The sequence below is a fragment of the Panthera onca genome, chromosome F2 (genome assembly GCF_046562875.1).
Source record: "Panthera onca isolate mPanOnc1 chromosome F2, mPanOnc1 haplotype 2, whole genome shotgun sequence".
Lineage (NCBI taxonomy): Eukaryota > Metazoa > Chordata > Mammalia > Carnivora > Felidae > Panthera > Panthera onca.
This window is the reverse complement of record NC_138356.1, coordinates 61124104-61185051: the sequence shown is the minus strand read 5'-3', so window position 1 is coordinate 61185051 and position 60948 is coordinate 61124104. Positions and strand designations below refer to the sequence as shown.

The 60948-nt window shown below is 37.2% G+C and overlaps 1 protein-coding gene across 2 annotated transcripts; it reads left to right on the top strand.

Annotated features, from left to right (window-relative positions):
• Nucleotides 1-2543: 2543 nt before the first annotated feature.
• Nucleotides 2544-32504, top strand: RAD21 (RAD21 cohesin complex component). Of its 2 annotated transcripts, XM_060611187.3 has the most exons (15): nt 2544-2742; nt 9160-9286; nt 10415-10589; nt 15344-15473; nt 16640-16739; nt 19178-19284; nt 19963-20169; nt 20648-20773; nt 21110-21232; nt 23197-23420; nt 24797-24956; nt 25400-25548; nt 28261-28410; nt 29692-29775; nt 30777-32504. In XM_060611187.3, the coding sequence occupies exons 3-15, from the start codon at nt 10446-10448 to the stop codon at nt 30966-30968; spliced, it is 1896 nt and encodes a 631-aa protein (XP_060467170.1). In that variant the 5' UTR covers nt 2544-2742; nt 9160-9286; nt 10415-10445; the 3' UTR covers nt 30969-32504. The 2 variants fall into 2 exon arrangements, with proteins under 2 accessions (XP_060467170.1, XP_060467169.1); XM_060611186.3 differs by lacking the exon at nt 9160-9286 and having other exon boundaries at nt 2545-2742.
• Nucleotides 32505-60948: the final 28444 nt, after the last annotated feature.

Sequence of the window (60948 nt, the reverse complement as noted above, 5' to 3'; positions counted from 1 at the left end):
TGTTGTGTGTGTATGCATGTGTGTGTGCATGTCATTGTGAAATAAGAAAGAACACAGCTGCTTTCATAAACATATGCAGAACAGTGGCAGCCTCCAGTTCTTCAGACACGGATTGTCCCAAATCACACAAGTCATCAACTGAATAATCAGAAAAGGAAAACAGGATATTTTCAACCAAAGAAGATGAAAGCCGATTTAAATTGGTCCTGTCATGGTTTCAGTCAAACAAATCCACAGTTATTAAAATTAACATGCAGAATCATCAAATAAGTATTGCCAGGTAAAGGAGATAGTGACTGCAGCTAAATTGTATAACAAGAAAAGTTAACTTGACATTCTGGTACAAGGAGATCAATGAATATGTCGATAGGATGGGACTTTAAGCCAGAACAGAACATAAACCTTGGTCAAAAGAATCAAATTCAGCAGATTTAGGTGACTAGGGCTGTATGTGAAGAAACTATATAAAAATCCGTGAAAGGGAAGGTGGGCTTCGGTGGAGATCTAATGAGTAAGTATAAAAATGGTTCAAGAGGAAAGAAGTGATAGTACCTTGGGAATTCAGTACTGGAGGGAAAGTGGGAGCGGAAGAAAAGTGAGAGAAGAGAAGGGGAGAGGGGGAGAGAGAGAGACATTTTCAAATATGGAGTACAAGATGGACACAGTATAGTTAAGAGGGACATTTAAGAGTATCCAGGTATTTTTAATGTTCTTAAAACTTGAGTATCTGATAAATATTTGCCATACCTTGTTATTTCATTGCTCAGAAAGAAGGAACAAGAACAACAGCCACAATTTACTGAGTAATAACTCAGTTCCAGGCATTATGCTACATACTTTGAATATATGATCTCATTTAATTCTTTCAACAATCATGAAAATTATTATCCCCATACAGGCGGTAATTGGTAGGGCCATTTTGTAAAGCCCTCAAATTTTGGGCAGGGAGGGGATTTACTTTACAGTTATAACATTACCCTAAGTAATACAGAAGATCAGGGTAGATTCTCTTGAGGAAATAACTGTGGAACTAAGATTGTGGAAGATTAAGAATTAGACTAAGGGCATGGTCTCATGGTTTGTGAGTTCGAGCCCCATGTCTGGCTCTGTGCTGACAGCACTGTTTAACTAAATAAACATTAAAAAAAACAAAAAAAAACAAAAAAAAGACTGGGGGTGGGGGGTGGAAATACAAGACTATTCTAAGCACAAGGAACAGCCAGTGCAAAATTCTTGAGGCAGGAGTACTCATAGTGCATTTGATGATTTTAAAAGTGGAGTGACTGGAGCACAGTGCAGGGGCGCAGGGGTGGTAAAGCAAGGAAGCTGGAGCAGGAGACAGGGGCTACATCAAGTATTCTGGGTAATAGCCTAAAAGCTATGGAAGAGTTTTTAAAGGGGAGGGGATTGTTCACACGTGTTTTGCAAAGGTTCTTTTGGCTGCATTGCAAGGAATTGATTAATTGAAGAACGAGAGTGGAAGAGGAGAGACCAGTTAAAGTAGCCAATGAGAGAATAGAAACTTGGTGAAATGGACAACAAACAAAAACAGAACAAAACTAACCTTTATATAACCTTCCTCCATCTGCCCTGTGTCAGTGTATGGCTACCCAGTCTAGACCATATAATCCTTATAAGTTCCAAACCAGAGGAATCATCTTTGCAACTCCCTCTACCACAACTCCATAAGGAATCCGTTACCATTTCCTATTGGTTTTATTTCCTTAAAAACAAAACAAAACACACACACACGAACACAAATTACACTTGGTCATTTACTCTAGTCCTCTCCAATATGCCTGGATGGTCTTTCTAAAATGCAGAATCCTCCATCAGTGTCCATATACATGACTTTCGTTTTTTTTCTCTTCTGTCCTTAGTTTGTTCTCTACTGCCACAGGACTTTTGTACATGCTGTTCTCTCTTCCTGGGACTCAACCTCCACATCCCAGCTGCAAAATTCCTCAAGAAAGACCTCTCTTCCATTCCCAACTGCCCTACTTTTGGGTCTCCTTGTATATTTGACTTTTTTTGTGCCACAGGAATGTCTAAAAATTTAAAAATCCCTCCCTAGCTATACTGAAAGCTTCATGGAGGCAGGTTCTATCTCTGTTGTACCCCAACTATCTATAAATCTAGGTTGACTGAACCCTTAGATTTTATGGAGCTTGTTTAAGGGTTTTATGTTACTTTCGTCGCTACAGAGCCATTAAAATGAGTTTTTGTGTCGTGGCAAACAACGATAGCTCTTCCCTCTAAAACAAGTGCAAGAATAAAGGTAAAAGCCAGGGAGGGATTCACTTCCCTGGCAAGCACTGCGCGTGCGCTATCTGCCAGGTTCTCAACTCTTGAAGACGCTCTGGCCAGAAAATCACCTTAGCGCCTGCTTAGTTCGGGGCTGCACAACCAGAGGGCGGGGTCCAAAGAGGAGGAAATGGTCACTGCGCCTGCGTCCGCTCCTTCTGGGTCCTAGGCTGGCTGCGCAGGCGCATATGTACCATTTTGACCGTAAACATCCTGCCGATTTGAACCGAGGATTTGGGCGGCAGGAAGAGCCGCGGCGTAACGGCAGCCATCTTGTTTGTTTGAGTGAATCGGAAAGGAGGCGGTGGCTGTGGCGGCGGCGGGAGCTGCTCCGAAGCTACACCTCACAGGGGCTCCCCCCCCTTTCCCCGCCCCCTCCCCCGACCCTTTTCCCCTCCCCAGGCCACCCAGCCCGCCCAGCTCCCGGCGGAGTACAAGGTAAGATACTCGGCCGGCCCCTCTTATCCTCCGGCTCCCTCCCCCTACCCCTTCCCTGCCGTCCTGCCGCCTAGGAGCCGGGCTCGGGGAGGGGGGGTGGGGGGGGGGAGCGAGGGAGGAAAGCACTCGCCGTATCCCGGGACGGTGGCCGTGCTGCCACCCTCCGAGCCCTGGAACGGCAGCGCCGCCTGCCCAGGCCGCTTTCCCCGGGCCCGCCCTCGGCCAGGACCCGCGCAACCTGGGCCCGCATTATCGCTTGTCTGGTAACAAATGGTTCTGGTCCGTTCCAAGGCCGAAAAAGCCGTTACTCCTCCAGTCCCTCGGGAGCCACATCTCCCGGAGGAGGCAGAGGAAACCTTGGGTCCTGGAGGGAAAGGAGGAGGTTTGAACGAGCCCGCTCTGGGACTGGGCCGCCTACTCGGGCAAAAATGGCTGTCTAGGAAGACGCGGGACGCGGGGCGGGCGGCGGCGGCGGGTCGGCGCCCGCGGTGGCAGCTCGGTGGGGCAGCAACCGTCTGCCGAGCTTGGGTGCGGGGGGTCGGAGACGTGCGGGCACTGCCCTCGCGGGCGCTGTGGACTCATCGCACGGCGACGGGCCCCTCGCCAGGGATTGCTGCTGCTCCCCCTCCCCTTTTTTTAAGGAAATATTTTACGTTGGGAATATTACACACTGGACAGACCAATAGAAAACGAGACCAAGGGAAGTTGCTTCTGATTCTTAGGAAATTAGCATAATTGGTCCCCCCCCCCCACCCTACTTTTCTAATGATTAGGGATATTGAGTGTTTTGATAATTGATGTAGAGACGCTTTGGGAAGGTGGTTTCTGACAAATGCTTGAAGTCTTTCTCCTTTCTGAGAAAGTCTTTGCAATTGATCTGCTGTGATAGAGTGGGGTGACACTATCTACTTGTGGTGCCAGACCTAGCGGCATTCTTTCAAATTTGGAAGAAGGAAACGCTGGAGGGTTTGTCTGCCCACCCTATGATTGTAACGCTGTCTTAAGGGTGCAAAACCGCGCTAGTGCTTTTAATGATTTCTGGTAAAGGCTTATGTCTGTCAGCTTTCTTTGCAAGCGAAGTTTAATATTTGCTTTCATAATGCTGTTTAGAATCATCACTGAAATCCAGAAAAAAAATTCTTTTTAAAAATGAATGCAAATGCCAATGAGCTGTGTGAATCGGCAGAATTTTAGAGACGGGCTGGAGAAGCTTTCCTAAGTGTAGAGTCTTTAAATTTATTTTTGTTTTTAATGTTGGAGGCAATTTACAATTATTTTTAGAAAGACACTGATGAGAACATATACCGTAACCAGTGATTAAATTATTTAACAGTTCGTAAATTGTTGAGGTGACAGCAGTGCATAACTAATGGACATGGTGCTTTTCATAAACAAGTCAGAATTACATTGGTAAAGAGTAACCTTAATAACTTTTTTGTTTATAAAGACGACACATTAGTACACTCTACACTTGTTTTTCACTTAGAGTGGTAGGTTTAAAGTATTCTGAAAAAATTTTATCTTTCATAGTTTGGTGCAGAAGGGAAATTTCTAATGTTTAAGAAATAAAGGTTTTGTGTATTTTGTTTAAATGTTGTGATGTCAGATTGTTAGGCATGATCATGCTTTTTATTTTCTGCTGTGAGATTTTTTTCAAATTTACTGTTTATTTACATCCCGGTAGGATTGTGCTAGTTTGCTGTTCTGTTTCATTCTCATCCTTTTTGGTTAACATCCTCATTTTATAGATGTGAAAGCTAAGACTCAGTTAAATAACTTTTAACCATTACAGAACAACTCAGGAGGGAGCTGAATTTGAATCTAGGACCTTTTGATTGTAAAATTGTTGTTCAAAGAATGTTAGTAGCAGAAGGGTGGGGAGCTCTAGTGTGCAGGGTTGGAAATAACTTCTGTTCCTGAGGCAGCCCCCAAACCTCCAGAGATCATCACATTCTTATCTGAGTTTTAGGTATAGATGTTTTCCAAAGTTAGTAAATCACTGAATTTCAACCTTCCAGGTTTTTATAGTTTGTGAAAATGAACCACACAGACTAAGCAGCTTAACTTGTTAGTTAATGGCAAAGCAGGATTGTGTCTTGACTTGCAATATAATAGTTTTTACTTTGGGTGATATTTGTGTATGTTCCAAGTTAAAGTCGAACAGTACAAAAAGATAGGTGTCACTTTCCCAGCAGACCCGCTTTCCAAAGGTAACCAGTGTCATCAGTTTATTTGTACACCACAGATAATTTATGTAAGTGCATTAAATATATCTTACAGAGAGAGCCTTCCTTTAAAGAATACATATATGTATACCATTGTTTAAGTCTGCATGGAATTCTGTTATATGGCTGTATTAATTTGTTAAAAGTCACTAATTAGCAGCCAGGTAAATTATTTCTAATGTTTTGCTGTTAAAAGACATGCTGGCAAGGCAACACAGTGTTGCGTTAGAGGTGTGAGCTCTGAAATTCAAGTTTCACTTGCATTAAATGCTAATGACCTTGGTACATTGTCCATTTTCTCTGTTTCCTCATATGTAAAATGGGCTGGTACTTACCTCATGACTGTCGTTAAAAGGATGGACACATCAGTTTTTAACATTTTTTGTTGTTATTATATATCTCAAGGTATGCCATTGGCATTATTACTGGAAGTGCAGTTTCTATTTCGAGTGTTTGAGATTTTCATAAGATGTTGGCAAATTGCCCTTAAAAGAGGTTATCCCAATTTATACAACCATTGTCCTGCCCTGCTTTCTAACAGATGAGTGAAATATCATAATGACTAATATCATGGTAGAAACATTGTATCTACATTGTAGAAACAAGGCTGTAATTTGCCTTTTTTTGTAAGATCATAAATTGTCATTTTTTCCATTTCTAAATATGTTCAAAAATACTGATTTGTCATTTCACTTTAGACTTAAATTACTTTTTAGGCTATATTGAAAAAAGTTTGCTGCTTTAGAAAAAAATGAGAAATCCTGAAATTGCGTAAGCTATCCTCTCAGACCAAATACAGGCTTTATGCTAAGATCTTTTACAAAGGATTAACAGACTTAGAATTTTCAACATTTACAGAGATTAATCAACTTTTTTTTTAATTAAAGTATGCTAATACTAAGAAAAAAGATTGTTCAAAAGATTGTACTTTATTTAGATATAAGCCAGTTGTTGATCTACCACTGTGCTTCAGACGTCCTATAGTTATTAGGGTGATTTCCTCTTGCTAATTGTTTCCCAGAATAACTTTTGCACCACTTTGCTTTAGTTACCCCATCCCATGCCAAGAAAGCATCTATTTAGGAATCTTTGCCTCCACATAACTGGGATATTTTAGGCATGGTACTCTGACTAGCAGCTTAAGTCCTGGCCATGAGTTACTGACACCTGTTGAAAAGTGCCAGTAGTTTTAATTTCTAAAATTTCCAGAATTTTTTACATATGTCAATTATGAGATCACTTGGTGTATCTCATTTCCTTATTCATTAAGCACGTATTTAGTAGTTGTTATGCAGCAGGCAGTATTCTAAAATCTAAATATTAAGGAGATATTTGTTTGGAATACAGCTATCTTCTATAGTGAAAATTGGGACTTCTTGTGTATGACAGCAACTGTATTTCTAAGAACACATTGCCATATTGGATTTCTACAAAATCCTGTAGACTTTATTTATAGCGCTGTAGAGGCAGCTTAATTTTCAGGCTAACAAACATTAAGGCTTAAAGTAAAAGCATTGCTTTGCAACATAGGCTCTCTTTGATTATGGGAAGCCTATTTGGAAATATAAAATACTGCTGAGCAGGATATAAGATACACTTGAGGAGTTAGTGTTTAATTCTGTCGTAGAGTGTTTAATCTGAATTCTTCCTACTTTTCACATTCCTTAGTCACATTTAAGAGAGTTCACAACATTGGGCAGTTGATGAAGCCTGTTTTTGTTTTTTGTTTTCTTTTGAAACAGTTTTCCTAGTGTGAATTAATAATGATCCTCTGGACACATCTGGTTCAGCGATTGAAAATTTCAGGACCCTTTGCCATTAAGTAATAGAAAAATGGAAAGGAGGCAAACCTGACTGAATTACTCTTGCACTACCACCCTCTACCCTTTCAAACTTTTTTGACAGGCATGAAATCTCTTGCCTATAATATGTTTAACTAATATATATTTCCTGTACAACACTGGAAAGAATGGATACAGTTGTTAATTCAAAATACAATAAGCAAAATTCTCATTATAAAATTTACAGATTCTCATTTTAAAATTTACAGTCTCTGCAAAAACTTGAAAATTTGGAGTTAACTTACTCTGGATATTTTTTTTAAGCTAATTCTAAATTTTACATTCCCACTGGCAGTGTATAAGAGGTGAAGCTTCTCTGTATCCTCACCCACCTTTGATGTTGCTATTATTTTTTATTTTACATTTTAATAATGTGCAGTAATATCTCGTGGGTCTAAATTTGCATTTCTTAATGACTAGTGATGTTGAACATCTTTTCTGGTTCTTATTTACCTTTGGTATATCCTTTTCTGTGAAATTTCTCTTCATTTCTTTTGCCCATTTTCAAATTAGATTTTTTAAAGTTTATTTTGAGAGAGAGTCCTTGAGTGCACATGTGCAAGTGGGGGAGGGGCAAAGAGAGGGGGAGAGAATCTCAAGCAGGCTCCAGGGTGTCAGTGCAGAGCCTATGCGGGGCTCCAACTCCGGAAACTCTGAGATCATGACCTGAGCCGAAACCAAGAGTCAGACGCTTAACTGACTGAGCCACCCAGGCACCTATCTAATTAGATTTTTTTACTTGTGTTTTTAGAATTCTTTATTCTGGATCTAGGTTCCTGTCAGATATGTCATTTTCAATTTTTTCCCCATTTTGTATCTTTGCATTCTCAGTGAACTCTTTTATATAACAAAATTTCTTAATTTGATAAAGGCCAATTTATTACCTTTTTTTCCTTTATGGGACATGTTTTTGGTGTCCTGTCTAAAAATTCTTCCCAAGGTTTAGGTACTAAAGGTTTTCCCCTCTGGTTTTTTCTAAAAATTTTATAGTTTTACATTTAAGTCTGTGATTTATTTTAAATTACTTTTTTTTTTAAGCTTACTTATTTTGAGAGGGACAGCAGGGGCAGAGAGAGAGTCTAGAGAATCCCAAGCAGTCTCTGCATAGCCAGCTTGCAGTCACATGCAGAGCCCAGTGCGGGGGTCAGACCCATGAAACCATGAGATCATGACCTGAGCCAAAATCGAGCATTGGACCTCAGCCAACTGAGCCACCCAGGCACCCCTGAATTACTGTTTATATAATGCATGAGGTTTGGATCAAGATTCATATTTTGTGGATGATATCCAATCACCATTTGCTGAAAATACTGTCCTTTCCCCTTTGTCAAGCTTCCTCATCTTTGTGAAAAATCAGTTGGAGATATTGATGTGGATTTATTTCTGGGTTTCTGTCTTGTTTCATTGGTGTGTGTGTGTGTGTGTGTGTGTGTGTGTGTGTGTTTTCTGCCACACAATGTTGACTATTGTAGCTGTTAGGTAAATCTCGAAATTGGTTAGACAAATTCATCCCACTGTATTCTTTTTTAAAAAAGTAGTTTTAGCTATTCTCGTTCCTTTGCCTTTTCCAAAGAAATGTTACAAAAATCTTGTCAATGGCTATAAAAAAAAACTCAAAAGAATTTCAATAGGCATGATGTTAAAGTTTCTTTTGAAACTAAACATACAGGGGCACCTGGGTGGCTCAGTTCAGCATCCCACTCTTGATTTCAGCTCAGGTCATTGATCTCATAGTTCCGGGGATCAAGCCCCACATTGGGCTCTGTGCTGACATCCTGGAGCCTGCTTGGGATTGTCTCTCTCCTTCTCTCTCTGCCCATGTCCTGCTTGCATGCACATGCATGTGCTCTCTCAAAATAAACATGAAAAAAATAAACATATACTTGTCGTGCTACCCAGCAATCATACTTCAGGACTTTTGCCCCAGAGAAATGAAAACTGTTCACCAAAAGTCTATATACACAGGTGTTTATAGCAGCTTTATTTGAAACAGCCTCAAACTGGAAACAACCAAATGTCCTTCGATAGGTGATTGACAAAGCAAATAGTGGTGTACCTCTCTATCCCATGGAATGCTACTCAGTGATCAAAAGGAACATACTATTGATAACTGGCAACAACTTGGGTGGATCTCAAAAAGAGTGTTAGACTGCTGAATCCAAAAAGTCACATACTATAATGATTCTACTTATATGACCTTCTCAAAATGACCAAATTAGAGATGAAGAACAGAGTGGTGGTTGCTGGGACTTAGGAATGGTAGAGAGGAAGGAATGGGGATGACAATTAAAAAGGATAGAGAGGAAGAGCTTTGTGTTGATGAACTAGTTTTGTATCTTATTCACTTGCAGTGGTGGTTACACAAATCTGCACATGTGATAAAATGGCATAGAACTATACATACACTTGCACCAATGTCAGTGTCCTGGTTTTGATACTGTATGTGAGATGTCACCATTGGGGGAAACTGGTTAAAGGGTAAGTGGGACCTCTCTACTATTTCTGGGACTCCTGTGAACCTATAATTATTTCAAGAGAAAAAATGTTATAAAAATGTTTATGTACTTTTCATGTGCTATGGGTGTGCTTGAGTTTATTTCTGTAAAAACATGACTTGTATATCGTATTGTAGTCGTAGACATTTTAAAGAAATTCATCTGGCGAAATAGATTTTTTTAATCTTCTATGTAAGGGTAAATAAATAAAGGAAATATCAACACAGGAAATGAAGGAAACATACACAGTTAATGTACTCTATAAACTGGATTTTTTAGGGTGCCTTTTTTTTCCTTCTATATCAACACATAGCTTGCTAAAAGAAAAATGTGTACTTGTATTTCCACTAAGACTATTTCAGTCATAAGATAAATGTTACGCTGTATCATTGTCCTGATACAATGTCCTGTTAGTGTTTAAATTATAATTGGACAAGTGCTTTTCAAGTTCTTGAGTTGGAAAAACTATATATATAATGCTTGTTTAAGCCTCAGCTTTTCTAAACTACTCACCTGTAAAGGTGGACCAACCCACCTACTTTTATCTGGTACAATATGAAATACTTGTTAGCACAGTACTTGTCATGAGGTAGCAATTATCCTGTAAAGCATCTAGCTGAGAATCCATTGTTAATGGGGTTCTAAAAATGTAAATTTACACACTGTTTAATATCTGTTCCTGAGTATTCTTGGACATACTTTTCTTGCAATAAAGAATTTTTTTTTTTTTTTCTTTTGGCCAGAGGCAGACTCTTTTCCACAAGTTAGTGATCAGGGTAGGAATGGAATGAACACTTGATGGAACTTCAAAATGGAAAAGAGTTTTCTGGTGACAATTTTTACTTTAAAAAAAAATGGCCCTTTTATTTTGGGTATGAAAATGATTTGACTCTTGTCCCTTTTCTCTTCAGCTGCTATTTTGGGGTCTTTTTCTTGCCCTCTCAAAACTAACACAGTAGATTGTTTTCATAAATGTATATACTGTACTTTGTTCCACCTTTCATGATTCCATATTTAAAAGAATAGGAAACTTTTATTTTCATATTTCTTCTATGTCTTGATAAATGTTTGTTTTCATATGGTAGTTATATTAACTTTTTTTCCCTTTCAGATTTCCTCCTGTTTCATAATCAGCCGGAACAATGTTCTACGCACATTTTGTTCTCAGTAAGAGAGGGCCTCTGGCCAAAATTTGGCTAGCGGCCCATTGGGATAAGAAGCTAACCAAAGCCCATGTGTTTGAGTGTAATTTAGAGAGCAGTGTGGAGAGTATCATCTCACCAAAGGTATGTTTGTTGTTGATATTTTTATTCACTTTGTAGATTGTTTATTGATATGTGAAACAATTCTGTAAAACAGCTTTTTAGGTTTACGTCTTCTTTGGAGGCAAAGAAAAATTTCTAGATTACCCAGAGTTCCAGTTTGGTATGCTATTCCCTTTAAAAATTCTGTAAGTGCACAGATCTTTTCATTTGCCTGTTTTCATGGTAGATCAGCGTGAGATCAGGCACTACCCAAATATATTTCTAGATGTTTTTGTACTTAAACATGTGTATAGGTGTTTCTAATTTGGGAATTTATAAAATATTCAAAATAAGGACCCTTTAATTAGAAACTGTTGTAGGGATCAGATCTAATTATTGTAGCCATCTAGTAAATAGTATCCATAACTCTTGTACCTCCTCAGCTCCACAGGCCTACTTGCTGTTTCTTAAAGATATCAAGCTTTTTCCCTGTCTCAGAACTTTTATACTTGCTGTGCTCTTCCCCTAAATATTTAATTATTGTGTGTCTCCCACTAGTATGGAAGCCTCATGAATGTCCTTACCTTATCTGCCTTGTTTACGGCTCTGTTCCTAGAGGAGCTTTTATTAACATCCTGTGAAACTGTTCTGAGGCAGTGGTTTTCACCCTTGGATTTCACAAACAGTGTAACTAGAAATAATCCATGTTTTTTTGTGTTGCCAAGAAAGGACCTTTACAACATACACAATTACATGTATTAACATCATTAACACTTTGTTGAGATAACGTTGACTTCAAAATGTATAAGGACTAATCTCAAAGGAAAAGTCCTTAAATATGATACAACACACACACACACACACACGTTACGTCTGTGTTTTAAAGGTCCTTTTGTGGACCTTGTATTAACCCATATGCGCTCTAGTTGTCCTGTCGAGAAAATAGTCCAGATACAGCTGTCTGGACCGCATTGAGAGCTACTCTTAGAATTGGCAGTTTGGATGATGCTGGCTGCCATGATGTGTTAAATAAATAAGGGTAGTTCTTTATTGCTGAAGAAGCAAGGGGATCTCAGATGAATAAAGCTGGGATCTAGAAAAGACTTGTTCAGAAAAGTCGTGTGGGAGAGGATATGTTTTAGGAGAGAAAAGTGAAAGTTTATATGTGTAATGAGAGCTAAATTACAGAGTTTCCACTTGTCTACAGAATTTTGGCTGGTTTTAGAGTTAAATTTGGTGGCATTTATTGGTTTTAAGGAAATTTCTATCATATTATTTCTAAGATGTAAAGTGAAAAATTATAAAATGAAAAGTTTACTAACAGGGAAATAGGTGACCTCTAGTCCTACCACCTAGAGAAAGTTTTAGTATTTTGGTATGCATTTAAAATGTGTGCATATATTTTACACATAAGCATGTATACACAAACTGCATTATATGTTTTATAACAAGACTACATTCAGGAAAAGCTCTGTTCATAACTTTACCATCATTTTTCATGGTTGCATTGTATAGTGTCATGGTCTCTTATCCACAGAATTTAAATACAAAACATAGAAACAGGTCATTTGTGTATTCATATGTTCACTGTAGAACTACTAATGTAAATGATTATTGGAAACAGCTTGAACTAGATGATCCTGGGAATGTCTTAATATATGTCGTAATTACCTTAATTCTAAAACACTTTTGGCCTCAAGGATTTAACATAAAAGATTATAGACCTGTAATTCATTGTTTCGATTATACATGATTTATTTTACCAGTGTCTTTTTTAAATAATCTATAATTTTTCCTAATTTTTTGAATTTTACTTCCACTGGTCCTGTACTGTGCAACCATTAAAATTACAAAGATTTTTCTACTTGGTAGGACTACAGGTTTATTTTCCTCTTTTTAAAAAATAACCATTGAATAAACATTGCTTGCAAAATCTTTTGGTCACATCTGTGGACTTTTTGTTGTTGTTATTCATTTTTGAGAAAACACGAACCTGGAAGGGGCAGAGAGAGACAGGGAGACACAGAATCTGAAGCCGGCTCCAGGCTCTGAGCTGTTAGCACAGAGCCAGGCAAGGTACTTGAACTCACAAACCATGAGATCATGACCTGAGCCGAAGTTGGATGCTTAACCAACTGAGCCACCAGATGCCCCCCCTCTTTTTTTTTTGACTCAAGATTGTTTACTATGTGAGGTTAGGATACATCAAAACCAGTCTTGGATTTTCATTGATCTTTGGTTCCCATCTGTAAATTTTTCCTTAGTGTTGATGTTTAGGAAGATAAATGATGGGCCAGGTGGTATATTTCTGATATGCATTAATAGTTTGCTCTGTGGGGAGATAGTACCAGTTTGCACTGCTGGTCGAATTGTATGAGAATATGAGGTTTTCTACTTTTTATCGGTATGCTTACTGAGAGAAGTGAATGGAAAAAGGAGAAGTTGAGCTCTTTTCTTGAAATTGATATGTGTGACTAATCTTTAACACCCATAAGCAAATATTAAGGGTGATTTGGCTTAAAAGGATAACATTTTTTCATAGTATGTGCAGAGTACTTTGTACACCTTTAGGGACACTACAAAAGAATACAAGATAATCTGATACGTGAAGGTATGTAGCAGTTGCCACAAAGTAAGGCATACAGTTCAAGAATAATGTAAAAAACTGTGGAGGGTGTGAGAAAGAACAACTTACTTTAAAAACCATTTCTAAGTGGGTTTTTTTCAATGTTTATTTTGAGAGAGCATGTGTGAGTGGGGGAGGGGCAGAGCAAAGGAGAGAGAATTCCAGGCAGGCTCAGCCCTGTCAGCCCAGAGCCTGATGTGGGCCTCTGATTCATGAACCTCAGGAACCAAACTGTGAGATCATGACCCGAGTCAAAATCAAGAGTTGGATGCTCAACCAGTTGAGCCACTTAGGCACCCGTCTAAGTGGGTTTTTATGATTGATCTTGTTTTATTTTGATAAGAATATATATTTCCACAGGTGTACTAACTCAAAAATGTCTGTTTGCTCTTGTGCAGTTCTTGTGAGGGATTTTAGAACAAGCGTCAGACATACAGCTCAGTTGTAACCTTGTGGCTTCTGCCCCCTCCCGACACTCCTCTGTTTGAACAGCCACTGGTAACCTCTGTAGAGCTTTCCCTGGGTACATAGCCTGTGTTCCGTATTACACCTATACTCTTAACGTGAGCTAGCTCAACAGCAAAAATGGCCATACTTCATATTACCTACTTCTTTGCTAAACTCTGAACCAAACTCATCCAGAAAGAAATCTTTTGCCCAAACACCACCTTTTTAAAAAGTTTCCAATTCTTTACAAGATAATGGCATGCAGTGGGTTTTAATTTTAAATCCTTCCTCCTTTCTTAGGTAAAGGTGCAGTCAATATTAAATTTTCTAAGACCACATCATAAAAGTAGATTCTTTCCATTAGGAACAGTGTTTTAATTGGGTCTTTTCATATCAAGGATGATAAGTCCTGGATTTGATGACAAATTTTTAATTTTAGATATACTAAGAATAGCAGTAACTTTTATAATTTATGTTGTAAGTCATGTGAAATTGCCATAAAGACAGAGCCTGAGAGTCCTTGTAAATGGAATCCTAGGCTGCTATAGACAGTACATATATAACTGAGAAATACAGTGTTTCATTTTATAAGTAACATAACATTTTATAAGTAACATACTAATTATATTTGAAGCAAATGATTAACAGCTTTCTTTGCTGCCTTAGAATTTGAGATCTGTGGTATGATTTGGAAAATAATCTGGGAAAGTTTGAGTTCATGTTGTCTTGTTCTCAAAAACTTTTCCATATTCTAGCTAGAGGAATTGTGAATCATGCTGTTTAGTTCGGTGTTTACTGTGCTTTCTTTTCCCAACTACTGCATCTCATTCCACACAAGCATTGATTGAGATCTACCTTGAAAGGGAAAAAAAAAAAACAGGCTGAGGAGTGTATTTTCTTGTAAACCAAAAAAAAAAAAAGATGGGTTACCATTACCTTTCAACTGTTATTATGCCTTCCAGTCAACCGATAAACTCAGTGAAAAAGGTCTTAAACAGCGAAGAAATTAACAGTCACTTAATTAGAAGTTTAGAGATAGGAAGATTCAGGTTTAGTTGAGTTCTTTCAATGATGTCATTCATCTAAGGACTCACCAGTCTCCTGTTGGCTTCTTGTTCTTGTACTTACAGCCTCATGACTACAAGCAGCTCCAAACCCCACTGCTCACAACACAGGAGGGAAAAAAGAGAGAGGCGTTCTTCTTATTGGGAAAATCTCTCTCAGAAGCTGACATACTTTATACTTTTTCTTGTTGGTTAAACTGGGTTATGTGCCCACTCAAAAAGCATTAGCAAAGAGGAAAGAGTTCTTCAAGGCTGAGAACATTCACTCCCCGGACAAAATAGAGTTCAGCTAGCTAGCAAGAAGCAATCGCTCTGGATTGGCAAACAAAAGCGCCACACATTCCTTAATGTGCTTATGATGGCAGTCTGTGGGATGCCTTGGTACCTGCTGCATAGCTTCCTTTGTGTCTGTGTTCACTCATGAATTACTGCTAGTCTAGTCCTGGTCAATACAGATACTCGAAATTTATAGGTAAGGCACAAGTAAAATAATTATAGGTGATTTATAAGGTAACTTCAAATAATTAATGATTAAAAGTATGAAGAGAGAAAGTGAAAACTGCCCATCAATTGCACAGAATACAAGCTTTGAAGTATGATTACCTCTAAAACCAAAAAAAAAAAAAACTTTGTAAATTAGATTAATGTTTTATTCCTAGGTGAAGATGGCGCTCCGAACATCAGGACATCTCTTACTGGGAGTAGTTCGAATCTATCACAGAAAAGCCAAATATCTCCTTGCAGACTGTAATGAAGCATTCATTAAGATAAAGATGGCTTTTCGGCCAGGTATTGTTGACTTTTTTTTTTTTTTTAACCTTGGATTTTCTCATGCAGTATGAAAAATTGCAAAACCTATATTCTAGTTCCATTTGTTTTGTTCTAATATTAATACAGGGGAACCTTTCAAAAACAGGGCTAGGCTTGGAGAGGCAGTGGTTCAAGGGAAGAAACCCACTTCAGTCGTACATATGGAATTATGGCAGTCACCCCTTTTTAAATGCCTTTTCATTATCTTACATAGAACTGAGTCAGAATTGAAACGTTGAAAGCTGATTGTTACATGAATTTTTTAAATGTAACTTAAGAAAATCTTAGGATTTAAAATTTTTTTCCCAAATAAGTTTAGCATATTCTTAAAATTCACTTTTAACTTGAGACTTTTATTAAACATTCTTTATAGTGTTATGTTGTTTTAGGTAGTGATTGGCTCTAAAACTGGATTCTAGCAACCAAATTTCCATCTGCATAGATAATAATTATGATATTTATCTGACTTCATATGTCATTTTATAATTTTTAAAACAATGATGGAATTTTATTCTAATTAAAATAATGAAGAGATGCCTTATATGGTAGTTTTTACCGATTATGTTTTACTACTTCAATTTATTTTAACATATGAACTGAAATTTTTGAGATCTAAGATTTTATTTAAAAGCAAAATGTTTAGGTAGAGGCTATGGTACTTAAATTGATCTCTAACATGTAGATAATTGCATTTTGCTTAAGTAACCATGCTTTTTTATTTTTTCTTATTTAAAGCAATGCGTTTTTAGCATACACTGAAGAATATAAGGAAAACCAAAATAATGTAATCCCACTTACCCTAAAATAACCAACTCCTCTTGATATTTAGGGTGTTCCTTTCCAGTCATTCCCCTTCTTCATAAATGTCATGTTTATGAAGAAAACTGTTATTAATGTTTATTTGTCATGTCCTTTTCAAGACTTACCACCTTAATGCATTATTAGTGCTTTGACTTTTTTTGGAAAGCAAGTAATTTGGCTTATGAGTATAGAAAAACAAAAGTACTTGAGCTTTGGTGGTACTTTGCATACATTATCAATCTTTCGGACTATAACCTTAGGAGATTATACTGACTTTACCTTCCTCTGATCCCTAGATAACCTGTGATATAACCAGGCCTTCAAGCTTACCATTTCCTTTCCAGGTGTTGTTGACCTACCTGAAGAAAATCGAGAAGCTGCTTACAATGCTATTACCTTACCTGAAGAATTTCATGACTTTGATCAGCCACTGCCTGACTTAGAGTATGTCTCTCCCTCTTTTAATTGTTGACTTGGTCTACGAATAACATTATTGGTTTCCAAATGTATAGTTTTCCATGGAATGTTTTTTTTTTTAACATTTATTTTCAAGAGACAGACACACACAGTGCAAGGGGGGAGGTGCAGAGAAAGGGGGTTACAGAATCGGAAGCAGGCTCCAGGCTCTGAGCTGTCAGTGCAGAGCCCAACGCGGGGCTCGAACCCACCAACAGTGAGATCATGACCTGAGCTGAAGTTGGACGCTCAACCGACTGAGCCACCCAGGCGCCCCTTCCTTGGAATGTTTTGACACCAAATTAACATGAGGCTCAAATGTATAAGCTTTCAATTAGCATAATGTATAAATATGAAACATATAACCTAGAATTGTTTCTTCTGTAAGAAAACCGTACAGATGTCAACTTTAACAAAGCTAAGATAGAATTCACATGTGCTTAGGCCAAAGCTTGTGTAAACAGTTTCCCAGGTTTGTGCTTTACATAAGGATATTAGTAAACATGAACTATTGGTTCATGACTTTTCTCTGGAGGTATATATTAAAGTCATCTATAGTTATCCTCTTTGCCAAGCTAACTTAAAGAGCAAGAAAGGGTCATTGTCACAACATCCAATTGAGAAAGTTGTACAGAGATGACCATTCTAGCATAGTATTGTAGTATATTTCTCTTTTCTCAAGTCCCCAAAATCCAGCTGTTACCATGACAGGGAATGTGCCTATAACTTTCCATGTGATTTAGTAGCACAAGTGACAACCAGAAAACTCTTACACTACGCCCCATTTTTTTTTTTGACAAATTTTTCTGCTTTGTAAAATGATCTATGACTCCTAATTCTGATTTATTTTTGTGTGTGTGTGAAATAATGCTAGGTGCTATCTAGCTCCTTTCCTGTTTTCTTTTTCCTCTTAAACTTCCATTTTTAAAAAATTTTTATCATAGAAATTTAACAGCCAAAAATTAGATTAGTATAATGAACCCCATGCACTGTTGTTTAATTTGAATATATTGCCAGTTTTATTTCATATGTATTTCCCCAATTCAACCTCCAACCCACACTGGATTATTTTAAAGAATATAGATCTTCCTTTCTCTGTAAATACTTCAGTATGTATCTCTTTTGAGGTAAGGAATTTTCTTTTTTTTTTTTTTTTTTTTTTTTTTTTTTTAACATTTAATTTTGAGAGAAAGAGAGAGCAAGCACAAATTGGGAAGAGGCAGAGAGGGAGGGAGACACAGAATCTGAAGCAGGCTCCAGGCTCTGAGCTGTCAGCACAGAGCCCAACGCGGGGCTCGAACCCACAAGCCGTGAGATCGTGACCTGAGCCGAAGTCAGACACTTAACCGACTGAGCCACCCTGGCACCCCAGGAATTTTCTAAATATATCCATAACAACATCCCATCTTAAAAATACAATATTTCTTTAATGTGATATCCAGTCAGCATTCAAATGTCTCTCGTTGACACATAGGCCTTTTTCCCCCCAGTTTAAGTTAGGGTCTGTACACATTCTGTAAACTGCATTTGGTTGGTATGTTTTGGAAGTCTCTCGTGTTTTTATTGGCATTTGCTAAAAAAAAAAAAAAAAAAAAAAAAAAAAAAAAAAACAAAAAAAAACGGATGTTTTGTTTTGAAGCATTTACATTCTGAATTTTCCTGATATTCTATATTGTTTAATGTTACATGTTTTTTATTTAATATTTTTTAAATAATAGAGATTATTTGTTAGAAGAAGAAAGTCTCAGAAAAGCTGGGTAGCTTCAGTGTTCATAACACCTGTAAGTTTCACAACCCTGATGAAAACTCATGCCTGTCTAGACCATGCACTTCTAAGTTTTTCCTCTGTATACTCTATTACCTTATGTAGTGATTTCAGCATATTCTATTTTGCCTGCCGGTCACTTATGATTTTTAAATAAGCATACAAAATAAATTCCAAATCACTGTTAAAATTCTTAAATTGTAGGGGTGCCTGGGTGGCTCAGTCAGTTAAGCATCCCAACTTTAGCTCAGGTCATTCACGATTTCACAGTTCATGGATTCGAGCCCCGCATCGGGCTTTGTGCTGACAGCTCAGAGCCTGGAGCCTGCTTCGGATTCCGTGTCTCCCTCTCTCTCTGCCCCTCCCCCACTCATGCTCTGTCTCTCTCCATCTCTCAAAAATGAATAAACGTTAAAAAAAAAAAAAACTGAAAAAGATTCTTTAATTGTATTTAGTATTCTATATTAAGACTTATAAACCATGATAACTTGTGTGCATGTTTTTTCCTTATAGAGAGAATTAGGATTTTATATATATATATATATATATATATATATATGTATGTATATTAGGATTTTATATATATATATATATATATATATGTATGTATACGTGTTACAGTAAGTCTTGAGACTAAAACGTATTTGAAATTCTTTTAAAGTGACATAGATGTGGCCCAGCAGTTCAGCCTGAACCAGAGTAGAGTGGAAGAAATAACCATGAGAGAAGAAGTTGGGAACATCAGTATTCTACAAGAAAATGATTTTGGTAATAGAGAAACAGATCACTAGACACTAGCTAATGTTAGAATTATGTTGTTGCACTACTAGCAATTTGAAAAAGAAAACCCAGACATATGTTACATTTATGATGACAGAAAAACAAAATTTTATCTCCTGTATTTTCATCAAAAAAAGAATTTGCCTTCCTACCAGTATATGAACCGTCATTTCCATTTATGCACCAAACTTGATTTTGTCTACTCCTGTCCCCCATACACAGTGATAGAACCTATGTATGGATCTGTGTGAAAAGTTTGAATATTGAAGTAATACATTTAATCACTTTGGAACAATTTCATTATGTACCTACTATTCTTTTTGAATAGTGTTTAAAACAAGTTAGCGGAAGTATTTTCTTGATGAAAACACATTGTAACAAAATCTGAGTATTTATGAGACCTAACCTACATACATACTTAAATTTACCTGATATATTTAAGATGATGTAAATATGGATCCTACTTTTGAATTTGCTAGTCATGCCCCAGAATCAGTTTATGAAATATAAATGCTAAAGGTTTAAAGTTTAAACTAGATGTTTTAATACTCAAGTAAGACTTCCATAAGTAGATGTGGCATCACAATTATCATAAATCGTTAGGTGCTTTCTTTTATAACAGTGATGTTTGTAACTTTGTTTACCTTATCACTAAAATTTGTTCAGGCGACTTTGGAATGGATGATCGTGAGATAATGAGAGAAGGCAGCGCTTTTGAGGATGACGACATGTTAGTGAGCACTAGCGCCTCTAACCTCCTGTTAGAGCCTGAACAGAGCACCAGCAATCTGAATGAGAAAATTAACCATTTAGAATATGAAGACCAATATAAGGATGACAATTTTGGAGAAGGAAATGATGGTGGTATATTAGGTAGGTCACAACAAGGTGGTTATTTTATAACATTTCTTTGTTCAGTTGTGGTGTTTTAGAGCAGTCACTAATTTTATGCCTTAAGTAGCTCTTTTGGTACAGATGTGTGTATTGTGACCATTTGATTTCATTGAAGTTCTCTGAAACTAGCCTAAAAATATGATGTACCTGATTTTCTTAAAGGTGCTTGTCTCAGAGTGTTAAGGTTTACTAGTTCTTAAAACTTCTCTATTTGTGTTTGATATCTATATTAAGTAAATATGTTTTAAATAGAGATATGAACCAGAAAATCTAAATTAAGAATGAGAAATTTTTTTGTATATGGTTTTATACTTTTGTATGCTACCTTGAAGAGAAACAGATGGAAGTTGAAGTTTTTTAATTTGGTTGATTTTCATGTAATTGTATTTCCTAGTGATTAGCTATTCTTTTAGCATTTCTTTTTCAAGTTATAACTAAATTACATTCCCTATTTCAGATGACAAACTTATAAGTAATAATGATGGTGGTATCTTTGACGATCCCCCTGCCCTGTCTGAGGCAGGTGTGATGTTGCCAGAACAGCCTGCACATGATGATATGGATGAGGATGATAACGTATCAAGTAAGCATTTCCTGTTCAGTGACCTGGACATGATTATATGGTAGTTAGAAAGGCATTTAATGTAGACGACCGTAAACTAAAAGTTCCAGCTTTTAATGAATTGTAAATCTTCTTAAAAACAGTGCTTAGTTCTTATTCTCTTTCATGTTTAACTCTGTCCCTCCCCTTTTGTGGCCAGTAGGGTTCACGTCTGGAGCAACTCCTTCATAACTAGAAAAGTGTTGGTTATTGTTACCAGTGGGTTTCTTTCAGTTTCTCAAGGGGATTTTGTCCTGCCATTTGTAGGAGATGTATTACATACCCAAGGCTTTTGTAACCAAATTTCTGTTTTTATAGTGGGTGGGCCTGATAGTCCTGATTCGGTGGATCCTGTTGAACCAATGCCAACTATGACTGATCAGACAACACTTGTTCCAAATGAGGAAGAAGCCTTTGCTTTGGAACCTATTGATATCACTGGTGAGCAAATAGACTTTTTCGACATATAAAATTTAGAATATAAGGTCCTAGTTCTGGCTGCTCTTCTCTAATCTGCTACTCTTGTTTTAGATAACTAAGCTTCTTTCTTTTTGTCAGGTATCTATTATAGAATCTTCAGTTATAATCCAGATATCTTACAGAATATCTGTACAGGTCGCTCTGAAATATAGAGAACACGTTTTTTGCTAACGTGTATCTTAGTCTTTGGGGGTTCCCAAAAAAGATCACAGGTAACAATTAGAAAACATTACAAGGCATTTTACAAGATTGATTACCTTCCAAAGTTCTTCTAGGTTCTGTAGAGTTGGGCTACCATCTGGGAAAAGCTAAGCATGTTCTTTTTTTATTTTTTTATTTTTATATTTTTTATTTTTATATTTTATAAATATTTTTTATTTTTTTATTTTTATTTTTTTTAACTGGAAATGTGATTCTAAAATAAGCACTTTTAGTGCTTATTAAGAAACAAAGCCAAACATACTGGGGTGCTGTTTCTCAATAAAAAGGGCAATTTAAGATAGGTAAATTAGATGTGAAACTAAAATTTCTAGATGGTTTATGGGTACTTTGGGGTGAATACTTGAAATTAGTTACACTATAAAAGTGATAGCTGTATCCTGAATTAAATAGAACAAGATAAACTTTTTTTCTACCTAAAACTAGAATTTGATCACCAAAAATTGCCTTGGGCTTCTGGTATATAAAGAGTGCTTGGTAGACATCTATTTAGAAACTGAAAATAGAACAAAAAACAAGTCTTTATCCCATGGAACTTAAGTACTAGTTAGGGGAGCATGAGTAAGTACAATATGTACTGTATTAGTGACCGATTTTGTAGAGAGCTATAAATAAGGCAAAATAGGTACACCGTACTGGTTAAAGTAAGATAATCAGAGGGCGCTTGAGTGGTTCGGTTGAGCGTCCAACTTCGGCTCAGGTCGTAATCTCGCAGTTGGTGAGTTTGAGCCCACATCGGGCTCGTTACCGTCAGCCTGTCAGCACAGAACCCACTTGGGATCCTCTGTCCCCCTCACTCTGCCCCTCCCCCCTGACTTGCACTCTCTAAAAAAATAGTAAAAAAAAAAAAATAATCAGGATTTGCAGTCTGTTTTAAGAACTTCAACTTTCAGAGACGGGAACTCAGTAGCTGGAGAATAAGTGTTGTACAGGGGCTGTCACTGTATAACATCTCTTTGAATCTTGAATTTTGAACTCCCTGAATGTTTTATACATAAAAATCAGTGGAGGTATAACATTTCTGACAGGATGTGATGTTGAGGAATTTGTAGCTTAAGAAATTGAGAGAATGCTGCCTACTTTGCTGAGTTTTTGGTAAGGATTACGAGTACAGGCAGGATGGAGAGTAGAGCTCCAGGTCCATCTGGGTGTGGGCTTTTGTTTTACTTCATCAGTCTGCTTGTACAAGTGCCATATGTGAATTGTAACTTCTCCACTAAAAATCATAATAATTGCAACCATTTACAGAAGACTAAGTATTTTACAACTCCTATAAGTGGTTGGCATTATTTCAAGTGAGAAAATAAAGGGATGAGCAAGGTGAAGTTAACTTTTCTAAGTGGTCACTTGGGTAATAATAAATTACAAAACCCAGTTCTTGAGCCCAGATCTGAATCAAGTATGATAGGTTCCTTTTTACACTGTAAACCTACATGGGAAAAATATATTGGCACTTGAATTATTTTACTCATTTTGTGCCTAAAGTCTATAAATAATTCAGCAAATTTTTATCAAGCACCTATTGTGTATGCCAGTCTCTATTCTACACGGTACTCCAGAAACATCAGTTAAAACGGATTCTGCCCTCTTGATGTTTTTCTACCAGGTGTATAGAAAAGTAGGGATACAATGAGACCAACTCTGGTGGCTCTTTATTTCATGATGGCCTCACAGGAAAATGACCTTATTTTCTTCTATCATTCCAGTCAAAGAAACAAAAGCCAAGAGGAAGAGGAAGCTGATTGTTGATAGTGTCAAAGAGTTGGATAGTAAGACCATTAGAGCCCAGCTCAGTGATTATTCTGATATTGTCACTACTTTGGATCTGGCACCACCCACCAAGAAATTGATGATGTGGAAAGAAACAGGGGGAGTGGAAAAACTCTTCTCCTTACCTGCTCAGCCTTTATGGAATAACAGACTACTGAAGGTAATAGAGTTTGCAGAATTCTTTTAAGTTAATTTTTAAAACTTTTGAATCATTTTTGATCAAGTATTTTCAACTATATGGCACTTTTTTTTACTTAAATCACAATATACTGAACATAACCTATCTGAAAGATTGTGTTGACACCTGTATTTCTAAAAGATGCAGAAGGAATTTTTTCTGTATGAAAAAGCTGCTGTGGTTTTTAATAATTCTCTCTCCTCAACCTCTGATAAATTACTAATTCTATTACCTTAGCATACACTGTGCTTCAAGCCTACAATCCTTAGATACCGCTTTCAAGCCAAACCATGGCGTGGTTCTCCTTTTCCTGGAATAAAGAATTCTCTGATGGGGCACCTGGGTGGCTCAGTCCACTGAGCGTCCAACACTTGGTTTCCACTCTGGTCACAATTTCATGGTTTGTGGGTTTGAGGCCTGCTTGGGATTCTCTCTCTTTGCCCTTCCCCTGCTTGTGCACTTGCTCACTCTCAAAAAAAACAAAACAAAACAAAACAAATCTCTCTGGCTTTAAATTTATTTAATAAAAATTACTTACATCTCTAGGCTCTTTTCTACTCATTTTAGGTTCCATACTATTCCAAAACAAGGTCCAAAAGTGGAGAATGCTGAGCGAAACAGTACTATTAGACTGTTATTCTAAAGTTGAAATATGCATAGAATTGATTTTACGATAGATGTTACTAGAAAGTATTTCAGAGCAGCAATGCTATTGTAAAATTTATTTACTGGAATCTGAGTGATGGAATTATTTGGAAGAAAGTCTTTAAGGTATTTCTACTCTTTGACTTAGTGATCTCATTATTAGGAAAATTCCTAAGGAAGTAATTCAAAATATGGAAAAAAAGCCGTTTCTGTGAGTATGGTCCATTACAGTGTTTGCAATAGAGCAACAACAAAATAGCAAAAAAATGGTTCAAATGTGGTATGTACACATGTACATATATATCTCCACTCTGTGGAATATTAAATAGTTATTAAAATTAAAAATGATAGTATTATATGGAAATCTTATTAACTAAGTGAAAAAAAAACAGTATGTAAAACCACTTGGTATGTTTCCAGTTAGAGTAAGTGTATGAATATGAAAATAAACTGCAGGCAAACAAATTTAAAATTTTAGTGTTCTCTCCAGGTTACAGGATAGTGGATAATTTTTCTTTATTGATTTTTCTGAAATTGCTGTACTTATAATTTGTTAACCTGTATTTAAAAATTAAGACGGAATGAAGTGTGGATTTAACATGAAGTAGAAATCATACAACTATATTAAAATGTACTTAATGGAAAATAGAAATGTCAGTGGTGGATTTTAATATGATTTTTATTTTATAATTGAGATTTTTTTTTTTCCCTAGCTCTTTACACGCTGTCTTACACCACTAGTACCAGAAGATCTTAGAAAAAGGAGGAAAGGAGGAGAGGCTGATAATTTGGATGAATTCCTCAAAGAATTTGAAAATCCAGAGGTTCCCAGAGAGGACCAGCAGCAGCAGCACCAGCAGCGTGATGTTATCGGTATGTTCTGTTAGAATAGTTCCTTGATGACTTATACTCAAATTATAATTTGAGTATATATTATACGCAAAGGGGTATACTCAAATTTTTGGACCTGGAAATCCGTTCCTTACTATAGCGTTTGATTTCTTTGTTAAATATAAGCTTTCTGGTTTTGGAAAGGTTTAAAGTAGGACTGGCTGAGTAATCTTCTGCTAAAAGGATTATCCTGCATTGGGTTGGAGGTGGTGAAACTTGTCCTTTTAAGGCCCTTTTCCACCTTTAAATGTATTGACAACTTGAGTAATATTGGGGGGGGGGGGGGGGAGAGGTGGTAAAAATTTATTTGGCCTTCTTCATTAGAGAAAAAGTACTCTTAATATATTAATATTAAAAAGTAAATTCTCTAAAATATTATTAAAGAGTGTATGATCCACATCTCCTCTTCATATGACCAATTGCAGATGAGCCCATTTTGGAAGAACCAAGCCGCCTCCAGGAGTCCGTGATGGAGACCAGCAGGACAAACTTGGATGACTCAGCCATGCCCCCACCACCTCCCCAGGGAGTGAAGCGAAAAGCAGGACAAATTGACCCAGAGCCTGTGATCCCTGTAAGTAAGCATATCAGTCATTAAGAATTTTAGATCCCTAGTAATAAGGTTATCTAAGGAGCTCTTATGAAGTATTAATGGCAGGGAATGGGTCTAGAGAGAAAGAATGGCAACCGAAGATGTGAACACAGTGTGTCCTAAGTGGGAGAAGATATCTGGGAGTTTGAGCCTTTCTGACTCTTCTTGGATAGTTTTGTTTCAGAGGGGCCTAACATGACCATCCTTGGTTAATGTGAAATCTTGATTCTGAACTTGGGTCCAGTTTATTATTTTTCTTTCTCAGACAATAGTCCAGGTGAATCTGACAATTCTAGATTAAAGATGAAAATCATTATATAGAACCTGTTAAATTCTTTAAGTATCAAATATGTCATGAGTAAAGTGAACACAGGTTGTCACTTTTGTAATTAACACCTAGTTCCAGGTGTCTGACCAGTTTTTTAATAGGTTTTCTTCTCCTTGTAAGCAAGATTGAACAGTTTTTTCCAGTTTGACAGATACAAATGACATACGTATTACTTTACAGTATACAACATAATGATTTGATACTATGGAATCCTTTCCCAACACACATACATATATATATTGTCTTACGTGATTTTTTTTTCTTGTCCTGAGAACTTGTAAGATCACCATACTGTGTATTAGATCTCCAGAACTTACAACTGTAAGTTTATACTGTTGGACCATCTTCTTAACCTCTAGTAACTACTGTTGTACTCTTTTATGAATTAACCTTTTTTTATTCTACCTGTGAGAGCATACAGTATCTGTCTTTCTCTGACTTACTTCAAGTAGCATAATGCCTTTATAGTTCATCCATGTTGTTACAAAAGGCAGGATTTTCTTTCTCGTGGTAAATATTCCATAGTATATGTATCATATCTTCTTTATCCATTAATGGACACGTTTTCATATCTTGGCTGTTATAAATAATGCTGCAGTGAACATGAGGGTGCAGATAACTGTTGAAGGTGGTGATTTCATTTCTGTTGGATAAATACCCAGAAGTGGAAGTGCTGTTCTAATCTTTTAAGGAACCTTCATACAGTTTTCCATAGTGGCTGCACCAACAGTGCACAAGCGTTTCTCTTTTGATGCTAGTCATTCTAACAGTGTGAGGGGATCCTTCATTGTGGTTTTGATTTGCATTTCCTTGCTTCAAAGATGTTGAGCACCATTTCATGGACCTTTTGACCATCTCTAGGGTCTTTGGAAAATGTTTATTCACCTCCTGTGTCCATTTTTGAATCAAACTGGTTTTATTTTTGCTCTTGAATTGTGTGAATTCTTTATTAGGGATATTAACCCCTTATCAGATAAATGATCTGCAAAGATTTTTTTCCATTCTATAGACTGCCTTTTCCTTTTATCCATAGCATCCTTTGCAGAGCTTTTTAGTTTGATGTAGGTCTATTTGTTCTTTATTGCCAAGACCTATTTTTTTTTCTTCAGTATATGAAATTTATTGTCAAATTGGTTTCCATACAACACCCAGTGCTCATCCCAAAAGGTGCCCTCCTCAATACCCATTCCCCACCCTCCCCTCCCTCCCACCCCCCATCAACCCTCAGTTTGTTCTCAGTTTTTAACAGTCTCTTATGCTTTGCCAAGACCTATTTTGAGGAGCTTACCCATCCTGTGTTTTCTCCTAGTAGTTTTGTGGTTTCAGATTTTACATTCAAGTCTTTAATACATTTTGAGTTGATTTGTGTGTGTGGTATAAGATAGGGGTCCAATTTTTCCAGAACCATTATTGAAATAAGATTTCCGCATTGTAGGCTATATATACACGGGTTGATTCTTGGGCTCTCTATTCTGTTCCAGGTTCCTGTAGTATGAGACCATTTTAGGCTATCTTATTAAATCAGAATGTACTGGTCATGAAGTAACATCTGGCTACCCTCAAGTTCATGTAGGATAGGAAAACTAAAGTATAAAGGGAGTAAGGTGTAGCGTGAGGCTCCCTAATCCTAAGTTTATAGAATAAATGAATCTGGGCAAAAGGATGATTTTTTACAACCTTAGGCTCTTGGTTCAGCCTCCATCAGGAGGTTTTGGCAGAAGATTCCTCTGCCAATTTTAAGAACTAGTTTCCTGTGCCCTCTGATGGTAGAGTTGTCAAGGAGAGCATCTTCCTGTATGAGCTCAGGAATGAGGGTGGAAACAGGTATCAAGAGAGTTACTCTAGTACTACTATCCTGGAGGAACTTGTTTTGTAATGTTCTTCACTGTTTACATTAAGCCTGTGAGAGGAAGGATATTCAAGAGATGGACTCAGAAAGATAGTCTCCTCATTCCTGTAATTTGCTGCCAGTAAGAGCTCCAAGGCAAGCCCATTATTAGTTGTAATAATCTTAAGACAGTTGTATGTAGTAATGGTTGATAGTACAGGCTATTTAACGTTAAAGCCTTTCTGCGTTGCCATAGAGTTAGTGGGTGGGTCTGTTTTGTATGGTTTTTCCTAAAATGCTACTAGACAAAGTTCGGGGGGTTTTCTGTTCCCTAGTTTTTCTTGTGATTTACAACTTTCTTACATGGACTTTATAGGTATTTGATGCCTAAAAAGTAAGTATAAGAACACAACACTTTTGTTATAATGGGTTAATTTTTTCTGTACCCTAATGTTAAAGCTCTTTAAGAAGAACAGATCAAGTTTTGGTTTTAAGGAAGTATGGCAATATGACCCAGTATTTCTTTCTACTGTTTCAGCCCCAGCAGGTAGAGCAGGTGGAAATCCCCCCTGTAGAGCTGCCCCCAGAAGAGCCTCCAAATATCTGTCAGTTAATTCCAGAGTTAGAACTTCTACCGGAGAAAGAGAAGGAGAAAGAGAAGGAGAAGGAAGACGATGAGGAGGAGGAGGTAAGGAAATACTGGAAAAGAGATCTGATGAATAAATTCCCATCCCAGATTTAGCAAAAATCTTAAAACAGCTCTCTTTTACTTCTCATATTAGAGCTAAGGTAATTGATGTTGAGCATCACAGTGATGAAAAATGTTCACACATAAACAAAATTTAACCAAATTCTTAATGATCTGGATCATCATTAAGAACATCAAGTTTTATGCTCTGCTATACCTCATTGGCTCCCTTGTGGGCTTTTGAAGGACACACGACTGCCCTCTCACGGATTTCTTAAAGTCTAGGTGGTTTGTACCTGCTTTTATTATCTTGTGGCCAATTCTTACTATTAGTGTCTGCCTCTGGTATGACCTCGCTCTCTGTGGCCTGGAAAGCACATAACCATTTTCCATGAGTTTTGTTTTCATTAGATTGGGGTGAGATGTGACTTGGCTAAAAGAAAGATTTGAATGGCTTTATTTTTTTAAAAGAAGAGGTGCTTTGAGAATGGCTTTTCTTGGCTGTTTGGGGTCTTTCTGGACCTTTGAGGCTGTTCTAGGTAACTTAGGATTTATTATTTTGATGCTGTCAGCTATTTTAAATTTACAATAAAAATGTTAATAAAATATCTTCCAGGAAGTTTAAATTTCTTCTAAAGACTAAAGGTTATGGATTGGGTATATATTTTCATGAGTATCTGTATTTATAATTTATCATCATCATGCCAACCATAGATTTTATAACCATTTAGTGCTTGAGTACCACCTTTTTTTACAGTCAGGATTTAGCCCCAGAGCTGCTACTCTTCTATGCACTAATGTATGCCACATTATCTCGGACTCAGTGTTGAGTCAGTATTTAAAATTCTTGTGCATTTTATTATGTATGAAGCTGTAAACTCCCGGTTCTTGGAAATGGGGTATGTAGTTCCGGCATAGCAGGTCTCAGCAGTTGCCCCATGCCAGCTTCACAGAAGACAGGTCTGCAGGTGACTGGGAGCCAGGCAGCTCAAGTAAAATCAAGTATTAGCCCATTTCTTTTAAAACACTATCCAGACCAGTAGTACTTCCTCATCTGCTAATCTGTATGCTCTTTGGTACTAGTCCGCAAGAAGATGAGCTATATATTCAGTTCAGTGTTTGCTTACAGAAGACTTTCTTCTGTAAGTTAGGCAAGTTCATACTAGACACAGATACTTTCTGTTACTCAATACACAATTTAAATTAGACCTTTAAGGATAACATTTTGCAGAACACTTTTGTCAGCTTTTTTATGTGTCGGGTGGGGTCATTTTCATTCAGGATGAAGATGCTTCTGGAGGTGATCAGGATCAAGAAGAAAGAAGATGGAATAAAAGGACTCAGCAGATGCTTCATGGTCTTCAGGTACGTGTGCCAGTCCAGACTTAGAAAGACTTGAGTGAAAACTTGACATTGCTCCCTCAAAAAGCAACATGCTATAACCAGAAAGTCTACGTTTGTGACACTTTTTCCAGCACTACGTATTCCAATACATATGCCAAGAGTAAGCCTGGGCTGCCTCAGTCCATTAAGTGTCCAGCTCTTGATATCTGCTCAGGTCATAATCACACAGTTTGCCTGTGTCATGCTCCACGCTGCCTCTCCCCCTCCAAACAAATAAGGCCTTAAAAAAGAAAGAGTAAGCCTGGAAAGCATCCAGGTGAACAATTTGCAGTGGTTATGCTGCGAAGGTAAACTGTGGTGGTGGCTTATGGAATTCCTCTGTGTGTCTGCTACTTTTTAGGGATCATTGAATGTATTTGTTGGATCATTATTTGAGCATCTATGAAATACCAGGCATGTTGCTTAAGGTTTCCCAAAATAGAGTCAAAGGATCGAGAGATTTTTAAAAATAAGCTGAGGGGCGCCTGGGTGGCTCAAACACCTGACTTTGGCTCAGAGCCTGCTTCGGATTCTGTGTCTCCCTCTGCCCCTCCCCCACTCATTCTGTCTCTCTCAAAGACATTAAAAAAATAAGTTGAAATCTTAGGAAGAGTTAGTGCTCAGTTTTACTATCGTATCACATTTGCTTTTCCCCTTTACCTTCACTCACTATTGAAAAAATTCCACTCCCACCAGAATACATAGTATACTCTTCCTAGTATCCAAAATTAGCATCTTTTTAATATTAGCACTTTACTGGGGCTGTCGGTTCAGTGTCCAACTTCAGCTCAAGTCATGATCTCACAGCTCCTAAGTTCCGAGCCCCACATCAGGCTGTGCTGACAGCTCAGGGCCTGGAGCCTGCTTCCAATTCTGTGTCTCCCTGCCCCTCCCATGCTCATGCTCTGGCTCTCAAACATTAAAAAAAAAAAAAAAGCACTTTCCTGTGAGATTACTTTAATTCTTCCTTTGTTTTATTTCAGCGAGCTCTTGCTAAAACTGGAGCTGAATCTATCAGTTTGCTTGAGTTATGTCGAAACACAAACAGAAAGCAAGCTGCAGCAAAATTCTACAGTTTTTTGGTTCTTAAAAAGCAACAAGCTATCGAGCTGACACAGGAAGAACCATACAGTGACATCATTGCAACACCTGGACCAAGGTTCCACATTATTTGAGCAGCTAGAAGCATTATAGCTAGTGTTCATTTCACTAGTGTATACAAATTGCCCCCATGTGTAGGGCACACAAAACCCTTTGAGAAAATTTAGATTTTTGTCTGTACAAAGTCTCTGCCTTTTTCTTCATTTTCCAGTATTTTAAATTTATCAGTTTCATCTTTAAGGGAAACTGCTTATATGGATGTGTTTGTGTTCTGATGGAGAAACAAGCACACCCGAGGACCCAGAAGATCATTTTAACAGTTCAGAACAGTTGTGTGCAATATTGGCGCATGTGATGATGAGTAGCAGTTGAAAGTCGGGATTTTTATCTTAGTTCTCCATTATTGCAGTGGAAAGGAAAACATGTCAGGAAAAAAACGCTGGACAGTTAATTAAGAACTATGGTGTGAGTCTTTGACAGAAAGAAGTTGTCTTTTCCCACTAGTAACACTGGCAATCTTAACACCTATTTTTAGGGATGGTGCCCAAAACAAATTGTCCTCTTGAGATACATTTTAAAGTGTAATTCCATAATGACCAAGAGGGCATGTGAAATTGTGCTATATATAAGTAAAACCTTTCAGCTACAAAATGATAGAACTTGGTTTAAAGTGTTCTATTTTGTAAGTCATTCCATTTGAAACTTTTTAATGAACCTGACTATCCTGAAATCTGTTGTTTTAGTGAGGCTCTAAAATGAGCCAAAGTAGACTTTTTAGAGTAGAATAAATATAAAAACATTTTATAACTTTCCAGAAGCTATAAATCAAAGTTTTAAAAAGATGTTTGGATATATTTGAGTATTCAGATCATGAAAATAGAAATTGCTATGCCAACTGAAAGGACAGACTGATGGGAAATTGTACACCTGGTTGACTTAGCCCTTAAGCAGACAATGCTGTTAATAACTAATGGCTTCTCTGATATTTATTACAAGTTTTAGTACTGATCTTTTCCCAATGCTGCACACTCCTATGTTTGGAACTTTATTTTTAATGGCTTTGCAACAGAAATCCTATATCCGGTTTCCTGTAATTTAAGAAAAACATCCAAATAAAGGCTTTATTATTAACAGACCAGATAGCACCAGAAATTATGTGACTATTATGATTCTCAAAATATGTCTTAACTTTTTAGGGCAAAATTACACTGAAAGTTCTAGCTTAAATGTTGGCACTTTTGTGGAAAAAAATCACTTTTCAAACTCAGACTTCAGTGTATACCCAATAATTTTAAATTATGTGAAATGTTTTAAATTAGTGAACTCGTAATTACTGTTTTGATGATTCAGTTTCTTGAGAATGGTAATTGTATAAAATTGCTATTGCAGCTTTATTTTCAATATGTGCCTGTAAACCATGGATTTTTCTCCCTTTGTAAAAAGTCATTGTAGATAATTGAATGTTTGATTATAGAAAGGTCATTAGTTTCTTGTTAACACATTTTGTTAGTCTGGTTTTGTTGCTTATCGGGTTTAATATTGTTCTTGAAAATAGTTGATGCTATGTTATGTATAACTTTTCTAATAAAAGTTGTGTTATAAGCTGTAAATTTTGGAGTATTGTTTTGTTGATGGTGTTCCCCAGGAAAAATGTTAATTATGCCTCATCTTTTGTTTGCCTTCTCTAGAATAATTGCTCATACAGATAGTGAATTTTTCAAGAAGTCTTGGGTTAAAAAAAATGAAAGAATAGTGTCTTTGTCAACAGAAGGGCCATATGATCTGAAACTTGGGTAGATATACAGTGATGATATATATTAGCATGTAATGAAATTAAAATGAAAGTAACCAATGGCTAGTGCTGAGGAATCTTTGGGGCACAGCTATATCCCTGTAACTGCTAAGTACCTGCAAATTATGACGTGCCTATTGGTATATGCCCTTGCAGCCCTAAACAAAGCCGATGAACTGGAGGTTTCCTGAGCCCATATGAGAAGGCTACTGAAAGCCTGGGCATTCAGTAATTTGACATGTCCCTACCTGTGCACATTCAGCCTTACCCTGTTCCCAACTGTGAGCTTTAAGAAACTAAGATGGTTTAAGCCTTGCTAAATCTTAAGCATTAAATAGTTTACTGCTGTTTGTAATAGGAAAACCAGTGTTTACTAAGCACCTATTGTACTCAAACCCAAACCTTCTTCAATTTGAGGCTCACCACCTATGGTAAAACAGACTAGGGGAAAATTATAACCTAATGTGAAAGTGATGGAGTCTAGAATACAGCATGCCAAAATATCTGGGGATGGTCCAGAAAACGTCCCAGAAAAAATCTTTTGGCCAACATTTAAAAGATGGAAAATAACTTAGATTTAGGGTCCAAGATGGCATCGTAGAAAGATCAACTCACCTCCTCCAGGAACACACCAAATCTATGCCTATTTATAGGACCATTGTTTCTGAAGAGGGTTGGACGACACCTTCACAAGAGAGACCACATACAGAAGCAAGAAGCAGACAGGACAACAAGGGAATCAGATGCTATGAATGGTGATGGGAGGGATAGTACTGAGGGACTGACTGCAGATTCATCTGCCCTGGGGCACAGAAAAGGAGCCATGGTGGAAAAGAGCAACCAGTACATAAAAGATCCAGCCCTAGAACCCTGCCAAATGGTGGGAGAACTGCTGGAACTCTCTCTAGGTATGAGGGGTTTACATTCCCACTCTACCTTGATTAGGGGCACAGTCCCTGCACCATAGCCAGCCAGTTCCCTCAATGGACCCTGGGACATTTCTTATAAGGAAATGCCCGCACACCTCTCCTGGATATCCTGGGGCACAGAAAAAATAAAGTTTGAAACACCAGAAAATAAAAGATGCAGCCCCAGAACTCCACTGAACAGCAAGGAAGCTGCTGGAACTCTCCCAAGTCAGAGAGATTCTCAAAGCACCATGGTTTACGTTCCCCCCTACACTTTGGTCAGAAGGGAAGGCCTGGGTGCCCCAGCCAGCTTACCACTTCAATGAGCCCCAGGCCCCTAACCTAGAGTAGTCCCAAGAACTAAATGAAACAGATAAGCAATATGCCTGATAAAGAGTTAAGTAATCATAAAAATGCTTTCTGGACTGGAGAAAAGAGTGGAAGAACTCAGAGTTGCAACAAAGAGGTAGAAAATATGAAAAAAGAGCCAACTAGATTTGAATACAATAACAGTTAAAAGTACACTAGAGGGAATCAACAGATTAGCAGATGCAGAAGAACAGATTAGCAATCTAGAAAACGGGGTAATGGAAGTCAGCACCCAAGCTGAACAGCATAAAGAGTTTTTAAAAATAAAGATATGTTAAGTGATTTCTTGGACAACATCAACAGAACATTCACATTATAGAAATCCCAGAAGGAGAAGAGAGAGAAAAAGGAGGAAAACTAACTTAAATATACAGCTGAAAATTTCACTAACCTAGGAAACAGGTATCTGGTTCAGGAAGCAGAGAGTTCCAAACAAGATGAACCCAAGGAGATCCACACCACAACACGTAATAATTAAAATGTCAATGGTTAAAGATAAAGAGAATTCTTTAAACAGTAAGAGAGAAGCAAAAGATTATATGCAAGAGAAACCCCATAAAACAGCTAAATTTTCAGCAGAAAATTTTCATGCCAAAAGGGAGTGGAATGATATATTCAAAGTGCTGGGAGGAAAAAACCTACAACCAAGAATGTTTGACCTAGCAAGATTCAGAATTGAAAGACAAAGACTTTCCCAGGTAAATAAAAGTTAAAAGCACATCACCACTAAATTGGCCTTATAACAAATGTTAAAGGGACTTCTCTAAGAGGAAAATCCATAATTAGACATAATCAAAATATGAATAAAAAAGATATAAAAACATGACATACACATAAAAATGTGGAGAAGTGAGCAAAAAATTATTTTAGAATATGTTTGAAGCAAAATGACAATAACTTAATAGAGATTGCTACGTACTTAAGATGTTATTTATGAAACTCATGGTAACCACAAACCCAAAACCAATAACAGATGCACAAAAAAATAAAGCCAAACATAACGCTACAGAAAGTCATTTTTAAAAAAAGGCAAGAGAAGAGACAACTACAAAAACAACCTGAAAACATTTAACAAAATGCCAATAAGTACATACCTAATAATGATTACTTTAAATGTAAGTGGTCTAAGTGCTCCATTCTAAAGACACAGAGTGGAATGGCTTAAAAACACAGGACCCATCTATGTGCTACCTACAGAAAGACCCACTTCAGACCCAAAGACATACAGACTGAATGTGAAGGTATGAAAAGATATTTCATACAGGTGAAAGCAAAAAAAAAAAAAGGGGGGGGGGTAGCAGGTCAGCAATACTTATATCAGGCAAAATACACATTAAGACAAAGATTGTAACAAGAGACTAAAGCCATTACATAATGATAAAGGAGCCAATCCAATAAGAGGATATAACAAAAAATATCCACCCAGCATTGGAACACCTAAATACATAAAGCAAATGTTAACAGACATACAGAGAAATTACCAGTAATAACACGAGTAGGGGACTTTGATACTCCACATGTCCATGGACAGATTTTTCAGTCAGAAAATAAGGAAACTGTCTTTGAGTGACACATTAGACGAGACGGACCTAACATATATATAGAATATTCCATCCCAAAACAGAATATACATTTTTTTCTGTTGCGTATGGAACATTCTCCTGGATAGATCATGTTAAGCCACAAAACAAGTCTCAACAAATTTATATGTGATCCAGACTAATGCCATGTTGGACAAATCTACCATGAGGACCTTTTGACCAAAAATATTCTCAAGTACAGCTCCTCCCACCCTGATTCCTTTCTTTTGCTTTACCACACCCTTAAGTACACACTCAGGGCATAATGTTCTTGATCTATTTCGGAGATAGGACTTACTAAATCCCACAGTATCCACCAGAAATTATTAGGATGGACAAATGACTTCAGTAAAGCTGCAGGAAACAATATAGAGAAATCTGTTGCATTTCTATACACTAATATTGATGTAACAGAAAGAGAAATTAAGAAAACAATCCCATTTACAGTTGCATCAAGAAAAATGAAACACACAGGAATAGATTCAATTATGGAGGAGAAAGACCTATATTCTGAAAACTGTAGAACACTGATGAGAGAAATTGAGAATGACACAAATGGGAAGATACTCTGTGATAATGGATTGGAAGAATACTGTTACAATGGATTAGAAAAATAATATCATTACAATGTCTATATTACCCAAGCAATCTACAGATTCAATGCAATCCCTATCAAAATACCAACAGTATTTTTCACAGAACTAAAACAATCTTCAAAGTTATATGGAAGCATGAAACACCTAAATAGCCAAAGCAATCTTGAGAAAGAAGAACAAAACTAGAGATATCATAATTCCAGATTCTGAGATATATAACAAAGCTATAGTAATCAAGATAGTATGGTACTGGCACAAATATATAGACACATATATCTACAGAACAGAATAGCAAGCCCAGAAATAAACCCACCATTTTATGATCAATTTGTCTATGGCAAAAGAGGCAAGAATATACAATGGGAAAAAGATGGTCTCTTCAATAAATGGTGATGGGAAAACTGGACAGCTATATGAAATAAATTCAAACTGGACCGATTTTTTACATCATACACAAAAATAAACTCAAAATGGATAAAGTCCTAAATGTAAAATCTGAAACTATAAAACTAGAAGAAAACATAGGTGGTAATCTCTTTGACATCAGCTTTAGCAACATTTTTCTAGATATGTCTCCTTAGGCAAGGGAAAACAAAATTAAAAATAAACTATTGGACTCCACCAAACTAAAAAGACTTTGCATAGCAAAGGAAACCATCAACAAAACAAAAAGGCAACCTGCTGAATGGGAGAAGATATTTCCAAATGACATATCCAAAAAAGTGTTAACATCTAAAATACATAAAGAATGAGAGGAGGGGCCAAGATGGTAGAACAGCATGGAAGGTTTTTTTTGCATCTCTAGTCCCTGAAATCCAGCCATATCAACACTAAACCATCTTGCACACTGAGAAAACTGATTTGAGGATTAACACAACAATCTGTACAACCTGAACCACAGAACTCATCAGGTATGTGGTGCAGAGAGATGAATGGGGGAGAGAGAAACCATGGAGGACAGGGAGCTGTTTTTGCTTGTGGAGAGAGGACAGACACTGGGGGAGAGTATGGGAAAAGCACCCTCCACCCCGAAAGCAGCTGGAGAAAAGTGGAAGAGTGGCAACAGTCACAGGGATTGAACTAAAATGGGAGAAGGGAGAAAGGAGAAAGGAGAGGGTTTAAATTCCATTAAGATTCTATAAACCGGGGAAGTGCAGAGTCTGAAACTCCACAGCTGGACACCTGGCAGTGCCCTGGTGGGAAGGGCAAAACTCCAGGTATGGAGAGGGAGGTCCAAGGAGTCCTAGGGCCACAATGAGAGTGGCAGTTCCCCTTCTGGGAAGACATTTGGTAGACGCTGTGTGTGGCCTCTCCTCAAACAAAGGTCCCAGTGGACCCCAGAGACAACCACATTTGCTGGTATTGGAACAAGGATGTTAAGGGGGAAGGCTGGTGCCAGATGTGTGTTGAGATTTACCATAATCCCTAAAATGCTGCTGCTACATGATCATGCAAACTTTTTCTGGAGTGGCTGGCATCCAGCCGCAGTCTCTGGGCATGGATTGCCAGCAGCATGGTCTGGGGAATGTTGCTGGGGGCAGGCGAGCACCTGGTCATTGCTCAGCAAGACCCTCCCCCAGAGGGAGGGAGGTGCCGCCTGGCAGGCTGATGGCTTGGTCACAGACAATGTAGAAGTAGTGGTGAGTGGACGGAAGCCGGAGAAAAAGGAGGGGTGCTTGATTGCCAGTTAGGGAGAGAACAGAGTTCTGAACTAGAGACTGGGTAGCTGGGTGGTGCCATTTTCACCCCTCTTGCACATGTGCATACATGCCTACACATGCCACAACAATCCACCCCAGTAAGCTGAGCAGCACCCTCTAGTGGAGAATAGAGCCGTTACACTAAGCTGTGCCCAGCTAGGCCAACCTCACTCTTGAGGAACCCCACAAGTCTCTCCCTCTGCTTAGTTTACAGACTATAAAGTGCTTCATATTTTGACTTCTAGGGGAAACTGGATGTAAGTTCAATCGTATTTCATTCTGTTTGCTGATCCATCTATTCAATTTTTTTCTTTTTCTATTCTTGAATACAGAAAGAAAAAATATTTTTACTTCCCATTTTTATTAAAAAGATTTTTCTTTAATTTTTTTCTATATTTTTTACTTTTTTGTAAATTTTTTAAATTCTAATTTACTTTCATTATTTCATTTTATTCTATTTATTGTATTCATTTTTTCAAATGAATTTTTTTCCCTTTTTTTTCTTGATCTTTCCCCAGATAAGGAACCAAATACACCTAGGATCTAGCATCCTTTATTTGATTTTTTTTATGTTTTTTTCACTTTTTAATTTTATTTTTATTTTTATCTTTTACTTTATTACTTCCTTCAAAATGACTAAGTGAAGGAATTCACCCCAGAAAAAAGAACAGGAAGAAATGACAGCCAGGGACTTAACACAGATACAAGCCAGATGTCTGAACCAGAATTTAGAATCACGATAATACTACTACTAGCTGGGGTTGAAAATAGATTAGAATCCCTTTCTGCAGAGATAAAGGAAGTAAAAGCTAGTCAGGATGAAATAAAAAATGCTATAACTGAGTTGCAATTTCAAATGTATGCCACAGCAGTAAGGATGGATGAAGCAGAACAGCGAATCAGCCAAATAGAGAGCAAACTTATGGAGAATAATGAAACAGAAAAAAAGAGGGAGACTAAGGCAAAAGAGCACAACATAAGAATTAGCGAACTCAGTGACTTATTGAAAAGGAATAACATCAGAATCATAGGAGTCCCAGAAGATGAAGAGAGAAAAAGGGGTAGAAGGCTTATGTGAGCAAATCATGGCAGAAAACTTCCATAACCTGGGGTAAGACACAGACATCAAAACCCAGGAAGCACAGAGAACTCCCATTAGATTCAACAAAAACTGACCATCAACAAGGCATATCATAGTCAAATTCACAAAATACTCAGGCCAGGAAAGAATCATGAAAGCAGCAAGGGAAAAAAAGTCTACAAGGGACTGAACCTACAAGGGAAGACAGATCAGGTTCACAGCAGACCTATCCACAGAAACTTGGCAGGCCAGCAAGGCTGTCATTCAAAATAAGAGAGATAAAAAGTTTCTGAGACAAAAATTAAAGGAGTTGGTGACTAATAAACCAGCCCTGCAAGAAATTTTAAGGGAGATTCTCTGAGGGGAGAAAAGACGGGGGGGGGGAAAAAAAAAAAAAAAAAAAAAAAAAAAAAGACCAAAAGCAACAAAGACTAGAAAGGACCAGAGAACACCACCAGAAACTCCACTCTACAAGCAACATAATGGCAGTAAATTCAAATCTCTCAGTACTCACTGTAACCATCAATGGACTAAGTGCTCCAAGAAAAATACATAGAGTAACAGAATGAATAAGAAAACAAGATCCATCTATATGTTGTTTTGTTCAAGAGATCCATTTTAGACCTAAAGACACCTTCAGATTGAAAGTAAGGGGATGGAGAACCATCTATCATGCTAATGGTCACCAAAAGAAAGCCAGAGTAGCCAGAGTGATATGAGACAATCAAGATTTTAAAATAAAGACTGTAACAAGAGATGATGAAGGGCATTATATCATAATTAAGGGATCTACCCCCTTAAAAAAAATCTAACAATTATAAGCATTTATGCTCCAAACGTGGTACACCCAAATATATAAATCAATTAATTACACACATAAAGAAACTCATTGATAATAATACCATAATAATAGGGAGCTTCAGCATCCCACTTACAACAATGGACAGATCATCTAAACAGAAGATCAACAAGGAAACAATGACTTTGAATGATACACTGGACCAGATGGACTTAACAGATATATTCAGAACAGTTCATCCTAAATCAGCAGAATACACATTTTTCTCAAGTGCATATGGAACATTCTCCAGAATAGATCACATACTGGGACACAAGTCAGCCTTCAACAAGTACAAAAAGATTGAGATCATACTGTGCATATTTTCAGACCACAACACTATGAAAGCTGAAATCAACCACAAGAAAAAATTTGGAAAGATAACAAATACTTGGAGACTAAAGAACATCCTACTAAAGAATGAATGGGCTAACCAAGAAGTTAAAAAGGAATTTTAAAAGTACATGGAAGCCAATGAAAATAATAACACCACAGTCCAACCTCTGGGACACAGCAAAGGTAGTCATAAGAGGGAAGTATATAACAATCTAGACCTTCCTAAAGAAGGAAGAAAGGTCTCAGGTATACAACCTAACCTTATACCTTACAGACCTGGAAAAAGAACAGCACATAAAACTGAAAACCAGCAGAAAACAGGAAATAATAAAGATTAGAGCAGGAATCAATGCTATCAAAAGAAAACAAACAAACAAACAAAAAACAATAGAACACATCAATGAAACCAGGAGCTGGTTCTTTGAAAGAATTAACAAAATTGATAAACTCTTAGCCAGTCTGATCAAAAAGAAAAAGGAAAGGACCCAAACAAATAAAATCAAGAAGGAAAGAGGAGAGATCACAACCAACATAGCAGAAATACAAACAATAATAAGAGAATATTATGAGAAATTATATGCCAATAAAATGGGCAATCTGGAAGAAATGGTCAAATTCCTAGAAACATATAAACTACCAAAACTGAAACAGGAAGAAATAGAAAATTTGAACAGACCCATAACCAGCAAAGAAATCAAATTAGTAATCAAAAATCTCCCAGAAACAAGAGTCCAGGGCCAGATGGCTTTCCAGGGGAATTCTACCAAGCATTTAAAGAAAAATTAACACCTATTCTTTTGAAGCTGTTCCAAAAAACAGAAATGGAAGGACAACTTCCAAATGCATTCTCTGAAGCCAGCATTACCTTGATTCCGAAACCAAAGACCCCACTAAAAAGGAGAACTACAGACCAATTTCCCTGATGAACATGGATGCAAAAATCCTCAGGAAGATACTAGCCAACTGGATCCAACAATATATTAAAGGAATTATTCACCACAACCAATTGGGATTTATACCTGGGATGGATGGCTGGTTCAATATTCAGAAAGCAATCAATGTATAAAAGAAAGGACAAGAACCACATGATCCTCTCAATAGATTCAGAGAAAGCATTCGACAAAATACAGCATCCATATATGAAAGACCCAGCAATAATATCCTCAATGGGGAAAAACTGAGAACTTTCTCTGTAAGGTCAGAAACACGACAGGGATGTCCACTCTCACCACTGTTGTTCAACATAGTATTGGAAGTCTTAGCCTCACCAATCAGAAAACACAAAAGAATAAAAGTATCAAAAACAGCTAGGAGGAAGTCAGACTTTCACTCTTTGCAGATGACATGATACTCTACATGGAAAACCCAAAAGATCCCACCAAAAAACTGCTAGAACTGATCCATGAATTCAGCAAAGTTGCAGGATATAAAATCAATGCACAGAAATCCGTTTCATTCCTATACACCAATAATGAAGCAACAGAAAAAGAAATCCAGGAATCGATCCCATTTACAATTGCACCAAAAATGAAATACCTAGGAATAAACCTAACCAAAGAGGTGAAAAATCTGGACACTGAAAACTATAGAAAGCTTATGAAGGAAATTGAAGAAGACACAAAAAAATGGAAAAAGATTCCATGCTCCTGGATTGGAAGAACATTGTTAAAATGTCCGATACTACCCAAAGCAATCTACATATTCAATGCAATCCCCATCAAAATAATACCAGGATTCTTCACAGAGCTAGAACAAACAATCCTAAAATTTGTATGGAACCACAAAAGACCCTAAATAGCCAAAGCAATCTTGAAAAAGAAAACCAAAGATGGAGGCATCACAGTCCCGGACTTCAAGATGTATTACAAAGATGGGGCGCCTGGGTGGCTCAGTCGGTTGAGCGCCGACTTCGCTCAGGTCACGATCTCCCGGTTCGTGAGTTCGAGCCCCACATCGGGCCCCTGTGCTGACAGCTCAGAGCCCAGAGCCTGTTTCAATTCTGTGTCTCCCTCTCTCTGACCCTCCCCCATTCATGCTCTGTCTCTCTCTGTCTCAAAAATAAAAAAAATAAACATTAAAAAAAAAATTAAAAAAAAAAAAGATGTATTACAAAGCTGTAATCATCAAGACAGTATGGTACTGGCACAAAAACAGACACATAGATCAATGGAAGAGAATACAGAACCTTGAAATGGACCCACAAACGTATGGCCAACTAATCTTTCACAAAGCAGGAAAGAATACCCAATGGAATAAAGACAGTCTCTTCAGCAAGTGGTGCTGGGAAAACTGGACAGCAACATGCAGAAAAATGAACTTGGACCACTTTCTTACACTATACACAAAAATGAACTCAAAATGGATGAAAGACCTCAATGTAAGACAGGAAGCCATCAAAATCCTCAAGGAGAAAGCAGGCAGAAACCTCTTTGATCTTTGCCACAGCAACTTCTTACTCAACACGTCTCCAGAGGCAAGGGAAACAAAAGCAAAAATGAACTATTGGGACCTCATCAGAATAAAAAGCTTCTGCACAGCGAAGGAAACAATCAGCAAAACTAAAAGGCAACTGACAGAATGGGAGAAGATATTTGCAATTGAAATATCAGATAAAAGGTTAGTGTACAAAATCTATAAAGAGCTTAGCAAACTCAACACCCAGAAAACAAATAATCCAGTGAATGGACAAAAGACATGAATAGACACTTCTCCAAGGAAGACATCCAGATGGCTGACACATGCAAAATGCTCAACATCACTCATCATCGGGGAAATACAGATCAAAACCACAATGAGATACCACCTCACACCTGTCAGAATGGCTAACATTAACAACTCAGGCAACAACAGATGTTGGCAAGGATGCGAAGAAAGAGGAACTCTTTTGCATTGCTCGTGGGAATGCAAACTGGTGCAGCCACTCTGAAAAAACAGTATGGAGGTTCCTCAAAAAATTAAAAATACATCTACCCTATGACCCAGCAATTGCACTCCTAGGTATTTATCCAAGTGATACAGATATGCTGTTTTGAAGGGGCACATGCACCCCAATGTTTATAGCAGCACTATCAACAATAGCCAAAGTATGGAAAGAGCCCAAATGTCCATCAATGGATGAATGGATAAAGATATAAAGATGTGGTGTGTGTGTGTGTATACACACACACACACACACACACACACACACACACACACACACAATGGAGTATTATTTGTCAATCAAAAAGAATGAAATCTTGCCATTTGCAACTATGTGGATGGAAATGGAGGGTATTGTGCTAAGCGAAACTAGTCAGTCAGAGAAAGACAAATATCACATGACTTCACTCATATGAGGAATTTAAGATACAAAACAGATGAACAAAAAAATAATATAAAAACATGGAGGGGGACAAAATATAAGAAACTCTTAAATATAGAGAACAAACAGGGGGTTGCTGGAGGGGTTGTGTGAGGGGGAATTGGCTAAATGGGTAAGGGGCTTTAAGGAATCTACTCCTGAAATCACTTTTGTGCTATGTGCTAACTTGGATAGAAATTTAAAAGTTAATTAAAATTTTAAAATAAAATAAAATATATAAAGAACTTACACAACTCAACACCAAAAAAAAACAATCCAATTAAAAAATGGGCATGAGGGGTACCTAGGTGGTTCTGTCAGTTAAGCATCCAACTCTTGATTTCAGCTAGGTCATGATCTCACAGTTCCTGGTATGGAGCCCCACATCAGGCTCTGTGCTGACAGGGTGGAGCCTACTTACGATTCTCTCTCTGCCTCTCTTTCTGCCCTTCCCCTGTTCTCTCTCTCTCAAACATTTTTTTTAATGTGTAGAGGACCTGAATATACATTTTCCAAAACATACAGATGGCCAACAGACAAATCACTCAGATGCTCAACATCAAAACCACAAAGAGATATTACCTCACACCTGTCAGAATGGCTTGAATCAAAAAGACAAGCGGGACGCCTGGGTGGCTCAGTCGGTTGAGCGGCCAACTTCGGCTCAGGTCATGATCTCGTGGTCCGTGAGTTCAAGCCCCGCGTTTGGCTCTGTGCTGACAGCTCAGAGCCTGGAGCCTATTTCGGATTCTTTGTCTCCCTCTCTCTGATCCTCCCCCCTTCATGCTCTGTCTCTGTCTCAAAAATAAATAAACATTAAAAAAATTAAAAAAAAAAAAAGACAAGAAATAACAAGTGTTGGCAAGGATGTACAGAAAGGAGAACTCTCCTTCACTATTGGTTGGAATGTAAATATGTGTAGCCACTGTGAAAAAACATTTGGAATTTCCTCAAAAAATTAAAAAATAGAGCTACCATATGAAACAGTAACTCCATTACTGGGTTTTTGCCCAAAAAATGGAAACACAATTCAAAAAGATATATGCACCCCTATGTTTGTTGCAGCTTTGTAATAGCCAAGATATGGAAGCAACCCAAGTGTTCAATGATAGAGGAATAAGGAAGGTGTGGTGTGTATACACACACACACAGACACACACACAGTATTAGCCATAAAAAAGAATGAGGTCTTGCTATTTGTGACAACGTGGGTGGAATTAGTATTATGCAAAGTGAAGTAAGTCGGAGAAAGACAAATACCATATGATTTTACTTATATGTAGAATCTAAAAAACAAATGAATAAACAACCAACCTAAAAGCAGAAACAGCTCCGTAAATACAGAGAACTGGTGGTTGCCAGAGGGGAGTATGTAGGGATGTGAGCAAAATGGGTGAAAGAGAGTAGGGGATACAAGCTTCCAGTTATACAATAAATAAGTCATGGGGATAAAATGTACAGCATAAATATGGTCAATGGTATTGTAGTTGCATTGCATGGTGACATATGGTAGCTACACTTATGGTGACCATAGCATAACAATGAACTTGTCAAATCGTTATGTGGTACACCTGAAACTAATGTGTCAACTCCAGTCCAATGGGAAATAAAAATTTTTAAATAATAATAAACACTTAAAAGATGGCTCAGCATAGTAAGTAAGTGAAATGGTTTGTTTTAGGTGTAGCAGAACCATGAGTATGGGACTAAATACATGGAACTAAAATGCCTTGATGGAAACTTTGAGAGTAGAATCCTGTCTTGGCTTCTGTCCTCAAGCTTAGAGCTACCAAAAGGGTGCAGCAGAAAGACCAATGGCTCAAGGGTCTGGAAAACCAACTTCTAAAATTCATTTGATTATGGAGCCTAAAACTCAAGCTTTATTCTCTACTTCTAAGATAAAATGAAAATCAAGTCTCACTGTCTCTAAGAGTTGTGAAAATCCTGTGAACTAGTTAAAAGCATTAGAAAAACCCCTAATCTTTATTATGAAGGAGATAATCCTTTGATTCAGGCAACTCAGGTGTTCGTGCTTGAGCAAAACTCTTATTTTTTTCTTTCCGGGGTCACCTTGTGAGATGAACATCTTCACTTGATCTCTTCCATCAATTGATCTCTTCATTCATGTCAGTTCACCTTGAGCATTTCCAATACCCGGTGATTCTATAATTTCAGTACATTCCCTTGTTACCACTACTTAAGTCTATGACAGCCTCATTCATTCACAAGATATGCAATGAATACTATCAACAATTCTCAAAATGTTAAAATGCTCATATGAATAGCACATGTGAAAGCTCTAGTTAACCCATTAATAAGGTAAATAGGATAGTAACTAAAATAAGAATTTTTAAAATGAGATTTTTATGAAATAACTGATTTGAATACAAAGCTAGCTAATATTGTCAAGTTAAAGCAATAAACACTTGTGATATATCTGAGCCCTAATCAATTATGAATCAGTGCTGTCGAATGTAAGCCCCTTTATGTAATTTTAATTTTTCTAGTAGTCACATTGATGAAATTAATAACCCATTGAATCCAATATATCTCCAATACTTCAGAATGTAATTAGTCCTTAAGATTTATATTCCACTTTTTTTTTTACTAAATCTTAAAAATCTAGCATGCGTTTTACATTTATGAATTCATACTAGCCACAGTTCAAATGTTCAATAGCCATATGTGACTAACAGCTACCATATTAGCATGGTTCAACATGACATTAAAAGTTTACAAAGTCTTAAGATAATATCCCTAAATTTATTCAGGATGTTTACAGTTCAAGAATGCACAAAACAAATTTCTCTGCCTTCATAGAGCTTACATTCTGGCATATAGACAAATAATGAATAAACTTAAACTTAAAATCTAATATGTTAGGACAGATACAGGTTGTAAAGATAGAGTGGTCAGAGGAGACCTCATTTAAAATGTGAAGTTCTGAGCAAAGAGAAAGTTGAAGGAGGGAAGAGAGATGAGGGGATGTACCAAAAAATGTTTCAGAAAGAGCCAACAGCTACAGCAAAGACTCTGACGTGTAAGTATGCCTGACATGTTTAAGATGAAGCAAGACCAGACAGTGATTGGAACAAAGTGAGTGGAGGAAAGTAATAGTAAATAAGGTGGGAGACATAAGAGGGACCAGAGCATGTACAGCCGAGGTTCTCCATCTTGCTGCCCTTGGCAATCAAACAGGGAACTTTAAAAAGTACTGATGCCTGGGTCTTAGTCCCCACAGAAATGTGTCTCCAGGTTCTTATTTCCTACTGAACACAAAATAGTTAAATGGATGCATGGATGGAATGGATTTATAATGTAATGGATCTCCCACATACTCTTTGAGTAACATTGATGCTTCTGTAAGGTAAATCTTATTTACTGCGTGGATTAGAGTAACCCTGACATTCTGCCACTAGTACCCAAATTTGAGAACAATGGGTTAAATGAGAAGTAAACTGGTATTTGAAGTTAAATGGACCAGGGTTGCCATGAGACTCCACTTATTCAACTACAAATTTGGGCCATTGGTGCAGAACTTGAAACGTCTTGTGAGGATTATGTGAAATAAAACGTGCCTAAAACAGTGGGCACTCAATAAGTAGTGGCTACTGTAAAAATGTTTCAAGCAAAGTATTCATATTAGAAAATGGAGTTTTCAGAATACAAATGTGACAGAGTGGAATGTAAAATAGGAGAATGAAGAGACTAAACATCACTGTCAACACTAGGGGATCTGAGTTAGATGCCAGAGGAATCTGAAGGACGGTTGCCCTCTGACCATCCCTCTTTATCAGCACATCATTTTCTCTGCCTGCAGTGCACTTGATGAAGAGCAATCCTCAAAATCCTGCAAAGATGGTGATACAGGAGTTTCCTGAGTTCCCTTCATCCTAAAGATACACAAAAAATACAGCTACACATGGAGAAATTTCCTTTAAAAGAAATCCAGAACCAGCCAAGCAACTCCTACACATTGGGTGAACAAAAACCAAAAAACCCACATCAAAATGGGCAGGAAAGTCTGAGTCAAGCCTCTACACAAGCCCCACTCCCAGCATGGCTACATACAATCATGAAGGAACTCAACTCCTAGCTTCTTTCTGAAGAGAAAAGGGCTTGGACTCCACACCTACCGCCAAAATTTTTAAGACTCTCACCTGAGAAACAGGCCCCAAAGTGCCTAACTCTGAAAGTTAATGGAGCTCACATCCATGATACCAACAAGACTATGTCAAACAAAGAAGAAAATCTTAACAACTGCATGAGTACTCAACCACAGTTATCCCCCAGGGTTCAGCACAAAGAAAGCAGGAAAAATCACCCATCTCCCCAGTCTTTCTCTGAAAGGTGTCTACTTTCATACTTTTAAAAGCCGCTGCTAAGGGTCAGGCTTTTAATTTAGCACACATATGGGGGTTACTGTGATCCTGCCCAGAAGCCAGGGAAATCAGCAAATACCTCTCTTTACCTTCTCCCTCTAGCTCACTGTAAGTCAGTATCATTTTTTAAAATGTTTATTTATTTACTTTGAGAGAGAGAGAGGCAGAAAAAGATAATCCCAAGGAGGCCCCTCACTGTCAGTGCAGAGCCCTATGCAGGGCTCAAACTCACAAACCATGAGATCATAACCTGAGCCAAAACCAAGATTAAGATGCTTAATTGACTGAGCCACCCAGGCACCCCTGTAAGCCAGTGTCTTCTTGAAAAGGGCTTGCTGGGGCGCCTGGGTGGCGCAGTCGGTTAAGCGTCCGACTTCAGCCAGGTCACCATCTCGCGGTCCGTGAGTTTGAGCCCCGCGTCAGGCTCAGGGCTGATGGCTTGGAGCCTGTTTCCGATTCTGTGTCTCCCTCTCTCTCTGCCCCTCCCCCGTTCATGCTCTGTCTCTCTCTCTGTCCCAAAAATAAATAAAAAATGTTAAAAAAAAAAAAAAAAAAAGAAAAGGGCTTGTATACACATCAGTAGGTCCAGTACCTCCCCAAAATGGTTCTCGTATTGCCACAGTCAGTGAGCAGAACTGGCTGGTTCTGGTGCCCCCACAAAGGAGCACCATGGCTGCCATACCTAGTGAGCAGCCTCAGTTAGGTCAGGCACCCCCACATTCTCCCAAAGCGGGTCTCACCTGTTGGGGGGTGGGCAGCAGGGCAAGCCACATAATCACTAGCATCTCCATAATAGAGCCAGGACTTGCAGTCAGTCATGCAGCAATCATGGCCCAGCCACAATAGGGCACATGTAGCCCCCACAGAAAACACCCCTGGAGTATCTGGCTCTGGTGATTAGGAGGGGTTGTGCTTCTGAGCCCCAAAAGATACCTTCTACATAAGGCCACAACTTCAAGACCAGGAGACATGGCTGATCTACCTAATACAGTAAAACAAACACAGAGAGTCAGGCAAATGAGGAGACAGACAGATATGTTCAAAATGAAAGAACAGGATAAAACCTCACAAAAAGAGCTAAGTGAAATGGAAATAAGCAATTTATGTGACAAAGAGTTCAAAATAATGTTGTAAATATGCTCAGCACACTTGGGAGAAAAATGGATGAATACAGTGGGAACTTCAACAGAGACAGAAAATATATTTTAAAAAAATCAGAGCTGAAGAATACAATAACTGAAATAAAGAATATAAGAGAGTGTATCAACAACTAATTAGATACAGAAGAATGGATCACTGATTGGGAAGACAGAATAATGGAAATCACACAAGCTGACCAACAAAAGGAAAAAACATATACATGGAAAAGAAACTTCATAAGGCTATCAGTTGATTTTTCAGCAGGAACTGTGTAGGCCAGAAGGGAATGACACTATATATTCAAAGAGCTGAAAGAAAAAAAAAAAACAAAAAACAAAAACAAACCTACAACCAAGAATATTCTACCTGGCAAAGTTACCTTTCCGAATTAAAGGAAAGATAAAAATTTCCTAGACAAACAAAAGTTAAAGGAGTTCATTACCACTCAACTAGCCTTACAAGAAAAGTTAAAGAGATGACCTTTTTAAGAGGAAAAGAAAAGGCTGTAACAGAATAAAATTATGAAAGGAAAAATTTTCACAAATGAAAATAAACATATAGTAGGAATGCCCGGTTGGCTCAGTTGGAAGAGCATGTGACTCTTAATCTTGAGGCCATGGGTTTGAGCCCTACATTGGGTGTAAAAAACATAAATAAAACTTTAAAAATAAGTAAGTAAACATATAGTAAAGGTAGTAGATCAATCACTTCTATAAGGTTAAAAGGCAAAAGTAGTCAATTCAATTACATCTAAAATTTTAGTTAAGGGATCAACAAAACAAAAAAGATGTAAAATATGACATCATATACATAATAAAACATGGAAAGGAGAGTAAAACTGTACTGCGCTTTTAGAATGTGGTCATTTTTTTGTTTTATTTTAGAGAGGGAGAGAAGGTGTGAGAGGGGGAGAAGGGGATGAGGAGAGAGAGAGAGAGAGAGAGAGGATCCCAGGCATGGGACTTGATCACCTGACCCTGGGATTTTGGCTTGACCTGAGCCAAAATCAAGAGTCAGAAGCTCAACCACCTGACCCACACAGGCACCCCTAGAATGTGTTTTAATTTAATAGGCCATTGACTTATTATAGACTGCTATATACTTAGGATGTTATATATGAACCTTATGGTAACCACAAACCAAAAAGCTGTAATAGATACACAAAAAATAAAGAGAAAGAAATCCAAGAATAACACTAAAGGAAGTCATCAATCACAAGGCAAGAGAGCAAGAAGAAAGGAACAGAGAACTGCATAACCAATCAGAAAACAATTAACAAAATGGCAAAAAGTACATACTAATAATTAATTTTCAATGTAAATGGCCTAAATCCTTCCATCAAAAACATAGGGGGATGGAATGGTTAAAAAAAATAAGACCTGGGTGACTGGGTGGCTCAGTCAGTTGAGCATCCGACTCTCGACTTCAGCTCAGGTCATGATCTCACAGTTTGTGAGTTTGTGCCCCACATCAGGCTCTGTGCAGTGTCAGCATGGAGCCTGCATGGGATTCTCTTTCTGCTTTCTCTCTGCCCCTACCCCACTTGCACTCACTCTCTATTTCTCAAAATAAATAAACTTTTGAAAAAGTTTTAACAATGAAAAATGAAAAACAAGACCCATCTATATGCTATCTACAAAAGGCTCACTTCAGACCTAAAGACACATACTGACTGAAAATGATGGGATAGAAAGATATTTCATGCAAATAGAAGAAAAGTAAGACAAAATAGACTTCAAAACAAAGACTGCAACAAGAGACAAAGAAAGGCATTAAATAATGATAAAGGAGTCAGTCCAACAAGAGGATCTAACAATCATAATTATCTGTGTACCAAATATCTAAATATATTTAGATAATATATAAAAAGTATATATTAACAGACATAAAGGGAAACGTCAGTATTACAATAATGGTACACTACTTACTTCCATCAATGGATAGGTCATCCAGACAGAAAATAAGGAAACAGCAACTTTGAACAACACATTAGACCAGATGGATTTAATAGATAAATATAAAACATTACATACAAAAATAGCAGAATACACATTTTTTTTCAAGCACACATGGAACATTCTCCAGAACAGATCACATCTTAGGCCACAAAATAAATCTCAATAAATTAATAAGATTGGAATCATAGAAAGCATCAAAACTGAACACAATGCTATGAATTTAGAAATAAGTTTAAAAAAATTTTTTAATCTTTATTTTTGAGAGAGAGAGAGGGGGGGGGAGAGAGAGAGAGGGAGGGGGAGGGGCACAGAGAGAGGGAGACACAGAATCCGAAGTAGGCTCCAGGCTCTGAGCTGTCAGCACAGAGCCCGAGGCGGGGCTCGAACTCATGAACCGTGAGATCATGACCTGAGCTGAAGTTGGATGCCCAACCAACTGAGCCACTTAGGCACCCCTAGAAATAAGTTTTTTAAAACACAAACATGAGGACACACACAGACTAAAAGTGAAGGAATGGAAAAAGCTATTCCATGTAAATGGAAATTAAAAGAAAGCTGGGGTAACAGACATTATAATTAGAGACAAAGAAGGGCATTAAATACTGATAAACAGGTCAATCCAACAAGTGGATATAATATTTGTAAATATTTATGTACCCAAGACAGAAAGCCCTAAGTATATACAGCAAATATTAATAGACCTAAAGGGTGGACTAAATAGCAAAAAAGTAAATCCAGGGGACTTTAATGCCCTACTTTCATCAATGAATAAATTATTCAGACAGAAAATCAACAAGGAGGGGCACCTGGGTGGCTCAGTCCATTAAGCATCCAACTCTTGATTTTGGCTCAGGTCATGATCTCACGGTTTGTGAGATTGAGCCCTGCATCAGGCTCTGCACTGACAGTGTGGGATTCTCTCTCTCTGCCTCTGCCCCTCGCCTTCTCTCTCTCTCAAAATAAATAAGTGAACTGAAAGAAAGAAAAAGAAAGAAAGAAAGAAAGAAAGAAAGAAAGAAAGAAAGAAAGAAAGAAAGAAAGAAAGAAAATCAACAAGGAAACATCTGCTTTAAAGGGAATGTTAGACCACTTGGATTTAGGTATGTACTGAACATTCTATCAAAAAGCAGTAATACACATTTTTCTAACGTGCCCATGAAACATTCTCTGGGATACGTCATATGCTAGGTCACAAAACAAGTCTCAATACTTTTAAGAAGACTGAAATTGTATCAAGTATACAATGGTATGGAACTAAAGCTGATTATAAGAATAAAACTGGAAAATTCACAGATAGGTGGAGATTAAACAACATGCTACCAAACAACCAGTGGGTCAAAGAAGATATCAAAAAGGAAATAAAAAATATCTTGAGACAAATGAACATTGAAATAAAACATACAAAAATTATAGGATGCAGCAAAAGCCATTTTAAGAGAGTTCACAGCAACAAATACCTGTATCAAGAAACAGAAAAAATATCAAACAAATAACCATTCTTAAGGAACAAATAGAAGCAAAAACAAAGAGAAGAACAAATAAAGCCCAAAGTTACTAGAAGGGAGGAAATAACAGATTGGAAAAGATTGATGTCATTAATATCTGATTGTTTGAACAGATAAACAAAATTGACAAACCTTCAGTTACACTCACCAAGAAAAAAAGAGAGAGGGTTCAAATAAATATAATTAGAAATGTAAGAGGAGATGTTAGAACTGATACCAGATATACAAAGGATCACAAGAAAATACTATGAACAATTATATATCAACAATTTGACAACCTGGAAGAAGTGGATAAATTCCTAGAAAGATACAACTTACCAAAACTGAACCATGAATAGAAAATCTAAACAGGCCAATTACTAGTGAAGACATTGAATAGGTAATCAAAAGCATCCCAACAGACAAAAGTCCAGGAACAGACAGCTTCCTTGGTGAATTCTACCAAACATTTAAAAAGAATTAATACCATTAATTCTCAAACTCTTCCAAAAAAGAGAAGAGGAGGGAACACTTGGAAATTCATTTACCAGGCCAGCATCATCATGATATGAAAACCAGACAAGGATGCCACAAGAAGTTACAGGCCAATATCCCTGATGAACAGAGGTGCAAAAATCCTCAACAAAATATTAGCAAGCCAAATTCAACGATACATGAAAAGAATCATTCACCATAATCAAGTGGGATTTATTCCAGGGATTCAAGGACAGTTAAATATCCACAAATCGATTAGTGTGATACCCTTTATTAACAAAATGAGGGATAAAAATCATATGATTATCTAAATAGATGTAGAAAAAGTATTTGACAAAATTCAAAATCTGTTCATGACAAAAAACTCTCAACAAAGTGAGTACAGAGCAAATGTACCTCAACATAATATAGATCATATATGACAAACCCACAGCTAACATCCTACTCAATGGTAAAAAAATAAAAGCTTTTCCTCTAAGATCAGGAACAAGAAAGCCCACTCTTGCCACTTTTGTTCAATCTAGTATCAGAAGACTTATCCAGTGCAAGTAGGCAAGAAATAAAAGGTAGCCAATTGGAAAGGCAGAAATAAGACTGTCACTATTTGCAGATGATATGCTATTATATATAGAATACCCTAAAAACTTTACCAAAACACTACTTGAACTAATAAGTAAATAAGTATTATGGATAAAAAATCAATGTACAAAATATGTGACATTTCTATACACTAATAGCAAATTACCAGAGAAATTAAGAAAACAATTTTATTTATAATCACATCAAAAAGAATACCTGAAGAATGAATTTAACCAAGGAATTAAAAGACCTGTGCAATGAAAACTATACTACATAGATTAAAGAAATTGAAGACAAAAATAAATGGAAATATATTCCATGCTCATGGGTTAAAAGAGTCAATATTGTTAAAATGTCCATGTTACCCAAAGCAATTGACACATTTAGTGCAATTCTTATCAAAATCCTAATAGTATTTTTCATGAAAATAGAAGGAATAATCCTGAATTTGTATGGAACCACAAAGACCCTAAAAAGCCAAAGGAACCTGGGCAAAGAACAAAACTGGAAGTATCATGCTACCTGATTTCAAGCTATACTACAAAGCTATAGTAAACAAAACAATATAAAAACAGATGTGTAGATCAATGGAACAGAACAGAGAGCCTAGAAATAAACCCACGTTTTTATGATCAATTAATCTATGACAAAGGAGCAAAAAATACTGTGTAGAAAGGGCAGTCACTCTAATAGATAGTGTTGGGAAAACTAGAAATCTACATGCAAAAGAATAAAACTAGACCACTATTTTATACCACACAAAAATTAACACAAAGTAGATTAAAGATGAATGTATGGCATGAAACCATAAAACTCCTGGAAGAAAACAGGTGGTGAATTCCTGACATCAGTATTTATACTGATTTTTTTTTAAAGTTTATTTTTGAGAGAAAGAGAGAGACAGCTCATGAGCAGGGGAGGGACAGAGAGAAAGGGAGACACAAAACCAAGCAGGTTCCAGGCTCCGAGCTGTCAGCAATGAGCCCGACGGGGGTGGGGGGGTGGGGGCGGGGCAAACCCACAAACCGTGAGATCACGACCTGAGCCAAAGTCGGTCGCTTAACTGACTGAGGCACCCAGGTGCCAAGGTACTGATTTTGGGGATCTGACACCAAAAGCAAAGGCAACTAAAGCAAAAATAAAAACTAAAAAGCTTTTAAACAGAAAAGGAAACCATCAACAAAATGAAAAGGCAACCTATCAAAAGGGAGAAAATATTTGTAAATCATATGTTTGACAAATCATGTTTGTGAGTTAATATAAAATAACTCACAAAAGTCAATAGCATTAAACCAGTCTGATTCATAAATGGACAGAGGGACTGAATAAACTTTTCCAAAGAACTACAAATAGCTAACAAGTATATGAAAACGTGCTCAACATCTCTAATCAAGGAAGTAAAAATCAAAACCACCATGAAATATTACTTCACACCTGTTAGGTTGGCTATTACAAAATAAAAATTAAAAAAATACATAAGAAATAACAGGTGTTGGTGAAGATGTGGAAAAAGGGAACACTGTGCACTGTTGGTGAAAATATAAATTGGTGCAGCCACTATCAAAAACAGCATGGAGATTCCTCAAAAAATTAAAAATAGAACTACCATGTGATCCAGCAAATCCACTTCTGGGTATATATCCAAAGAAAATAAAAATACTAACTTGAAAAGATATATGTTCATTGCACCCTTATTTACAATAGCTAAGATAAGGAAACAACCTATGTGCCCATCCATGGATGATATATGGATAAAGAAAATGTGGTGTGTGTATATAATGGAATATTATGCAGCCGTAAAAAATGAAATATTGCCACTTATGGCAACATGAATGGACCTTGAGGGTAGTATGCTAAATGAAAAGGTCAGGCCCCAGAAAGACAAATATTGCATGAGCTCACTTGTAAGTGGAATCAGAGAACAAATTGGTGGTTGCTGGAGGTGGGGGTTGAGGGGTAGGCAAAATAGATGAAGGGATCAAAATGTACAAGCTTCCAGTTATATAATAAATATATCATGGAAAGTAATGTAAAACATGATGACTTGAGTTAAGAAAACTATATTAAATATTTGAAAGTTGCTAAGAGATATTAGATCTTAAAAGTTCTCATCTCAAGAAAAAATTTTTAACTATGTATAGTAACAGATGTTAACTAGTCTTTTTTGTGGTGATCATTTTGTAATATTTATAGTTGAATCATTATGCACCTAAAACTAATATAAAGTTAGAGGCTAATTATACCTCAATAAAAATAATAATAGTAGTAGCTGAGGACTTTCTGAACCTGGGGAGAGAACTGGACAACCAAGCTCACAGAGCTAATAGCATGCTTTTATCTCAATGCAAAAAGACTTTAAGACATAGTATAATAAATCTGTCAAAAATCAAAGATAAAGACTCCTAAAATGAATAGTTAAGGAAAAAAAGATAATAACCTACAAAGGAACTTCCATTAGGCTATCAGCAGATTAATCAGCAAAAACCCTAGGTGAGGAAAGAGTAAATGACAATTTCAAAGTGTTGAAAATAACATTTTCCAGCCAAGAATATTTTATCCACCAATGTTATCCTTCAGATATGAAGAAGAAAGATTTACCTAGACCAAAAAAAAAAAAATCTGAGGAAGTTCATCACCACAAGACCTGCCTTCTAAGAGATGCTGAAATAAGTTCTTCAAGCTGAAATAAAAAGACTAATCAGTAACATGAAAACATACAAAAGCATATAGCATCCTGGTAAAAGTAAATATACAACCAAACTCCAAAAACTCCAATTCCATAATAGGATAGTGTATTAACCACCTAACTATAGTATAAGAGTCCAAGGGAAGGCATATAAAAGAGTATAAAAAGAGTAAACAGTAACATCAAAAAAAGAGTAAATAGTAACATCAAAAATGCAAAGGGGAAGTAAAATAGTGAAACTTTTGTAGATGATTGAAATTAGATTGCTATCTGCTTAAAATGGTCTGTTTTGCCTATGTAAGATGGGTCTTATGTGAGCTCATGGTAACCATGAGCTCAAAGTCTAGAGTAAAAGGACAAAAAATAAAGGGGAAACAGAGCATATCACCGTGGAAAATCACCTATTCACAAAGGTAGACATAAACAAAGGGAATACTAAACAATGAAAATACAACATAACTAATAAACTATTAACAAGATGGCATTAGTAGGTCCCTACATACATATAACTCTAAATGTAAATGGATTGGATTCACCAATCAAAACGTGCTGGAGGCATCATGCTTCCTCATTTCAAACTATATTACAAAGCTATAGTAATTAGAACAGTATGGTACTAGCATATAAACAAACACATTGGCCAATGAAACAGAATAGAGCTCAGAAGTAAATCTACATACATATGGTCAATTAATTTACAACCAAGGAGCCAAGAGCATATAATGGGAAAAGAATGGTCTTCAATAAATGGTTATTAGATAACCTGGAAGCCACATGCAAAAGAATTAAAATAGAGCCCTATCTCACACCATACACAAAAATAAACTGAAATTGAATCAATTCAAAAGACTTGAATTTAAGTCCTGAAACCATAAAACTTCTAGAAGAAAACATAGGGAATAAACTCCTTGACATCAATCTTGGCTATGACTTTTTGAATTTGACACCAAAAGCAAAGGTTAATAATGGGAAAACAACTACATCAAACTAAAAAGCTTTTGTGCAACAAAGAAAACCATCAACAAAATGAAAAGACAACATAAAGAATGGTAGAAAATACTTGCAAATTATATATCTGATAAGGGGTTAATATCCAAAATATATAAACAAGTCATACAACTCAACAGCAAAACAAATAATCCAGTTACAAAATGAATACAGAAACTGAATAGACATTTTCTCAAAGAAGATATCCAAAGGCCAATGGGTACATAAATAGGTGCTCAACATCTCTACTTACCAGGGAAATGCAGATCAAAATCACAATGAGATTTTTACCTCATACCTGCTATAATGGCTGTTATCAAAAAGATAACAGGTAACATGTGTGGTGAGGATATAGAGGAAAGGGAACTCGAGTGCACTGTTGATGGGAGTCTAAGTTGGTACAGCCATTATGGAAAACAGTATGGAGGTTCCTCAAGAAATTAAAAATAGAACTACCATATGATCTAGCAATCCCACTGCTGAGTATATATCCAAAGAAAATGAAAATGTGAAGAGATAGCTGTGCATTCATGTTTATTGTAGTATTCACAAATACTACAATATGGAATAGTAGTATAACAATAGGAAAAATATGGAAACAACCTATGTGTCCACCAATGAATGAATAAGGAAAATATCGTTTCTTCCTTTCTCTCTTCCCCCTTCCTTTCCCTCTCCCCCTCCAGCCCACACATACACTGGAATATTATTTAATCACGAGGAAGAAGGAAAGCCTACCTTTTGTGACAAATATGGATGGACCTTTGATGAATAATGCTAAGATAAATCAGATAAAGACAAATAATATATGATATCACTTATATGTAGAATATAAAAAATTAAACTCATAGAGAATAAAATAGTGGTTACCAGTGGCTAAGGGATGGTGGGAATAGGAAGATGCTGGTCAAAGAATAAAAACTTCCAGTTATAAGATGAATAAGTTCTGAGGATCTGATTTAAAGCATGATTATTGTAGTTAATAATACTGAATTATACACTTGAAAGTTTCTAAGAGTACAGATCTTAAATGTACTATAAAAAAGAAATGGTAATTATGTGATGAGATGGAGGTATGAGCTTATCCTATTGTGGCAATCATTTTGCAATACATAAGTGTATCAAATCAACATATGTGCAACTGAAACTTACACATTATTATTCATCAATTATATCTCAAAGCTGGGAGTGGAAGGATAAATGAAATGAATGAACGTTTATTGTAATTAATTACATTACATTTCTACCATCTTGGAAAGGAATCCTGGTTTTAAGATACCTTTTAAGGATTTTTTCCCAATAATTAAATTATACAGTGCTAAATAATTGGAAATAATCACAAATTCTTAGAAGTCAGAAATGGTCCTCAATAGTTGTTTGTGAGAGTCCTAAGTCAAAAGTAGATGAGTCCTAACTCAAAAAGATACCATTTAGAAACCCTCCACCTATTAAACTTCTACAGTGGTATAACCTACTGGTTATTCATGAGAGGATATCAGATTAGACCTACTGGTAGAAAGATCACTGACTTCACAATCAGGCACACCTGGGTTTAAAGCCCAGTTCTGTCACGAGTGTGGCAAACCTCTTCCTGTCTCTGAACCTCAGTTTCCTTATCTATAAAGTTGGATAGCAAAACCTACACTTCATGAGTTTGTGAGGGTTAAATACTCTATGGATGCAAGAGGCATCAAGCCGGGCCAACAGATGGTACCCAGAAATTATCAGTAAGTATGTAATTATATCCTTCTGTACATTTCTCCTTTTATCATTTTACATTACCACTACAAGCAATTTCTATAAGACTCTTAAATCTCTTTTATAAAAATCATTTAAAAAAATTCTCTCATAAAATTTGGAAGCTAAGGGATGAACATAGACAAGAAGCTACATTCCATAAGAGTGGGAAGCAAGCCCTGTATACATGAGCCCCGAAGGTGGAGTTGGAGCCCAAGGACAGTAGTGTATGAATGGGCCATTTTGAAAATAAGGAGTCACTTTTGACTACTTTTCTTGCCCTATAGTCTTGGTTTCATGCTGTTTCCTCTAAACACTCTGACATTATAGTCAACCAGCAAGTTCAACATAGCAACTTTTAAAATGGTGAGAAAACGTGGTTCTTATTTCAAGAACGTGCTCCCAGGAGCATCTGTACCAGCTCTGTATTCCACCTGCTTTTCTTCTAACTGTGCTTGTTATGCATGCACACTTTTAGGCCAGCTAGGCTGGTAGTGGAAATGAATGAAATGGCCAGGTATACAGCAATAGAGGGTGAGAAGGGACAGTGGTGGACTGGAGGGGAGATGGGAGGACAGTGTCTGAACTACCAACTGCTGGTTCAGAAAAGAAGATCTGACATGGCACATTCTAGGGTTTACCAAGAAAGGTCAGGAATCCCTATTCTTATGTGGACACTAGTGATTTTTAAATGCAACATAGGATTCAAAATTGTTTTCAATATCCCACCGGCCACACATCTGCAGACAGATCTAGCCCACTAGCCTCGGGTTTGTGGATTCTGCTGAGCTAAATGTGAAGATTGTAAGGGAAGCAATTTGGGACCACTCAAGTTAGTCTCCCAGGGCCCTTTTCTGAGTCACTGCTTCAAAGACCACAGGTTGACCGCTTCCTCTTTAAAGAATATGGTCCTATTTTTTCCCAAAGTTTTTATTGGATTCTCCAGGTCCACAGGGAGAATTTTTACCTGACTTTATGCTTCAGGCTATGCTCTGCTAATACCTTATGTGATAGCTGTTGTATAGGCATTATATAAGCACATAACCTAATGGAAATCTCTTCTTAGAATCAGGGCTAGAAAAATTTTAATTTAAAGACAAAAGTCTCATCCCCTCAAATCCCCAAAAGCCAAACAACAGTGATTCTCAGATGTTATGAATTCAAGAGTTTTGTGGGAGACTGAATCTGTAGGCTTTGGCCCAAGAATCTGCCTTTTAAACAAGCGTTCCTGTGGTTCTGAGGCAGGCAATTCCCAAATGACATTTCCAGATATCACAATTTAGCCTTATCCTTAGAATTGCCTCTTCGAACACTTGGCCAGCATCTGGAGCCCCAACTGGTGGGAGGAAGAGCCCTCCATGATCAGCTATTATTTATGCTCTAGGATGAATTAATTCTCAGTTGCCCAACAGCTGTTCAGCAGGAAATTCTCATACAATTCAAGGATGGAATGAAGCTCTCCAAGTTGAGCAAACTGGTATAGGGTTATTTCCACAGGCCATCTGGCCAAAGGAGTTTTCATGTCCCATTCTATTTATCCCAGCTGCCGAAAGTCTCCTCCATGCTAGGAAAATGAGTGAGGACCAACAGATGGATAATAATCATATCAATGGCAATAATGAACACCAATGGATTTTCTTTATCAAGTGAATTTGACCTAGTGGTTAAGGGAATAGGATTTGAATAAGGTAAAGGTGGGTTCAGTGTCAGCTCTGCCTCTAACTAGGAACCATGATTAAGGTCTCAACTTCTCCAAGTCTTGGTTCCCTCCTGTGGAAAATGGTAAGTCTTCTGTAAGTCTTTTGTTATTAAATAACACAAAACAAGCAAAGCACATAGCATAGTGACTGGCCCATCGTAGCTGCTGTATTTTGATTAACTGTTACTCAGGCCAGAAACATTTGGGTTCTTTACCCTGAGGAAGGTAGGATTTCAACTACCAGGAATGGATATGAGCAAAATAGACATGGCTCCTGCTCTCATAAAGCTACTTTTTAGGTGACTGCAAGAGAGTCGGGATGGTTTCTCTAAAGAAATAAACCCACCTTTGATTTACCCAGAAAAAT

What these genes read in the sequence shown, in the direction of transcription:
- RAD21 (XM_060611187.3), top strand. Translation starts at nt 10,446, where the DNA reads ATGTTCTACGCACATTTTGTTCTCAGTAAGAGAGGGCCTCTGGCCAAA. An exon ending in CCAGCAGCGTGATGTTATCG is followed by an intron (nt 24,957 to 25,399) that starts GTATGTTCTGTT and finishes GACCAATTGCAG; the next exon opens with ATGAGCCCATTTTGGAAGAA. An exon ending in ACCCAGAGCCTGTGATCCCT is followed by an intron (nt 25,549 to 28,260) that starts GTAAGTAAGCAT and finishes CTACTGTTTCAG; the next exon opens with CCCCAGCAGGTAGAGCAGGT.